General features: G+C 42.0%; 1 protein-coding gene and 1 long non-coding RNA gene across 2 annotated transcripts; one reads left to right on the top strand and one right to left on the bottom strand.

Moving 5' to 3' along the window:
- Positions 1-28,352: 28,352 nt before the first annotated feature.
- Positions 28,353-68,613, bottom strand: CEP120 (centrosomal protein 120). Its single transcript, XM_081880380.1, has 20 exons — positions 68,294-68,613; positions 64,686-64,842; positions 63,762-63,876; positions 62,183-62,324; positions 60,439-60,587; positions 59,841-60,038; positions 58,463-58,690; positions 58,087-58,285; positions 56,041-56,209; positions 53,469-53,618; positions 51,346-51,528; positions 49,348-49,444; positions 49,117-49,269; positions 47,390-47,479; positions 46,760-46,852; positions 45,207-45,368; positions 43,660-43,782; positions 41,100-41,198; positions 29,743-29,888; positions 28,353-29,110 (listed from the first exon to the last, which is right to left on the bottom strand). The coding sequence occupies exons 1-20, from the start codon at positions 68,343-68,345 to the stop codon at positions 28,852-28,854; spliced, it is 2,964 nt and encodes a 987-aa protein (XP_081736506.1). The 5' UTR covers positions 68,346-68,613; the 3' UTR covers positions 28,353-28,851.
- On the top strand, positions 32,316-32,547 carry LOC309352284. The gene is made up of 2 exons (XR_014161230.1): positions 32,316-32,403; positions 32,452-32,547. It is a non-coding gene; the product is annotated as an uncharacterized lncRNA (long non-coding RNA).
- Positions 68,614-72,089: the final 3,476 nt, after the last annotated feature.

The raw sequence follows: 72,089 nt of genomic DNA, 5'->3' as shown, positions 1-72,089 counted from the left end.
ATAAGAATGCTTATGTTGATGCCAATAACATAAAATGCTTTGTCTTAGGCGGACTGCAGGTATAGGGCAATTTAATACATAACAACAGCAAAAACTTATTTGCAAAGAAATGTATATTAGGCAAAATTACACCCATAAATCTGTATATTAAGAGGAATGCACACTATGAGACTGACAATTTTCTCGAGCCTTTTAAATAAAACACAAACTGATGTGGAGAACTGAACTTACAGCTGGAAGAATGAGAAACCGAGAGAAACCAAAATGGACAGATTCCAACCTACATATATATGTAGCAGAAAATTGAGTGTACAAGGATGGAATTGGTCCTTGAAGCTGATCTCAGAAGGGCTCTCTTTATTGTGTGGTATAAAACTAATTTCCAGAAAAAGGAAAAAGTTGCGGACAAAGCGACATACACCTGGATATTCAGATGAAGCACGTATTTGAGGTTTTGGGTGTCATTAAAAATTACCAAGGGGGAATTTCTATCTTAGATAGAAGACATTTGTGGGCCCAGATGCAGTGAGCCCACCGCTGGGGAGAGATACAATAAGCACAGGACACCCGCCTTAGGATTAAACAGGCCACAATCTTATTGATTACACGTGTCAGTAAGTTTTGGCATAGGCATTGAGTGTGTATCTTAAATCATCCTGTCTGACTGTTGGTTGATAATTTGGCAGGACTAATCCTGGCTTAAGGATCTCCCTGCGATGTGACCCCTGCAGGATCGCCATCTGAAGGAATGCTATGGCCCATCGGCCCACAAATGGGCATGCAGATAGTGGCATCCCCACTTTGACCCCTTTAACAAGGTGCCCCATTTTTCTTGAGGGGGGCTGGGCCTCCCCTGCCTTGACTAAGGATCCACCACCAAGTTGTGACAATTGCTGTAAGGTAGACAAAACCTCCAGACACGCTCAATTCGTCTGGTGGGAAAATTCCTGCCTGGCTCCGAATACAGCAACCGAATATTTCCAAAACAAGATTACATGCCTGCTCACCTTTGGGAAGGGTTGTAATACACTGCAGAGGTTGGGAGTTTCGGAGAATCAACCCCAACGGAGCTGAATGGGCCAGGCATCGCCTTCTTAAATGTCTGGGGACTGGATCACATTGACATGGAGGGAGGGGAATTCTCTCCTCTGGTCCCCTCCTCAAGTCCTGTCTACTGGCCCACCCATACTTGCGGGAAACCAGGGTGAGCCCCAGCAATGTCCCCCGCCAGGTGCGAAAAAGGCCTCCCTAAACCACCACTCCTGGATTAAGGGTGAGTGGTACTCGCTGTTAGCTTTATGCACATCTGACATCTTTTTAGCCTCTTGCAAACTTCACACATTACCCAGAAAATTGTTCAGGCAAGTTTCTATCTTCTGCTTTTTTTGAACAAAGAAGATTATTTATTTACATAACACAGTTAAGTTCTTAACCATTTTGTTTACTGTAGGACAAGTATACATTATTATTTTAGAATGTAATGAGTTTTATATTTGACTGCTGAGATTTCTTTAAAAAAAAAAAAGAATTAAAATAATACCCTCTCCTCCAGATTACTCAGGTTTCAAAGGAAAATTGTACCTGCTATACATTAAAATTGTCAGCTGCCAAAGCCCTACAGTGAATTTTTAATGTGTTTCTCCAAAACACTTAAAGGCACTTTTTATAATATATGAACCACTAAATATAAAAACAGGGAACGTAATCTTCAAGGCACACTGATTAATGCAAAATTGACTCAAATAAATGCAGTTTATGGCCTTATTCCAGTGAGCTCTCGGTGCTAAAGACTTCCATACAATAGTTTTCCATTTTCAAAATCCCATCAATTTTTACTTACAACATTTTTGAAAACAGGTACAGCAACTTCCAATCAGCCACTCAGCAATAATTTAAGGTTCCATTTCCATTACGGTATAAACGTTTCAGTCATGGACAGAGGACAATACTTTTGAGTGTTGATCATTGAGCTGTCACCGTTGTCTGAAATGTCAGCTGCTTAACCATACATGGCTGGATGTACATAGGAAATGTACTGGCTGTTTTATTCATTGCAAATAAGTTATTAGATTATTTTGATTAAAAAAAAATATTTTACTCTTTTGCAGGCCCATTCAAAGTCTTCTAAATATATTCTTATTTAAACATATCCCATTAATAGATTATGCAGAAGCACCAGTTCAAATAGAGATAATTCTGAAAGGGAGCCCCGAGTTCTAAGCCTAAGTTTAAAATGATTGAGATAACCAACACTTGCTTCTTCACAGTATTCTGATGACAGTATTTAAATTCACCTGATGCTCAGCCCTAACCCAGAGCCCCAGGTATATTCTACACATAGAAGCCACATTGATAGACTTTGGGTAGGTAGCTGTGTTAGTATGATGCAATTGAAATAAATAAAATTGTCCAGTAGCACCTTAGAGACCAACTAATTATGTTCTGGGTATAAGCTTTCATGGGACGCGGGTGGCGCTTTGGGTTAAACCACTGAGCCTAGGGCTTGCCGATCAGAAGGTCGGCAGTTTGAATCCCCGCGACGGGGTGAGCTCCCGTTGCTCGCTCCCTCCTCCTGCCAACCTAGCAGTTCGAAAGCACGTCAAAAGTGCAAGTAGATAAATAGGTACCACTCCGGCAGGAAGGTAAACGGTGTTTCCGTGCGCTGCTCTGGTTCGCCAGGAGTAGCTTAGTCATGCTGGCCACATGACCCAGAAGCTGTACGCCAGCTCCCTTGGCCAATAAAAGCGAGATGAGCGCCGCAACCCCAGAGTCGGCCACAACTGGACCCTTTACCTTTACCTTTATAATCTTTCATGTGCATTATACCCAAAAAGCTTGTACCCAGAATATACTTAATTGGTCTCTAAGGTGCTACTGAACAAATTTTTTATTGATAGATTTCTCACTGACGTCCAAAGGGGAGCATCGGAAGTATTAGGTAAATAACTAAGAAGGATTAAGATGAGTACTTGGATTAGGAAGCTGATGCACGCAGTGGTTTTAGCATTATATGGCCCCATCACTGGCTTATGCTTATGAAACTCCATTCAATACATGGTACACCCCCATTCACTTCAGTGGAAAGGACAGCTATGTGCTTAGAGCCATTTGTATATGCAAAGCTGCCCTGCCTTCATAGATCACACCAGAGAGAAGGCAGCTTGCTGGAAACCTGTTTCTCATTATTGGTCACTAAAACATTTCTGCCGGTACTGTAAATGATAGCAGAATAATAAACTAGAAATCCAAATAAGGCTGCAAACTTAAGCATGCATACATAATTGTTCATCAAAATAAAATTAGTTCACTTCAGACGCAATATCCCTGAAATGAGGGTGTTGCATGTGGATATGTTCTCAGGACAGATCCTGAAAACACCATGTTCCTGCCATCCAAGTCACCTTAGAGCAGCGGTTCTCACCCTGTGGGTCCCCAGATGTTGTTGGACTACAACTCCCATCATCCCTGAGCTCTGGCCTTGCTAGCTAGGGGTGATGGGAGTTGTAGTCCAACAACATCTGGGGACCCACAGGTTGAGAAAGGCTGCCTTAGAGGCTACTGGATTCTATACCAGCTGTAGCCTCCAAAACATCTTCCAGTCTAGCCATATATAAAGTGAATTATGGATATCTTTACTCAATGACATTGGTGCATGAGTGATGAGTTACCTAGGTGTCAAACCAGCTGAAAAAAAGTTCCAGCCTTTTCAAAGAGATATCTACCCAAACCAGGGTCGATGAGAGGCATGCCTATATTGTGCTTGAGTACTCAACAAGATATATAAAAAAACGAGGAAATACAAAACCCAACCTCAAACAATAAACTAAAATGCAAAAGTTGATTTGAGTGTACAAATCTGAAGCTTAACATGCAATATGCATGCATGGCAATATACAACTTTCATCTCTCCACAATAGTCAAATATACAAAATACTTGACTGGTGTTGAGAAAAATCCTGGAATGGTGTAGCAATTTGCAACAAACAACCAGCCATTTCTAGGAGGCAATGGGCAAATGGTGCACAGCTCCATCAACTGCAGTCTTTCCTCAATCTGTTGCCACTTGCCTGTCTTCTGACTTATGAGCTATATATGGCGTGACACGGTCTGTCTGATTCCTCTTGCTTCATCTCAGTGGTGCCCCTTGTACAAATCAGTAGGATGGGGACAAAACTAGAATTAGTCAGCTCTTTCTGATGTTGGTTCATCCAATTGTGTCCTGCAAGCTCCATTACTATAGGACAGGGGTCAGCAAACTTTTTCAGCAGGGGGCCGGCCCACTGACCCTCAGACCTTGTGGGGCGCAGGACTATATTTTGGGAAGAAAAAAAACCATGAATTCCTATGCCCCACAAATAACCCAGAGATGCATTTTAAATAAAAGCACATATTCTACTCATGCAAAAACACGCTGATTCCCGGACTGTCTGTGGGCCGGATTTAGAAGGTGATTGGGCCGGATCCTGCCCCTGGGCCTTAGTTTGCCTGCCCATGCTATAGGAGCTCATCAGCAGAGCTTGTGTTCACTGACAAGCTCTTCTGTCTCCTTTTGAACTTTCCCCCTTTGTGCACAACTGGGAAAATGCCAGTCAAAATCTGATTCATACAGTATTTGCTGCAAAAACCAGCCAGCTCCAATCCTGCATTCTAGATTGCCCAGCATTAAAAGTAACAGATTTCATTTGGGTGGGTGTACTACGCAAAGACTCTTCAAGCTATGCATTTGTAGAGTCATACTACTCAGAGCTGATTTCATTTCAGTAACTGGGGTGAGGGGGCAATTTTGACCCAGTTAAACACAAGTTATGTTTTCTTTCCTATTCTTTTGCATCCTGCCAAACTTTGCATTCTTTGGCCTTCTTCAAGTTTCCTACTGCTTTGTGTGAGAATTCAGGAGTATCATGCTCTGGGAACAATTGTTATGTCAGCTGATGTTAACACGGCAAATACTTTGAATATTTTTTCCAACATATACATCAAGTCAAAACATTCCTTCTTATTACTTTGCAATGCAATTTCTGATTTTTGTCAAAATCTTAGCACGGAGAGCCTCTGTGTGGGGTCACCTCACACATCTGTCAAAACCACAAAGCTTAGAAGAGTTGGCAGTCGCCAAGATCCAAATGCTCACAGCAGCCATGGCACACAGAACGCCACGAAGAAACAAATCTGCACCAGCAATCATTGCAACATGAGGTAATTGTTATGAGTTCATCCTACACTCGAGTAGGATCCTGGCAGAGACACATGCCCAACTGGCATGTTCCCTCCTTCCTGGTCTTTCGTTCGGGAGCTTCATAAGCTTTTTTCTGCCCGAACATCACAGCGACCTATGCCAACAGACATCGGCACACTTAGGGATCTGCAGAGTTTGCGCATCATGTGTAACAGACCTCAGCAACTCAGCATTTTGGCTAATCTACTTTATTTACATATAAACACACAAGGAGCACTGCAACATGGCTCCCCCTCTCTCTAGCATCAGACAGCAAAGAGAAAAAGAACAAAGGACAATAGTCCCACTTCACGGAACACAGTAACACAAACATCCTGTTTCCGTCACTTCCCACTCTGTGGAGTCAAAACATATACCGTCATGTGGTAGACAATAATCCCATGACTGCAATCACGGAGCAGAAATTCTAACAATAATACGGGGCTGATACAGCTGCAGCTACATCAAATTGGTAAGCATGCACAAAACTCATGCAGCCTGGAGCGCAGGGCAAACAGCGTCAGGAGCGCAGCAAAGTGGCGGTCACCCCGTGAGTAGTCCCCCATCCTCTCCCCCAAGGACGGGGAGAGAGTGAGGAAGGGAAAAGGCCATCGGCAACGCAGTGCAGCTCCCCCCCTTAGTATGCAGCCAGGAGCAGTGAGGAATGGAGCTGCTAATATTCTCCCCCCTCTCCAATTTTTAAGGTCCAGCTTATATTCGGATGCAGCTTATATTCGGGCCAATACAGTATGACTGATTGATTGATTGATTGATTGATTGAATGAATGAATGTGTTCCAAAAATAAGCTACTTTAACTGAAGATGGTTTACAATGTTTATAAATGGGGCAACCCAGTCAGATGGGTGGGGTACAATTTTTACAAATTACTATTATTATGAAACTACATTATCTTGTTTGCAAAAGCTTCTGCAGAAAAGTAACAGCAGAGTGGCTCCGTTGTGAATCCAGGTAGATATACTGAAGGGAATGGCATTTAAAAAATAAAATAAAATCAACAATGGCAGTTAACTGAAGCCATTAGCATTCACTATGTCTGGCTACATGCAAGTCTTTTGCTATAATTATAACACAAGAGGTCATTGCAATGGAATTAGCCGCCTTCAAACGATATAAGACAATTCTTCTCAAGGGAGTCAAACAAATTTGTAAAACAAATACTGTTGAAATTTCAGGCATTAATCTCTTTTTTACATGCTATGGGAACAAGAGAGCTCTGAAATGAAATTTTACCCTAAGGCCCCCAAAATGACATTAATATTTTTAAACAAGATTTTTACATGTAGAGAGTTAACGTAGCGCTTCGCTTCTATAAACAGAGCATTTGTGGCTGTTCACACTGGGGCCTTGCTCAGAACAACTCTCTTCTCTTTTTCTAGTAGAGAGCAAACACTCAGTGGAGGCTGTTGCATTCATATCTAGGGATTGGCTGCAGAAGCCCAGCACACAGACCTGGGCTGGATTCCGATATGGGGTTTACTGCAATAGTTTTAATGATTATAAGGCTAGTGTTTCTGCCCCAGTTTCTAACATTCCAAAACAGAACCTTGCTTTGTTATGGAATTGTGGCTTTCCCCCTCAACTAGCCTGGTTCAAATGGGCCAATTAGGGTCCAGGGCTTAGGGAATTGCTTTGCTGACCAGCCAGCCATTGGCCATAGCCATGACTGGAAGGGTTGCCATACATCCGAAATTTTCCTGACATAGCCGGTATTCACCCTCCTTAAGCAGCACCCCAGCAAAAATGTCCAGGAAAATCTGGGTATATGGCGCAGAAACTAACTTTTTTGTTGTTGAAATTTCATAAAGCTCAAAATCTTTGGCCAATAACCTTGGCTGAAAAAAGCTCAACATTTGTGTTGGGATTTTTACTTCTTGAAATATGGCAACCCTAACGACCAGCTAGGCAGCAGGATGGCCTGAAATTAGGATGGCCACCTCAGTAGATGAACATCTTGGGGAGGCCATAATCCTGGATCAACCCTGCAGCGGTTTCAGCAGGAGGCTGAAATGGATACACACCCAATGCCTGAGCCAAAGATCCACCTAAACCTGTAATCAATAAAGCTGTGGCTATTTTCCACCCAATTGGCTGCCTGCCTGAGTCTGTTCTGCCACAGGTTATCTCATTGCTGGCAGGGAGGAGGATGGCTCTGCGACTGGGCCCACAACTGCATAACTGAAACATGCTAAAGGATGAGTAATGCTTGCTGAAGTTAATGGGATCAACCAGGACAGATGGGAGTTGTAGTCCAACAAGACCTTGAGGCCCACATTTTGTCAACCTCTGGAATACTGGGTGGTTCACCATGAATTCCTTACCATCTGCCCACATAACACAGCTCCTTCATTATTGGAATGGCATTATACTCTGAACTTAAAAATGGAAAGCGTAATGCTGGTGGTCAACAAAATAGGTTTAAAGACTCTCTCAAGGCAAATCTAGTATAAATGTAGTATAAACATTGACAACTGGGAAACACTGGCCTGCGAGCACTCCAATTGGAGAACAGCCTTTACCAAAGGTGTCATGAGCTTTGAAGACATTCGAACTCAGGATGAAAGGGAGAAACGTGCTAAGAGGAAGGCACGCTTGGCAAACCCTCACTGTGATCAACTCCTGCCCGGAAACTTATGTCCCCACAGTGGAAGGACATGTGGATCCAGAATTGGCCTCCACAATCACTTATGGGTTCACTGTTAAAACAGTGTTCATGGAAGACAATCTTACTCGCCAAAGAAGAAGAAGAAGATGTTAGTGTGGTAATCTGGGTTGCTAAGGTACCCACCAATTCAGATGTAAACTGAGGACAGCACTTGGAGATACACCACCATTTGATCAGGAGATCTGAGCATAGTTTGTAGAAGTGGTGGCACACTCTGCTTGTGTGCTAGTAGTTTCCATGGAGATAGGCCTGCAAAGGGTTAGATGGCATGTGCTCGTATAACTCGGTATAAATCTTCTTTAGCTTCCGCTTCTACTCCTGTCACCCATGACACTTACTGTCAACAGCTGACTAAATAGTCTCATTAGATACAGTCTGTGAAAATATTTTGGTTTACCTTCTGACTTTCACTGATTAAACAAGAATGTCTCTAAAATAGAAGCTGACAAATTAATGAGAAATGCAAACACACCACCCCGTGTATAAATTGCTGAACAACAGCGTAATGGCTGCCTGTCTGAGAGATGAAGATGATCGACTGACAATGACCACACACTGAACTCCCTGGGCACTCGCGGCGATAACAGTGGCTGAAATGCCAGTTACCCTTTTCGGCTTCCCAATCTCCAATGTTTTTTATGGCGCAGAGAGTTTCCCCAGAGAATTGCTCTGTCCTTAAACTGACACACATTGGTATGTGCGGGTCAGGAGAAAGGTAGACCAGGGCGAGGAATTTAAACTGTTTTTGGTACCCATTCTCCACCCCCTTTTACAAAACATAAATAAACGGAGCGTTCCTTTCTTATTACATTCTTGGCCCTATATGTTCTATAGCCTTTTTAATTTTTATATGTAAGGCCTGATAACTGACCCATAAAGTGTGATAAAATTAAATAAACAAACAGAAATGCAAGCTCACCAGCAGACTGCTCGTTCGCCTACCAGGTGAAGGAGAATCAGTTGGCTTCTATGCACGTTCTACTGATCTTTATTGATGCAGGGTTTTTTGGGGGGAAATTAATAGCACTGTTTTCAAATCCAGGACCCATTTAATGATTTATTGTACTAATGTTAACTCCAAAACAATGACGATGGAAGGAGTAACATCCAACTGGATATGCTGAAAAGTGTGTTTCCTTGAACAATGTTTTATTGAACTGATAATAGTTGACATTAACATCCATTGTTACATTTCTTATCCTGTCTCTCTGCTCATCTGTACAGATGCCTGTTATATTATTTTTAAGGAAGTAAAGCTTAGTGGTAGTCGCTCTATAAAGACATAAGAAAAATCCATTTTTAAAGGAAGAATCATTCTCTCTGGGCTTCTCGGAATTTTAGTCTCATATATCGTACAAAAACTATACCACTTTCACTATTGCAAAATGCTAAGGAAAACTTTAGCCTGCTCAGTTCATCACACCTTTTTATTGTTTCATGGCAAGATTTTTGTCCCTTTAGTTTTCTTCCATGATATACTATCCATCTGAAGAATGACAGGTATCTGCCATATAAGACTCATTGTTTACAGCTGGAGTGGATGAGAATTACAGCCCCCCAATAAAAATGTTTAGGAAAAGGTCTTCCCCTTCCTCAATTTGCTAGTTTTGCATGTGCACATTCAGAGATGCACTCGCCATCCTTTCTGAAGCAGGAGATTCCTATCAGGACTCTATCTGATGCCTTTGTAAAAGCCCCTTCAGATTTGCATTTGAAAACCTGAAAGCTTGCACAAGTTTTTGCTTGGATATTCATTCCTGACACCAGTTACTACAGGTTACAGAGGCCTTGATTAAGGGTAAACTTAAGATAAAAATTACTTTTAAAAGGGACTTGCCCAGAAGACGCATTGTAAAATAAAAATTGGGTTAATGGAAAACTCAAGAGCCATATTACTTTTAAGCAAAACACTTGCAGTTGGCCTTGAAAGGCCCTTGAGATTGCCCATGCTTCACAACAGTTGCATCTCTCCCCTGTGTACATTTGACAAGTAAATTGCAAGATTTAAATCCATAAAGGCAATTAACAAACAGCTGATGTGTCATATTTATACCTGGCCCACATTTAGGGGGTTAAGTTGCTTCAAATGTTAAGGGAATCACTGGCACTTATTTCCTCTCAATGTTCAGCTGCAAAAGGGCCCCAAAGCAGCATATTAATCTAATTTATTTTAGATGTTGCCTTCCTGCCTGGCGTTGCATATTATGAATATATTAGTCTGATGTCATTTTGACTTGACTTGCATGAATTGCTGGCGGTCCCTTTAGACTTTCCTGAAAGTGAGCTACATATTGTAAGGTGAGCAAATGGAAGGAAACCACCATAGGCAGAGAAAGCTTCATTTTCCATATCATCTGTTAATGGGTGGTATTTGACAAGGCCATATTCAGACTAACTTCATGGATGCTGTTAAGTTGTGGGTGAACATATCAGACGACACAGCGATTCTTCAAGCAGCTCTTGTTTATTCACAGGCCAGAACAGAACTGAACTGAAGGGTTCAGCCAGCCTGCTTATATAGAGCTCCACTAGAACGCAACAGTAACCATTTTCTGTAACTATCCAATCACGGAATGTCACTTTCAATCCCTTATTTGCATATGTGGACCTGAACTATCTACAGTATCCCCCTGCTAGCCCAGGGTGAGAACTTCAGTACATAACAGATGCCAAATGGATTTATCTGAAGCACAACTTAATCAGTTACTACTCATGACCCGGAAGTGTCTGCGGACAGCGCTGGCTCCCGGCCTATAGAGTGAGATGAGCGCACAACCCTAGAGTCTGGCAAGACTGGCCCGAACGGGCAGGGGTACCTTTACCTTACCTTACTCTTTAATTTTGTTGCCTAACGACCTGTAGATCCAAAAGCCAAAACAGGATATTTTCCCTGCAGAGAAAAAGACTCATGCCAAGCTGACCAGAGACAGGGCAAATCTGGAGTGTCGAGATGCAGTGCGCACACACCATTTGAATGGCAATGCCCATCAACTTAGGGGGGCTTGCCCCCTCAAATATTTTATTGGGAGGGCTGAAGACCCCCTTGGTCCCTAGGAGTTGGCACCTATGGTGAGATGGGTAACATCCAGACATCAGTCAGGACAACCAGGGTTGCACTGCAAATTTAGAAGGCTGATAGACAGGACTGTAAATAAACACAACCATGCTTAGATTTCACTGATCAGATCATGATGATTTTTCTATATATATAAAAATTAGGATCACAGAGATGGAAGGTATAGAAGCCCCATAACACTATCACAAAAAAAATCACATGTTCTGCAGCAGAAGCAATCTATCATTGTATCCTTGAACTAACACAGTGCTAAACTCCTGTTTCATTTTATCCACAAAGCCAATCAGCTGTCTTCTACCTTACAGAGAAAATTCAGTATATTTACCTGTGTCCTCTAGTTTTTTATTGATTCCCCCCCCCTTAAAGGGTATTTTTCATCCTCCTGCTTTTTCTTTCACTCTGATTAACAATCATAGCATGATCTCATCAGGCTTAGACAGGTATTGATGGGTTACAGTATCATGAGGCTAATAAAGAGTGTTATCCAGTATTTCCAAGTGACACATAAAAACTCCCTTAAGAAAGATACAGGAGACGGAGGATAATATAAATGCCATTCCAGTAGCTTTGGCATTACTGGATACACACAGGCAAACATTAGGACATTCATTAATGTGTTTAAGGAAGGCTAACCATTTTCGGTGGGGAGGATGAGAAGAGGAGGAAAAGTAGCAGACTCTTGGCAGAGTCTTCTGTGGTGCAATTATTTATTTTTTTACTTTGCCAAATAAATGGCTACTGGTGCATTTAACAAGCAAAATGTACCGTATTTTTTGCTCTATAAGACTCACTTTTTTCCTCCTAAAAGGTAAGGGGAAATGTGTATGCATCTTATGGAGCGAATGCAGGCTGTGCAGCTATCCCAGAAGCCAGAACAGCAAGAGGGATTGCTGCTTTCACTGCGCAGCGATCCCTCTTGCTGTTCTGGCTTCTGAGATTCAGAATTTTTTTCTTCCTGTTTTTCTCCTCCAAAAACTAGGTGCGTCTTGTGGTCTGGTGCATCTTATAGAGCGAAAAATACGGTAATAAAGTTCTTGCTCACACCTGTAAAGTTTATTTTGCCTCCTTATGCATATTTCAGAAACTGTTAAAGTTATAGGGAATCTGAGAGGAGCTCCACACTAATACACATTTAGTCTTCTTAATGTTAGGTCACTGAAATAATGATATCCCAAGTTGAAGTGGTGTTATCTGCACAATATCATCATGGGCGATATCCAACCATAGGTCTATGCCATGAGTAGGCAAACTAAGGCCCGGGGACCGGATATGGCCCAATCACCTTCTCAATCCAGCCAGTGGATGGTCCGGGAATCAGCGTGTTTTTACATGAGTAGAATCTGTGGTTTTATTTAAAATGCATCTCTGGGTTATTTGTGGGACATAGGAATTAATTCATTATTTCCCCACAAGGTCTGAGGGACAGTGGACCAACCCCCTGCTGAAAAAGTTTGCTGACCCCTGGTCTATGCTAAGTATAACTTAGCTGAAACAGTATGTGTGTGTGTGTGTGTGTGTGTGTGTGTGATGCAATGTTGTTGATACCTTGCCACAAATCAGCACCATCTCACCTGGAATCCCCACCAATGCTAGGCCAAGAATGGTGGCTCTTCCTGTTTCACCTGAAGCAGCAAAAAGGGATGCCCTGCTCCAGGCCCATTCTGCTCTCTCATTATCATTGTTGATATTGAGATATTGCAATCCACCCAGATAATTTTGTTATTGGGCGGCAACATATAAATCCTGTTAATAAATGAAGAAATGGTTCAGGCTGCCATCATTCAAGAAAGATAGCATTCACCTTGGAAAGGATCTACAGACCAGAGCTATGAAGAGCACATGAATAGTAAGAGAAAGTGCTAGAGGAACTGGGCTTACTTCACCTAGAAGTTAATAAAGCATAGATGACTTTCAAATATTGAAAAAAGTCAGAGATGAGAGGGACACAGCTTAGTCTATGCAACAAAAGAAAGCATGGCAATCAATACTTTTACAGGGAAATGTGTTTATTTAGAACAGAATGTTGAAAAACATTTCCTAACTTAGTTCCTCAGTGCAAACACTGCCTAAAATTTTGGAACCTCTTTTTCTTGATTATTTTCAAGGAAAGATTAGATCAATATCCACAGAATGCAGGAAAGGAATGAATTAACGTGTATTTGGAGCTGGAGGTGGCATAGCTGATTGCAGTGGTTCTCTTCAGATAACCTAGATAGGTAAAGGTAAAGGACCCCTGGATGGTTAAGTCCAGTCAAAGGCAACTATGGGGTTGCGGTGCTCATCTCGTTTTCAGGCCAAGGGAGCTGATGTTTGTCCACAGACACCTTTCCGGGTCATGTGGCCAGCAGGACTAAACCACTTCTGGAGCAACGGGACACCGTGACGGAAACCGGAGCACATGGAAACGCCATTTACCTTCTAGCCACAGTGGTACCTTTTTATTTACGTGCACTGGTGTTTTTTTGAACTGCTAGGTTGGCAGCAGCTGGGACAGAGCAAGGGGAGCTCACTCCGTTGTGGGGATTCGAACCGCTGACCTTCTGATCGGCAAGCCGAAGAGGCTCAGTGGTTTAGACTAGGTGCCTAGGTAGACAATGCAGACACAATAATACCAGAGGGAATGAGGCAAGAATGTTTTTCCACTATAGAACGGACCTGCACAGGCAGCAGTGCGCAGGGGTAGCCACTTCTCTAACTGCGGATACTGGAAAGTTGTTTGCATAAAATGGCTCTGCAGTGCTATTTAGCAAAGCATTCCTTACTCCCTTCACATATGGCCTGCGACAGCATGCATGGTTGAAATTTGATCAACTGCATGGGAAGCCAGTTCACACAGTGAGCCACACAAGAGGTGCACCACACATGTAGTTACCAGGCTAATGGCCCACTGGTCACTGCTTCTGGGAACTGGGCCCTGTTCTGTTTATTTCGGGCAATGTGGCACTTCACCCAATTACACTGCTTTCTTATACATGCCTACTTAGAAGTACCATAGGGTTCAGGTAAGCAGGCACAAGATTCCATCCTATGCCATAACTAACTTCAGGTAGGCACATGCCCTCTAAATGCATGGACACCACAGCATCCTAATGGCACATATTGTGAGATATTACTAGCTGTGAAGAAGAGCGCTGAGGTAAATTTAATAACACAGTGGATGCCCTGTTCTTGTAAAACCTGCGAATACTCCCAGCTATGGAGAAGAAAAGCCACCTGGTCTTTGGGCCAACTGCTTTTGCATAACCCAACAAATCTAGGGATACCGTTGGAATAAACACGTTGTGCTTCACTCAGACACTTATCTTTTCAGATCATAAAATTTAAAGCCTCCTGAGAGTGCTTTTATGAGGGGTCTAAGGTGTGATGAAGCTATCCAAACTCTGGGGCAAATAATACATTCGCTTAAGAATTGATCTCTCTCTCTCTCTGTGTGTGTGTGTGTGTGTGTGTGTGTGACACACACACAGACACACACACGCACGCGCGCGAAGACATTCCAGCCCTTGTATACATTAGTAACAAAGCTGTCTGTGATGAGCTGTCCTCTTTGTAGCTAAACATTTCAATGCCTATCACAAATAACTTCTTAAGTGATTAACATGAGTTGGTGCATACTGTTTTTCCCTGGGACTGCCCTGGGTACCGTGTGGGAAGCCTCAACAGAATACTATTTGTGGTCCTGGTTGCACACAAGAAACATTATAAAGAATAAATAGATCAGCAAACAGCCTTTTTGACTGGTTGATTCTGATATTTATGTTAATCTGAGGATAGCGGTACATCCTGCCAGAGTCCTCAAGCTTTAGCTAAGGGATGTCACATACTTTGCAGTGATGGACACTGAGATTTTATGAAAGGGCTTACAGAACTGCTTACAGCTTACAGAACTGCTTTCTCTTCTGACTACATCCTTATAAGCATAAGTTTTCACAAATAACTTTGTAAACAAATTAGATGCACCCCTAATGAGGATTACAAGTTGTGCTCATGCTGCCATTTTCATTCTGATTTAACACAGGAATTGTTCTTAAACAGAAAGATTGGGTGAAGGGACAAACACCAACTAAATAAATTTGAAAATTGGTCTTCATGGGGCTTTAATCCATACACAGGGAGCATGATTCATAGACAGCTGTTTGCTTGCAGGTTTGATGATGGGCAGAAACAATGGCAGGAAACTCCTGTGTGCAGCAGAGAGGATGTAAAGGCTCTCTGGGGTGCTAAATCGCCCCTGAAAATCACTTTTGGGGTACAGCAAAGAGTGCTTACTGCAAAATAACAAAACGGGTATTAGAAGCAACTCCAGAACTGGTCCTATTAAATATCTTCCAAGAGAACAACACACACTCACATTGCAAAGATCTCATAAACCATTTACTCTCAGCAGCTAGGAGCATCATAATTAAATACTGGAGGGACCTGTCAGGAGTGAATACGGACCACTGGTACCAAACTGTATGGCAAACAGCCTTACTAGAAAAGAGGATGCCTTCATCCCAGTATGGCTCTCCTTTATTACATATACATCCCAACGAGACAACAGCCTTCCTGTCCTCAACAGCATATGAATTGATATGGCTAATTTGATGCAAACCATCCCCCCCCCATAATACATGCAAACAAAACTCGCTGCAATTCACCGAATGCAACTAACCAAGCTCTGGGCTCTCCAACCTCTCGTACCGCCAAGAAAAGCAAACAAACAAATAAAAGCTTCACGCATACACCATGCAAAAGAATGAAAGATGATTATTCACTCTTCTTTTTCCCTCCTCTCTCTCGCAACCTCACATTGCCTATGACAGCAGCGTCTCACACTGAACACAACTGACCTGTAGAAAGGACTCTTATGAATTGAAAACAAAGACGTTATATGCGCCTTTGTTATCTATGAAATTCTCTCAATAACAACAACAAAGCTTTGGTACCTTACCAAAGTCTTGACTTTGAAACCTTGCCTAGGAAATGATTCAAACTACAGTATGCAGACGTTTAAGTGGGTTAGGACTATGTTATCTTGTCTTTGCTCATGTGAACCTGCAAAGCCTTAGATGGTCATCATTGTTGTTGTTTTCTGACAGACAATGCCAGGGACGGGGCCTTTTTGCTAGTGGCACTACAGCTGTGTCCCAAGACGCGCTCTCATCATTTTCAAGTGGATGCAAAAAACATTTTTTATTATTCTAAGATGCATATCATGATCAATATCTGCTTTTTTATAAATACATTTGTGTGTGTGTTGTGTGCATTTATGTTTACTACATTTTATTTTACTGAAACTTGTTTGAAAGTTGCTTGTAAAGCAGGATATAAATGCATTAAGCCCATAAATAGATTCAGGAGAGTCAGTTGTGGTCAGAAGACTTTCCCTTGCAGGTTTCGTATCACAGCTTTGTCCCTAATTTGCAAGATATATATTTTTTAAAGCTGGCTAAATAAAATTATGCTTATAAAAGGCTTTCCTTGCTTTGAAAAGGAAAGAAAACAGACCACCCTCAACACTATCAAAGACCACAAATAAAACCTCTTCATTCTAAATTCCTGGCTGGGCAATAAATTCTTTGTAGGCTGACCAAAACAGAAACCGTTCTACATCTGACCCAAACAGGCACCTTGCTCCTGTACGTAATACAACCCCACCCCCCATGTGTTTCAGTGGTGTTACATAGCAGGGAGTTTAAATAGAAGGACCATTAGGCTGTGTTGTGAGCAAAATGGATCAAAATAGTTCTCGTATCTCTGCAACCTCCTTAAATGTTGTTCCTTAGAAGAAAAACCCGAACAGTAATGAGATTAGCATTCTCTGAAGCTTGCCAGACACTATTGTTAACTCCACTGATAGCAGTGTGTCTGCTCTCCCTGGCTCCGCCAGCACACGCCACTATCGATACTGTTATTTCCCATTCCTAGCTGAAAATGTGATTCTTGGAGCAAGTCCTAAACCAGGAAGCATTTAAAGCTAGGGCTAAAATGAAACGAACATTCTCGGTGAGACTGAATTGAAGGTCAGGTGCTCAGATCTGATATAGAGGACCAGATTTCCATATCGAAATATAAATACCAGTTGCACCAGGAGGAACTGAATTCTACCTTCTTATTTTGATCTTATCTGCACTTGAATTTTGGCTCTAAATCATCTACATCACTCGGTGCAAGACAAACCCTGACCTCAGTGGACTCTGGGTATCAGAAGTCATAATGCAGTTAGAATGAGCATATATAATACTAATTTATAATAATAATAATTAATTATTTGTACCCCGCCCATCTGGCTGGGTTTCCCCAGCCACTCTGGGCAGCTTCCAACAAAGATGAAAAATACACTAAAATGTCACATATTAAAAACTTCCCTGAACAGGGCTGCCTTCAGATGTCTTCTGAATGTCAGGTAGTTGTTTATCGCTTTGACATCTGATGGGAGGGCGTTCCACAGGGCGGGCGCCACTACCGAGAAGGCCCTCTTCCTGGTTCCCTGTAACTTGGCCTCTCGCAGTGAGGGAACCGCCAGAAGGCCCTCGGTGCTGGACCTCAGTGTCCGGGCAGAATGATACATTTCAAACCCATACCATCTAATGAGCAGTGCCCTGACTTTATACAGCTAATTTCCCATTTGGTTGGTCTTCACTTTTAGTACACCTGTAGGGGCAAAATATAATAAGTTTGGGGTAATTACAGCAAAGAAAAGGGTCTTAGTACACCGGGAAATGATAGGAAGTCTAATTTCATTTCAGCTTTTTAAATCTAATCTGTGTTATTAATCAGGCAAGACACTTACCGGTAATTTATGTTAGGAATTAGATAAGACTACAAGAGATACTATAAATACAATTTTAAGTTTAAGTTCGGTAAATATGTGGAATATTATTTGCATGTGGATTTTGTTTATACAGTTGATCTTTTTGTATACTCAATAAGATGTATAGTAAATATGCCATATATGTTATATGAGATCTTCAATAAAGTAAAAAAAAAGAAAGAATATTAGAAGCAAAATAAAATGCCAAACATTAAAAACTTTCCTAAAAAAAGAAAGAAAAGGGTCTTACTAATGTTCCTACAGAACCTAGATGCAAGAAAAAAGAGTAATTAGTGGTGCGTCCCGGTGAATAAAATGGTTGAACTTGGGTTGGTTGAACATGAATGCATTACACAACATTGAACAAGCCCATTTCCAGTCAGACTTTTCATTTCAGCAATTCATCTGCAAAGTGGGAATACAACACTTGGCAAGAATTTTGAGAGACAATCACAAAGGCTGGTTTATTTAATTTAAGGTTTCTGTCCTGCCCTAATAGAGGCTTAAGGCAGCTAACAAATCAGTAATAAAAAGCAGTAAAATAAAATTATCCCCAAAATATAACACTAAATAACAGGAATTGTTAACGGTACGCCACAGGAAGGAGAGTCAGGGCAGTGTAGCAGTTATGGGGTTGAATGAGACCACCTCATAGGGTTGTTGTCAAGATAAAAATGGGGGCACTACCTCAAGCTTCCAGGAGGAAAGCTAGGATATAAATTAATATAGGGGATAAATTAATATATAGGGGATAAATCATTAATGTATAAAATGATAAATAATAGTGGTACATTTAACTTAAATTTACATTTAACTCTCCACCCAAGACTGCAAATTAAAACATTATTTTTAAAACAGCAAAACAACAACAACAAAACAGAAATACCACACCAAAAACACCCCCTCAACTTTTGGAAAGCAGAAATTATCATACTATAGCCTATATTGCTGCCTCTTAGAAAAATGTTGTAATAATAGGTCCTTATAATATAACTGTAGTATTTTGAAAAGAAACAGGAAGAAGGTTTTACAGACAGGTTATTGCTCCATTATTTCACTGTTTGATTCAAGGGCTACAGCTATGCAATGCTCTTTTACTTTTCCTCATGAGCAAATTCTGCTGGAAGACCATCCTTCTCAGTTGTGTCTCAATCATTACTTGCCCCATTGCCTCATAAGAGCAGTCCTTTTTTTTAAAAAAAAAACCCCGAGCTATAGCCCAGATAAATGACTGTATAAAGTTTTAAATAAACATACATTTATGTTATGTTGTTTCGTCAGAATGATTTATAGTCATTTTCGTCTTCCAGTTCTGAGCTCTGGACATAAAAGACATTGGGCTCTCTGCTGTTTATCCAAGCTAAATCCTCTGTTTGTTCTACATAAGCATTTTTGATTCCATAATATATTGCAGGCTTTAGTTTCAGGTTTATTCCCTCCGGGAATGGTGGAATTAGATACATTAACTGACAAAGATAAGGTACGAACATTGTAGCTTATGAGCCATTAAATAGATAGGATAACAAAAATGAAACTAAAAGAAGCCAGCTTTTTAAAACGGATGAATGAATGAATGATTGAATCAATAAATAAATATGGGGTATTAAATCCATCCCAGTCTACCCTCCCAATACCCTTCACAAATTTTTGTAAAGGGGGAGAATTTTAATTCACAAATGCTTCAGATATTCCCCAGGAAACTTGTTAAACTGGGCAAGCCATTTTACTGAAAATTTAAGTGGAACTGTTGTATAGTGAAACACTGTTAACTTGATGAAAAAAGAAAGGGCTATAGGTTTTGCTACCAAAAAGGGATCTTCAGATAGAGATGGAGAAAGTCTGCCCGAAATATAGAACGACCACCATAGCCAACAATACCGAGTTAGATGGACCAATGGTAAGTCAGGTTTCCTATGTGCCTAAAACACCACAATTTGAATGGGCAGCCCATACCCCTCTCTTTTGTCCATCTTCCACATTACACAGTTCAGTTCAACACTGAAATAAATCTCATTGGGATTCACCATCAGATCCCCCCCCCCATTGCTTTACAATGGACTGGTTCATCCGAAGATGCTCTAAGAATGATATAATGGCCAACAATATTTCACCACCAGCAGCTACAGTGGTACCTCGGGTTAAAGACGCTTCAGGTTACAGACTCCGCTAACCCAGAAATAGTACCTCAGGTTAAGAACTTTGCTTCAGGATGAGAACAGAAATCGTGCTCTGGCGGCGCGGCAGCAACAGGAGGCCTCATTAGCTAAAGTGGTGCTTCAGGTTAAGAACAGTTTCAGGTTAAGAATGGACCTCCGGAACGAATTAAGTACTTAACCCAAGTGTTACCTTGTTCTGGAGGTCCATACTTAACCTGAAACTGTTCTTAACCTGAAGCACCACTTTAGCTAATGGGGCCTCCTGCTGCCGCCGCACCGCCGGAGCCCGATTTCTGTTCTAATCCTGAAGCAAAGTTCTTAACCTGAAGCACTATTTCTAGGTTAGCGAAGTGTGTAACCTGAAGCGTATGTAACCCGAGGTACCACTGTACTTTTTTAGCAGAGAGCTACATATAATAATGAAGGCCCTGGTACCTCAGAGCCCCTCAGAGAAAACAAACCAAACACATTCAGCATCCTACAAACAAACAAGTCATCCTTTGGTTATTTGGAGGCAGCAAATATAATTTTTTTTCATTTCACAAAAATCAATTACATAGTAGGAAAAGTTCAGGTTTCCGTGACCAGCACAGGGTACCGACTTACATTCTTTGCAGCATAACTGTAGGGGACCCCCCTGCCATGCTTCTTTCTCTGTGGTCCAGCAGATGTTTTCTGTGTTTATGCTAACTTCCAGGCACATTTAAGATAATTCTGACTGGAAGAGGCTGCAAATTATCTTGTTAAACTATCTTGGGTGGGGAAAAGAGGAAGGCAAAGGAGCACAAGTCAGCCTTCATACAATGGTGAGTAAACTATTTTAAAGTAAAGTTAGATTCCCACACCCAACTCCTCTTAATTTTCTGTATTTTTTTCTTCTTCTAGCAGGAAGCATAGATTGGGCCGGGGGGGGGAGGCAGGAGTCCTTGCACCGGTTGCCACAAACGGAACCAAGTAGCTCAGGCATGGCCAAACTTGGCCCTCCAGCTGTTTTGGGACTACAACTCCCACCATCCATAGCTAACAGGACCAGTGGTCAGAGATGATGGGAATTGTAGTCTCAAAACAGCTGGAGGGCCAAGTTTGGCCATGCCTGATGTAGCTGATTAATGGCGCCTATCCAGATTTGGCGACAAAGGAAGAGACACAACAGTACCACACAACCAATTCAGAGAAGTTTTTACTGGTTGATGTTTTATTGTGTTTTAAATATTTTGTTGGGAACTGCCGAGAGTGGCTGGAGCAACCCATTCAGATCGGTAGCATATAAATAAAACAGCAGCTTCCCCCTCTACACACACACACCCAGCACATAATATACAAGTTATAGGCATGTTCATAGCCTTAAACTATGTACAATCAGGATTCAATTCTGGACAATGGTACATTTTAAAAAACGTTTATAGCTTCCCTTTCTTTGAATCATGAGAATTCAGACCACTGTCCAGGGCTGCATGGATTTTGCACTTAGGCAAGAAAACATGTTTATATCCCCCCCCCCCCACTTTATAGCCCTGAGGGACTCGCAAAGGGGCTTACAAAAATTAATAATCACACAATGAAAGTGATAATCCAGGTCATTTTGCGACACAGAATTTCACAAACACAAAAATGGTCAGGCAACTGTTAGAATTTTCTCAAATGTAAGGATAAAACAAAAATGCTAGGAAAATATAAACAGAAAAGGTTTTGTTATTCTATGAGTACTGATGATCTTACACGCTGTCTAGTAGAAATAATTCCGAAAAGCCACTCAAATGGCCATTCTCATAGCTTTCTTTCAAAATCAAGGCATTTTTCTCATTAGGCTGAAGCTGAACAAGTCCATCTTTCACATTTCAAGGCAGAACTATCTCCTTGATTTCAACAGGGCTCACTCTCTAGGCAAATGCGCATAGGACTGAAGGACTTCTATGGTACTTAAAAACAGTATATAAGGAATTTGTGGTCCTCCAGATGTTGCTGCACTGCAATTCCTATCATCTCTGATAACTGTCTGGCTGGAGCTGATGGGAGGTAGGAATCCAGCAACATCTTTGAGAGCCACAGGTTCCCCATCCCCAAGTTAAGACACGGTTTTCCCCAATTTGTTATGACTGAATTAACAGTATGACTTCCAAAGGACATGTGAACCATCTCTTGTATCAGTTAGGAAAAGCAGAAGTGCAATTTGAGTAACAATTACCTAAAGGTAAATGTAAAGGGACCCCTGACCATTAGGTCCAGTCGCAGATGAGTCTGGAGTTGCAGTGCTCATCTCGCTTTGCCGAGGGAGCCGGCGTACAGCTTCCGGGTCATGTGGCCAGCATGACTAAGCCACTTCTAGAGAACCTGAGCAGCACACGGAAATGCCGCTTACCTTCCCGCTGGAGCGGTACATACTTATCTACTTGCACTTTGACGTGCTTTGGAACTGCTAGGTTGGCAGGAGCAGGGACTGAGCAACGGGAGCTCACCCGTTGTGGGGATTCAAACCGCCGACCTTCTGATCGGCAAGCCTTACCCACAGCGCCACCCGTGTGCCCTAACAATTACCTTCCATGGTTCAAAAGCACAAAAGAGCAAACTGAAGACAAAATTATGACGCTTTAAAAAATGCCATCTTATTGTTGCTCATCCATATTTTTAACTTATTTTAGAGCAGTCTAGAATGGCATTATAAACTTACAAAGAAAACTAAGTTTGAGAGATTTTTCTGCACTTTGATTATTCATTAAGATCATTAAAAAAAAAAAAAAACCACCAGAGTCAAAGCAATCCCTATATATATATAAAATAAAAGTACTGCTGGGCTCAAATGCTTTAAACACTTGTACGTCATCACCTTGGTGGGGCATGGGTTCAAAACATTGCGTACTATTAGAAATATGGACACATTAATACAGGTATTTCAAATGAAAAAGAAAATATTTATATATAAATTAGTGGGTACAGCTTTTCTAAACGTGTTATTTATGGGTGCTTTTTTAGTCCTTTATCATGATGAATGACATATTTCTTCCAAAAAGACGAATAGCAAACATCACTATATTATTAGCTGGAATTCAATTACTCTATCTTAAAGCCTCTGTAGAGTTACTATACATTTATACATCATAAAGACAGTAAATTATTTTTCTATACATTAGGCTTTCAGAGCAGATTTCTTTTTTTGTTCTGGATGCCAAACTCCTGACCGCCTCTCCACCACAGAGAGTTCGTATCTGGAGAGCCAACATCTGTAAAAACATTTCTAATGAAAACACTAATACAACCCGCCAGAGAAGCAAATGAAATGAGATCTAAGTTTATGGCTGCCGTCATTCTCCAGTATTCTCTCTTTAACAATAGCAAGTTTGGGGACTTCTCATTCAAGAGCAGAGACAGGTCATGATCACAGAGGAATAGTGGTAGCTAAATAAAATAAAGGACAGTGTGATCATGCATACAAACAAGTCACAGTAAGTTTAACCTCATTAGATGAGAATCTGATCCTTGTTCATCATACAACAGCTTATGGTTCTTTGATGCCAGCAGAGTGAGAATAATGTTGAAACAAGCATTCTGAAACCAGCACACCTAAATACAATGCCAACATTGCTTAGAACATTTTTAGACACTATTATACCAACAACCAGTTTTCATTAAAGAAAATCACAATTTAATTAAGTTTTGGTACATAATTTCAAGTAGTACCAATGGTTTCTTTGGTGCCGTGATTGTTTGGATTTGGATTTGATACCCCACCTTTCACTCCCTTTAAGGAGTCTCAAAGCGGCTAACATTCTCCTTTCCCTTCCTCCCCCACAACAAACACTCTGTGAGGTGAGTGGGGCTGAGAGACTTCAGAGAAGTGTGACTGGCCCAAGGTCACCCAGCAGCTGCATGTGGAGGAGCGGAGACGCGAACTCGGTTCACCAGATTACGAGACTACCGCTCTTAACCACTACACCACTCTCTCTAACCAACCACAGGTCTGGAAACAAACCTTATTGCCACCGTTTTAGACATGAAAACTATTGCAGTACTATTAAAACTCTCATTTGCTCGTTCTTGGTTCCCACGCTACCAAAAGCAGGATTTTTTAAAAAAATCTCCCCATCTTTCTACATCTCTCTACCAATCTTTCTCTGCTTTCCTGGCCTTAGGGAGAGATGAATGCCTAAACTGTGTATCAGATATTCAGAGCAAAAGCCCCAGAGCTCCTGTGATGGCCATTCAACTCTCTCATGTGATGAAGTCAGTAGGACTTAGGCAGGAGAAAAATGGAAGACCAAAAGCATGAGCCAATGTGAGGCCCTAGTCTGACCGCAATTTCTCCCTACCGGCAATCCTGGCAGCAAAACGGGGAGCAACGTACTAAGAGAAGCTGACCTAAAGGTTCACAATCAAACAATGGAAAATGAGAAACAAAGGAAAGGAAACATTAATGTAAAACAGCCTGCCTCTCTCTTAAGGGATCTCACAAATTTCACATCCACCCAAATTATCCTTCTAGTTTTCCTCTGAAACCACCCCTTCATCTCAGCATTCCCAACCCATAGTTTTTTCCTTTCCTAGCAAAATAATAAGCATAAAATAAACCCCAGGATAACGGTAGAAAATGTTTTAAGAAGTACAGTACAGATGTTACTAAAACAAATAAAAATTAAACCCAAGGCAGAAACTACTCAGATCTCTCCCCAGAGCCATCACAAATATACATGGTGTAAGATCGTCTTGTTTACCAGAGCAACATTTTTTCTGCAACTATTCCCAGTTCCAATGTCTCGAAATACAATTTATTTGCTAAAATAGATAGATTCTGTTGCTCCTGTTTATACAGCAAGGGTTTTTCTTGGCCTGCTTCTCATCTTCATGCACATATGAGTTTGGTTGCTTGAAATGGAGATAAAAATCGAAATGTGCGTATGTGTGCGTTTATGTGTTTGTGTCTCATGACAAAAATGTTTCCTCCATTTCAATGCTGTTCGGTTGCCCAGAATGTAACAGGTATAGCCAACATATTTCCAACAATGCAGAAGTCATAACAATAATATCTACTTTTGGGATAACACAAACACAAAGGAAGAAAACAACCATAATTACGAATGCTAGCAGTCACTACTGCTACTGTGTTCTGTGTTAAAATGCTCTACTATTAGCAGAAGCATGCCAGCAATTGCCAAACATTTTCACCCAAAATACATAGTGATTCCCCCTCCCCTGGATAAGACCAGTTCACATCCCCTAAGAGGATCAGTTTTTTAAACTATTATTTAAATACTTTTTATTAAAGATTTTCTTTATGCCTCACCTGTTGCAGGGAGGAAGCAGAGAAGACAGGCTGGTCCCAGCTTCCGTTCCTTCTCTGTAGGAGATTCAAGTAAGAGAGGTCAAAGTTTGGAACTGGGTGCTGGATGTGTTTGGAAGATACACAGGTGGATATATTTAGAAGTAGGAGAATGGGCACAGCTGTGGATGATTATTTGCAGTTTAGCAGCATTGCATTTTGTCTTAAAAGCACAGAAGTGAAGTTGGCCATAACTGAGTTTTGTAAGCAAAGCAAAGGGGATATTTTTTTTATTTAAAAAAATATACACTACATATCTTACCTTTTAATATGAATTTAATTAAAACACCTTCGGGCTTTTAAAAAACTGCTGTTATTTAATGTTAAGGCCCCCTCTAGTGTTTGAAAGGCAACAGCAAACTGAGTTTATGACCAGCTATTTTGGCTTGGCAGAATTTAACACTCTTGTAAAAGAATATTCCAGATTTATCGGGCATTTCCTCTGGTCACATGTTAGTGAAGCGCTAAAGCAGCCATAATTAATATTTGCAAGTTATTTTTTGGCTTTAGCAGACATTAATTATTCCCAGTGCTAGAATGTCATTATTTAATTTTTAAAAAGGCATACATAAGACTTGCTGGAACAAAAATCTGTGCTACTTTTTTTTTGGGGGGGGGTGATCAGTTTGGACCAACTTTAAGATAAAATGCAATGCTCCTGAACTACAACTCAGAATCCACAGCTGTGTCCATTCCCCGACTTCTAAATATCTTCACCTGTGCATCTTCCAAAAATTGCCTCTGCATTATGGGTGTTGCTGCAGCCAGATGTAGCTTGGCTGCAGGTGTAAAGGGCACACTGTGGCTCTCAGCGGCTGGGGCTGGCTTGCCTGATGGTGAGAGCCATAGCTGTCAACTTTTCCCTTTTCTTGCGAGGAATCCTATTCGGAATAAGGGAATTTCCCTTAAAAAAAGGGAAAAGTTGACAGCTAAAGTGAGAGCCTCAGCAGATATGAAGCTGGCAGGAGGGAGGCGGTAGCTGTAAAGAGTAAGGGGACTAAAGTCTCTCCTGCTTGCCTTCTTGCCACAAACAGCAGTCTCTTGGTTCCTAGTATGCATTTTAATAAACATACAATTAATATTGTATAATGTTTAGGGAAATTTTACATTACACTGGTACCTCGGGTTACAGACGCTTCTGGTTACAGACTCTGCTAACCCGGAAATAGTACCTCGGGTTAAGAAGTTTACCTCAGGAAACTTCTGAAGTTTACCTCAGAAATCAGGCGGCGGCGGCGCGGCAGCAGCAGGAGGCCCCATTAGCTAAAGTGGTACCTCAGGTTAAGAACAGTTTCAGGTTAAGAACGGACCTCGGGAACAAATTAAGTTCTTAACCTGAGGTACCACTGTACTGATGTTTTAATGTATTTCCACATTCCACTGTACTGATGTTTTAATGTATTTTTAATCTTTTGTTGGAAGCCGCCCAGAGTGGCTGGGGAAACCCAGCCAGATGGGTGGGGTATAAATAAATTATTATTATTATTATTATTATTATTATTATTATCATCATCATCATCATCATCATCATAATCATCATTATTATTATTATTTTCAAATCAACAAACTTCCCACCCACTCATCTTGCTCTTTTGAAAGATTAAGTTAGTAAGGAAATTTGCTTCACATTAATTACTTTGCACTTGTTGCACAGCTACAAACCTTATCAAGTCCTGCATTAGAGACAAGGTCAATATATAGTCTCTAATACAAATACATACAACTGAGAAATGGAGAGAATTTTCCCAATAGAAGAACTGTGTTGCTGGTTTTTGTTTGTTTGTTGTCAGAGATGGGCACTTCCACAAGCAAAATCTGAACAGCCTATTACAATGTCTAAGCCGCTTTCCATGAGCCATTTCTCATATGCTGAATTGGAGCAAGTATGTTTCCCAGAATATACCTTTTTTTGAGCTTAACTCAATTTATTGTCATCACAACATAAAAAAAATTATTAACAAATTATTAACACTTAATAATTGCTCTATTTTGATGTATCATTTATTTTCAGATTTAGAGCTGGCAGAAAGCTATATACTTCTTGAAGAAATATAAATGTTTATGTACCGTATATACTCGAGTATAAGCTGACATTTTCAGCACATTTTTTATGCTGAAAAAGCCCACCATGGCTTTTATTCAAGTGAGGCGGGCAGCGGCGGTGGAGGAACGAGCAGCCCAAAAGCTTTCAGACTGCTTGTTCTTCCTCCGCCGCTGCTGCCACCACCAGGTTTGTGGTGTGGCAAACTGGCTTATTCTTGAGTCAAAACGTTTTCCCAGTTTTTTGTGCTAAAATTAGGTGCCTCGGCTGATATTCGGGTCGGCTTATGCGCGAGTATATAGTGCTTTTTTATATAAAAAAAGGGGGGAAGTATCTCAAATGATTCATCAATATATTTACAGATTGATGCATACACTGTTCTTTCTTGAATCAAGTAGAATCTCCATATAGATTGATGTCCAATTCTTCAATAGCTCAATTGGTTAAGGGCGTGGTGCTGATAACGCCAAGGTTGCAAGTTTGATTCCCATACGGAACAATTGCATATATTCCTGCATTGTAGGAGGCTGGACTAGATGACTCCCAGGGTCCCTTCCAACTCTTCAATTCTGTGATTCTATGTGTGGATAATAACCTCCTAATCGCAGGGTTTTTCTTTTTTATTGGAGGTACATGTATTAGAAAACCTGTACATGCAGTAGCCGCAGCCTTCCAATCACAAACCGCCCACACAACCCTTTGTGCAATTAAAAATGTACAAATTTTCCTACATCAATATAATATTGATGTAGAGAAATATTACATTAACAAAGGGCTAAAATGTCTGTTAACTGTGTCTACTGTTATTTAACAGTAGAGTTTGCTTCGACAGATGTGCATTGGAACAGACACACATGCTTAAGATCTTGGGCACAGAACTACCAAACATGTCTGCGATGCTCTTCAACCCATTAACTTCGGAGATGTACAAAGTAAGCTGGTGAGAGGCGCATCAGTGCATGATGGATCACACTCCTGTGTCATTAATAAGCATCATGCATTTCAACTGAAAATATGTACTCAGAAAGTTTCATCATACATAACATGGTTAAATATTTGACCAACTGAATGGTAATTTTAGTGGTTTATTTAAAATAATCTATACTTTGTTGAACATAGTCTCCAAGGTGACACAGAACAATGAAAGTTAGATTTAAAAAATGATAATTGCAGGCCCCTTTTCCTTGTGCAATTTTATTGAAATTGTGCTTTGATATAATTCTATTAAAAAGCAAGCAGGCAAGATACCTATCAAACGCATAATCAAAAATGCTATACAGAAATGTAGAACTGGAGTTAAAAATGATTCTATAAATAAAACAAGTTAGACAACTGGGGGGGGGAGAGACGTAGAATGTTCAATCGCCTATAAAAAATTGAAATATTTAAATATATACAAACACATATAAATGGTCAAAAATTCAACTGATACTCTTCTCTCAAAGACCTCAGATAGTAGAGCAGCGCCACAGTTAAGTCTTGGAAGACAAAGCAGAGCATACACACAAGTCCTTCGGGATCAGGGTCTCTGCAGAGACCCGAGCCATGCTTTACTTTACTGAAAAACAAAAATCAGTTCTGCAAGTTTGGGTACTTGCTTCTGCTTCTTTTGGTGAGCACCTCGCTGATCTGGCGATCGAGCTCATTCACAATGTGGTCTTCGTGGCTATACACTCCTGTCCTCAGCAAGGTATCCCTCTCCTCTATTAGGCGTGCAAGGTAGTCATCTAAACTCTCATCCACTTGCCGCGTGTGAGAATTTTGCATCTGCAACCCCAAAATCTCTTGGGGATCTGGCGACTGCTTTTTGTCTTCTTCTTCCTGTTTTAATCTAAGGAGAAAAATCAAAGCAAGTTCAGCAGATGCGTTTTGCATCCTGATCATCTGTATTTTGAGAACCAAATGGCCCACTAAAATTAATGGAAATGAAAAGCAAACTGAACAGAAAAGAAACAAATCCGATTATCCAACGGCAAGAGTCATCGTGCTTACTTTGTTGCATAAGCCTACTGCTGGAAGACAAGAATGTTTTCTGACCCAGTGCCTATGTTTTTGAGTGATTTTTAACAAGAATTAAACTGTTTGAAAACACGTAGAAGACACAAGGTCAAAAGGTACAGGAAGTACCGAGCCATTTAAAATATAAAGTGTTATGCTCGCTAGGGAGCTGGCAGCAGGCACCATTAATGTGTCTTTTTATGCAGCAAACAGGTTTGCTTAGAACAAGAGGTAAAAAAGAAAAGCTTGCTGTAATAGCTACAGTCAAGATAAAAAACTGGGTCTGGTGGCCTTTGGCATAGATTTCCTATAATACAAGACTGTTATATTTTATAAATGGGCAAATATTACCTAAGGGACAGAAAGCTGTGTTCCTTTACTGGACTGACAGCCAATTAAATTTGACTTAGCTGAACCTTCACCTATTCAGCAGCAGAAGTAAAAATCCAACAAATGGTACAATACCTGTTCAGTTCATTTCTGATATCCTCTAGCTCTTGCCGTTGCGCCTTCCCCAATTCGTTGTTTTCTGCTGCCAGATACCGAAGTCTCATGTGCTCAAGCTCCTGCTGCTGTTTTTTAAGGCGGGCCATGGCACTCTCTTGCTCACGCTAAGGAAAAGCCAAGCCATCTACATTTAATCTCCCACAGATGTACACATTTATTTTATTTTTTTACAGTTTACCTAGTTTGTGCGGATTGAGATCTCTTTGTCTTTCTCTCAAACACAGGGAAAATATTGCTGCGGGGTAACTTTCCTATAGAGGTACTTCACAGGCATTAGACAAAGATCAAACTGAGTAAATGCACTGCAACTCAATATATGACAGCTCCAGTTTGGAAGCAGCATAGAAATAATATGCATCAAGGAAGCATCAGCAAATCTTGCTCAATAAGTAGGAAAAGCAGTAGGTTATTATGAATGACTGAAGCACCGGAGCAGTTTTACTGAAGGGTCAAACTAAGTTGTATCCACCAAGACTGACAACGGTGAGGAATAAAATAAATACCAAATTTAAGCAATAATATGCGAACCTCCACACCAATTAGCTGTGCATGATGCAGCTCTGCTGATAGCCCACAAATGAAACTTTAAAACAAGCACATTAAACTAGGACAGATATACATAAGATAATAGTCAGTGCTTTGTTTTAAAAGAGGAGACAGAAAATATTGAAAGCAAGCTGGGTCATCTTGACTATAAACAGAGGCTTATGTCATATTTTCAAATGGTCTCTCGTTGCTATCAAAACTGGAAAGTGATTACAAGTGCCTTCTGGACTTTCCAACAATGACACAGTCTGATAGTTGGAGAGAAATTTAAGATTACGGTAACACACATTAATAGCGGGGGTAGGGGAAATCCAGTAGACTACCCTGTACTCCTTTACAGCCCTCTTCTTAAGACCCCATCACTGCCTCTCCATAGAAGGAGCACACTCAACACAGTTTCATTTGTACTAAGTGTGTATATCAAACACCATTAAGTTAGAAGAAAGCTTTGACTTATATCCTGTCCCCTACCAACGTAAGTCCTAAATGAGAAAGGAAAAAATCATATAGTCTGTGCATGCATCTCCCCATCCATATGCAAAGAGAGAGACATTTGGATGTCTCATGTTGAGGTCACAGAAAACAACATGGTTACTCAACCTCTCCAATCAGTGATCTGATGACACAAGGGTGCATAACAAGGAGGGGGGAATATGCCAGCCCTAGAGGAACTAATGGGAGGAAGACTGGGGGAAAAACCCAATGAAACAAGAGCACTGGTATTATTGAGGGAGAAGCCCCCTTTCACCTTCTGTCCTAGCCAACTCAAGTCCAGCAAGGCTGAGATATGCCATTTACTTTGTCACAGATTCTCGCCTTCTCATCAAAGTAGAACCACTCTGTAAATCTATTATTTTGTCCTATCAAAAGCCAATTTGATAAGATTACTGATTCAAGCTTTGGCGAGTAGTTGAAGGGCCCTATGTGCTATTATGGTGCCGAGTTGAGGCAAAGACTGCAAACCTAAAGGAGATGTTTCGATTAAATGTAGGAAGTAGCTTGCTATAGGCTAGTTTTCTGTAAATCAATTAGAGAAGGCGTCTTTTTTGAGAAAAACATGGATCACTAGACTCCAGTTCCTATGTTTTCTTTAAAGATACCTTGTTGTCAGGAGACAATGGAGGAGTGAGCCTTTGCGGGTGAAGTCAAACCGCTGGAAGGTTACCAAAATCCAGCTTGAATGAGGATCATATTGGGTAGCTGAATATATGAGACTACAGTGGTGCCCCGCAAGACGAATGCCTCGCAAGACGGAAAACCTGCAAGACGAAAGGGTTTTCCGTTTTTCGAGGCGCTTCGCAAGACGAATTTCCCTATGGGCTTGCTTCGCAAGAAGAAAGCCCATAGGGAAATCTCCGGGGACCTCTTTTAAATGCTGGCGGTGGGGAGCAAAGCCTTCCCCACCTCCTCCGGCCTTCAGAAGAGGTCCAGGAAGGCCGGCGGGGGCCGAAAGGCTTTGCGCCCCACCGCCAGCATTTTAAAAGCGGTCCGGGATAGCAGGGAAGCGCTTCCCGCTATCCCGGACGGCTTTTGAAGGCAGGCGGGGGGGGGGGGGGAGCAAAGACTTTCGCCCCCCGCCGGCCTTCAGAAGAGGTCCTGGACCTCTTCTGAAGGCCGGCGGGGGGCAAAAGTCTTTGCTCCCCCCTGCCTGCCTTCCCGGGAGAGCGGAGAAACGCGCATTTCTCCGCTTTCCCGGACGGCTTTTGAAGGCAGGCGGGGGGGAGCAAAGACTTTCGCCCCTCGCCGGCCTTCAGAAGAGGTCCTGGACCTCTTCTGAAGGCTGGTGGGGGGCGAAAGTCTTTGCTCCCCCCCGCCTGCCTTCCCGGGGGCTTTAAAATCGCCCCGGGACAGCGGAGAAGTCCGCTGTCCGGGGCGATCTTAAAATGCTGGCGTGCGGCAGCGAAGCCTTCGCTGCCACCCGCCAGCATTTTAAAAAACCCCAGGGCGATCTTAAAATGCTGGTGGGCGGCAGCGCTGTCACCCGCCAGCATTTTAAAAAACCCCGGGACAGCGGAGAAGTCCTCTGCTGTCCCGGGGTTTTTTAAAATGCTGGGGGTGGGAAGAAAAGCCCTTGTCCCCCCCCCAGCCTTCAGAAGAGGTCGGGGGACAGACTGTCCCCAGACCTGGTCTGAAGGCGGTTTCCATAGGAACGCATTGATTGATTTTCAATGCATTCCTATGGGAAACCGTGCTTCGCAAGACGAAAAACTCGCAAGACGAAAAAACTTGCGGAACGAATTAATTTCGTCTTGTGAGGCACCACTGTACTCCATTTTATAATTCCAATTTTACTATTGTTACAGGGCTAAACACAATATTATTGTTTGAGTTAGTGAACTGCATTTTATGATGTTTAATAATTTTAAACTTGTATTGGTTTTATATTGGGAATTAGTATGTTAGAAACCACATTTACTTGACATTAAAAGGTGGTTAAAAATCTTAATTCTCCACAACCAAGACAACTAGAAACTTGTTTTCTGTACCAGTTTCTATGCACATGTCAGACACTAATGAGAAAAATAGAGCATTTACTATGCTGTATAAAGCCTAAGGTAATTTTCACAGAACCCAATGAAAGATATCTGTAGAAATCATGACAGGTGTCCAAGCCACAACACAAGGTACATATAAACATTCTTGTGAGAGCACCAAGTAATTTTTTTGTTTTAAATATTTTACATGCTTCATAGTTTGAGAATGATTCTCATACTACAGTCCTATGTCTAACGCACAAGATTTATGATGATCTGAAACACATGATTTATGATGATTAGCTCAGAGGCTTGTTAAAAAAATGAACTGTTTGCCAGTCGAATTTGGGGTAGAAAAGATTCTTTATCCATGTTTGGTATTGAAATGGGAGCTGCTTCATTCAAACTTCTTTCAGATACCTCAGCCTCATACAATGGACTTCCATGGAATGTAGCACCAGTGTTTTGCTGTAATGGTTATGTAAGATTACTGAAAAGCATGCCATCTGAAATTCATCTTTAAACATTCTTGTCTGCTTCATGCAAGTTGTACAGTTCTCCTTGCCCTCAAGTATTTTTGATCTTTTTAAATGATTTCATTGCTCGGTTTCATGCTTTATATTGCCGTAAACCGCTGCAATGTATCTTTATGATACAGTGGTATATAAATATTTGTATAATTTGAATAAATAACATTAAATAAAACTGTTTGGGATCCATGTACCCTAAGGACTGCCTTCTTCTACATGTCCAAGTTATAGGATAATTCACAGAGGCCCTTCATCTAATCCCTGAATCTTCTGCGATGCGGACAGTGGATTTCAGGGGAAGAGCCTCCTCTGTTGTGGCACCCTGGTTGTGGAGCACTTTCCCCAGGCCTTTCAGTATAAACTATTAGATGTCCTTTTATGTTGTGAATTTCCTGTCTTTTTTAAAAGAAAAATTTAAAAGAAAAAGAAAAAAACCCTAATTTTATTATTCTAGGTTTTCAAGGTAGCCTACAAAAGAGAACCATAAAACCATTATATAACACAGCAAACTGTATGTCTAGCTAGCTAGCATGAATGTCTATAAGGAACCACTGTTTTTAGGGTACTAGCAAAGCAGTAAACAGGGGCATCCTGACATCACCTGCAATGTATTATTGAATTAATCCTCAGATCACTTAAGCTTCAAGCAGCTTGGATTTCACAAGTCTAGACAACTACAATAATCAAGTCATCCTTCAGCAACCTCATACTATATTTAGAGCTACAGAAGTACAAAAAATGGGTTGTAATAGTTTACTTCCATACAGTCCCAGCACAGAGAGTGTGTGTCTAATGACCCCTTGAGAGCAATTTCAATGATCCCATTAGTAAGTAATTACCTTGATTATGTTAACCACATATTGATAGGAAATATTTATCTACTGCTCTAGGTTCTCTGGAGTCTGTTATAACTGAATAGCAAGGGTACACTGCTGTTCACAAACCAAACACCTATATAGTCTAAGTATACTTATCTAGATTCTTTGGAGAGGCACATAAAATCCTTCATTGACAATCGTTTTCCTTACTAATATCCACCTCATGAAGAGCTGAAATTTATGATCTTTTCTCCTATTTTCAGATGCAAAAGCTAAAAACTACTCTTGTCATTTTATAGCAGTTCTGAAGAATGGGAAGAGCTGTTGGCATGCGAAGAAGTTGAGTTCTGTGTCTGCATTTCCCAGGAGGAAGGCACAACCAAGATACTGGAGTTGTTGGTCACAACTCTCTCATGTCCAGCGCAGAAGAAAATCTCAGAGGGCAAGGAATTATTTCCCAATAGCAGCCACTGACAAAAAATACTTAACATAGAAAGGGAACTTTGTAATCCTTAACGTCAAATTACAAGGAGACTCCGTATGAACATGGTGAGAGCTGTTCAACAGTGGAATGGACTACCTTTGAAGCTGATGGAGTCTCCTTCATTGGATGTTTTTAAGCAGAGTTTGAATGGCCATCTATCAGGTTGTTGTTTTTTAACTGTGATTTCTTCAGGGCATGGCATTGGACCAGACAGGGTTCCCTTCTAACTCTACAAATCCATGATTCTATGCTACTCCCAATAAACAAATCAATACTGTCTAAACTCTTGGCCTCCAAGTTCTACAACAGCAACAAAAGTAAAAAAAATTAGTAAATCACCAATATTAAAAAATTAGTAAATCGCTAATTTTGTTTAAATCAATCTACAAAATAACCCTTGCATTCTGCCAGGTGCTATAGCTAAGAGGCTCCTCAATCAAAGGAGAACAATCTTTATTTTGTCATAGCAGCTTATAAATCCAGAGGGAAGATGTAGACATACACACACTAGACTAAACAATGGCTAAATAGCGGCTACAATTCACTCTCCCACTTGTACATACCAAGCAAGTCTGTGGGAAAAAACGTACGACTGAAGCAAAGGAACTCAACTCCAGTTTTCTGAAAATAACCCAGAGCTGACAACTCAGTAGGAGGGTCTGGATGGTTTCAAGACACAGTTTTTAACCGAGGCTCGGACTTCTAACTGTTTTTTAAAGCAAAGATTTACATCCTCTCCTTGGCTAAATTACTTGTAAATTAATCACATTAATTACCTTGAGAGGATAAGCAGGAGGCTGGACAAGATAGAGCCAGTGTCAGCCAATAAAGTCTGTGTTTGTTTAAAACAAATGCACTAGTTTTGCTGCGAACAAATCCACACAGAGTACAAAAATGGTAAGACTTAAACTCTCTAATAACCACTTATCTCAAATGCACATACTTTTGAGTTTTTACAGAAACATTCGAAATCCAGACAGATCCCTTTGTAATCACCAAAAGCTGAATTGCAACATTCTTTCTAGTTACAACTGCATTGCAACATTGCTACAGTTCTCCAATTTTGGACTTCTCAGATTTACAAGCGCTGGTAATCTTATTGTCAAAAATTCAAGCTAAAATATAAATCGGTATATCAAAATATGTATTTCCTCTTTTTCGACTTCTGAAATTCCTTCATAAAGTTTTGACTTTAGGCAGACTTTGGCAAAGCCAGTCTTATCACTAGGGGAACTGCACAGCTGCCTATGGAGGCAAAAATTTTAGGGTGCTTGGAGGCTGCAGGAAAACAAGGTGGGGGTCTTTCAGAGGACGTGTCATAGAGGTGCCACAGGGTGTCTCCTGCCTGGATCTCCCCCACCCTGTCTTAATTTGAGGTAGCCCTCAGCTCCTGGAGGAAGTGGGGCAAACAGAAAACACACTTCCTCTGAGAATGTGCAGAGTGAAGAGGGGGAAACGACTCAAGAGTTTGCCTAGGGCACAAAATAGCAGTGGACTTTGGTGCTCATCTAAGGATGTACATTACAGTTTCATTAGTCTGTTGCAGCAAAGAAAGCAATGAGTCTGGTGGCGCCTTAGCAACTAACAAAGTGATTATTTGGCTTAAGTTTTTGCAAGTGTGTCCACCTCACATAGGTGGCGCTGTGGGTTAAACCACTGAGCCTAGGACTTGCCGATCAGAAGGTCAGCGGTTTGAATCCCCACAACGGGGTGAGCTCCTGTTGCACGGTCCCTGCTCCTGCCAACCTAGCAGTTTGAAAGCACGTCAAGTGCAAGTAGATTAAAAGGTACCGCTCCAGCGGGAAGGTAAACCGTGTTTCCGTGCACTGCTCTGGTTCGCTAGAAGCGGCTTAGTCATGCTGGCCACATGACACAAAAGCTGTATGCCAGCTCCTTTGGCCAGTAAAGCAAGAGGAGTGCTGCAACCCCAGAGTCGGCTACGACTGAACCTAATGGTCAGGGGTCCCTTTACCTTTACCTTTTACCACCTCACATATTATACAATTCCTCAATGGAAGACACTTCTGTGCAGCAACATGCATGTAGGTCATTGGGGGGTGGGATGGGGAGTGGAAACCTGTGGTGCTCTAGACCAGACATCCCTCACATCCAACAGCATCTGGAGGGCCACAGGTCCCCCTACAATGATGTAGGTGCAATCTGACAAATGTGAAACACTTGTGGAAGGAAATAATCTTAATTTCTACATGGAAGGAAATAGTTTTATATTATGGTAAGAGGCCATCATTCAACTTTTATTCCCAGTTGAAGCAAGAGTGAATCATGTGTGCCTATTTCATGGCACATTTTATCTTACTGCCATTAGGCAGATCGTACCAATACAGTTTTGGTACTTTAAAATATGATAGAAATTGATGGCAGGTGGCGGATGAGAAATCTATTGCTTTTGGAAACGGGTTTTTTGGGGGGGAAATAAAGATATAGATAGAGAGTCAGAATAGGGTATTAATCAACAATTCATGTGTTTCACACTGAAGTGGTAGGATTACGCAAATAGGTTTTCAAAAGTTTTGATAAGCTTTCCATGCCTAAACCCCCCCCCCAAAAAAACCCCTATCACACCCTTCCTTGAAGCCCAGTTCTCTAGGAAAGTACTTCCTGAAGCCACCCAATCTCACATTACCTGTGTCCCAGCTTCTGGTTTAGTGCAGGAGTTAGCTGTCTGAGACTGCTTAACTGCCTGGAGAATCAGACCATGCTCCTAATGGTGGTGTTTCTGAGAAGAGGTCAAGACTGGTGGCTTAGAGCCTGAAGAGGTCAAGACTGGTGGCTTAGAGGACCCTCACAGGCCCCATCTTCTTAGCCCTTCTCTGAGGAATCAGCTGCTTTGTGGGCTACTACACTTGCCCAATGACATGGGTGGCACTGTGGGTTAAACCACAGAGCCTAGGACTTGCCGATCAGAAGGTCGGCGGTTTGAATCCCCGTAACGGGGTGAGCTCCCGTTGCTCGGTCCCTGCTCCTGCCAACCTAGCAGTGCGAAAGCACCTCAAAGTGTACGTAGATAAATAGGTACCGCTCCAGCGGGAAGGTAAATGGCGTTTCTGTGTGCTGCTCTGGTTCGCCAGAAGCGGCTTAGTCATGCTGGCCACATGACCTGGAAGCTGTACGCCGGCTCCCTCAGCCAATAAAGCAAGATGAGCGCTGCAACCCAAGAGTCGGCCACGACTGGACCTAATGGTCAGACGTCCCTTTACCTTTACACTTGCCCAATGGCACAGGGAATGTGCCAGGCAAGAGGCCAAGAAAAGGCAGAATGCTTGTCTGCAGCCCAAGGAGCTGGCCCTTTAAGAGCCACAGTCTTTTGGCTAAGGTATTAGAACTTGGGCAACGGGGGTCTGAAAGAAGCAACCACCAGCCTGCCTTCCTATTTTATCCCTGTCGTAGGTAACTTTCACATATGGGTCAGAATATCCTGCATTCCAGTGCCCTATGGCCAGCTCCCATCCATTCCCCGGCTATGGGTTTAATGCAGAATAGAGCAGCTGCATTACTTCTATGCAACTGTCAGGGATTAAGTATTAAGGGAGGACATGCTTAGAAAGCGCTATGTCTCTGATCAGAGGGAAGAGAATGGCAACAACAAACAGATCTTCTTGCCATGAGACTCCTCTCTCCATGTGTAAGAGTTCTCTTACTGGCTGTGCTTTCTTTTCTCCAAACCTAGGACCATGGGAAGCATGGGTTATATTCAACATAGCACCAAGGTGAATGTTCTGTTAGCATAAGGATTTATCCTTGTGCATTGCAACATCCTCTCCCTGTCCTCCTCTGTATTCCCCTAAATCTGTTCTGTGGGTTCTTCTAACACTCTGGAGAAGATCTGGGAACAGCGAGATTAGGAGCACAGCATAGGGAAATCCGCTTTGTGTTAGCACAAAAAATATCGGGGCAATATTTTTGTCCCCAGATATTTTGAGATCCTCATCATCTTCAGTCTTACAGCTCTTACGTAGCACAGTGTATGAGTTTTTCCCATCACCACAAAAAAGAAGAAAAGCTTTTCTCCACCGCATATTTAGTTGACCACCATTTTTATTAATCACTAGGTGATTCCAGAAACAACACACTGATACTATATTGTGTTTTAATAGCTAACTTCAGAGTATACGGATTGTAGTTGTGCATTTCTATATTTTATATTTTAGTTTTTGCATTGAAAGAGCACTATTACCTGCTCTGAGTAAAAGGAACAGAGAGGGCTAATATTTAAACTAAGATTGCATGGAATAAAGGGGCATTATGCTAAATACTTGAATGCTTTACATGATTCTATAATTCACAGCTTGACTATACTTTCTATTTTTGATTAATGGAAATCTGTTTAAACACTTCTCTGGCAATGGCCACAAAGCATTTGATCGCCTTTCCAAAGGCTTGCCAGCTGGGTTTTGTCATTAACATTTATTAACAATCCAAGATACGGCTTTTTGCGTCTAATTCTCACAACATAAATGTTTTGTATAGTTCTCCAGAGAGCTCTGGTGTGACAAGTTTCTGGCACAAATTACAACCCCATAGCTATTCACCAGAACCAATGTGAAATTAACATGGTATTAATCCAACTTAAACAAAAAATAACACAAATCATCAGAACTTAAGCAGACTTAACATTCCTCAAGGCCTCTAAATTTGTAATTTTATAGTCAAAACACAATGGAGGATTCTTTCGACCAGTTCATTTAAAAGGGTTTCAGTTTAGCTTTAGCACAGATGCACAAAGGAAGGTTAAATGTTTGACGTGTTCTAAACAAGCTTTAACAGTCTTATTTCAAAGGGGGAAAGCACTGAGAAGTATAATCTAAGTTTTCATTCAGGCATTTGTTAACTTTTGGAAATGGCCTCATCGCGTTTTTCAGGAAAGCTTTTTTATTTTATTTTCAGGAAACAGGGGTGGGGAAACTTCAGTCCATGGGTCAGTCTTGGGCTGCTAGGCTTTCTCATTTGGCATATGAGGATGGTTTGGGCAAATGACACCTGCCCACTCTACTCCAGATGTCGTATGAATCAGGGCGGTGCTAGGTCAAAAGGACAGGGCTTCGCTAAAGCCCCCTTGCGTGGCTTCCAAAGTGCCTGACAACCAGCTGTTTGAAGCATTGATAAAGCAGAAATCCAGTGCTAAGCAGGATTGCCCATTCCCCAAGAAGGGGGACGCGGCTTGGTCCAGGTGCATGCGAAAGCTACCTGCAAGCAAACCTCTCACATACTCAAACCCAGCACTAAGCAAGACTTCTCTCACCTCACATCAGCAAAAGGAGGGCAATCCTGCTTGGTCCGGGTGTGTGGGAGAGCAACCAAACCTGCTCAGTTTGACTGAACTTCCAAAGCACATAGCAAGCAGCAAGGTGCTAATTTAAACAATGACAACAACACTTCATTTCAAAGGTTGACTTTTTTTGTTGCCTGCTATGTGCTTTGAAATCCCAACTTTGGGACTTCAAAGCAGCCTCCCAAATCATTTCTGAAGTCAGGTGACTGACAGGTAGACAGCCCCCGCCCACCTGTCAAATTTGGCCCATGAACCAAAAAGGTTGCCCACTCCTGCTTATAGCCAATCCTAGAACATCAAAAACAGTAACACAGCCTCTGACCGTGATCCAGAGAACCGGGTCCATATCTGAAGGCAGGCTGCGGGTGCTTCAAATAATGCAGGGATTTGTAGGGAAATCACCAATTAAGATGCAGCATCAATGAATGCCAATTCTGGCTCCCTGGACTTTGATTTAGGAGACCGTGAACTGGCCCAACTCATTACCTCTTAATCTCAAATTAAAATATACAGTGTGGAAATACTGATGTCATTGAGCAATGTTGTTGAGCAATGAACGTGGCAATGTTTGTGATGTACTTCGTACTCTAGAGAAACTACTTTCTCCAGGCAAAATGCACATCTAGGCCACAATTTTCCAAGTGTGTAAATTCCATAGTATCCTCTCTGGTTTTTGTGAGACAGCTATTGTTTTTCTCTCAGACGATGAAAGATCTTTACAAGCATCCTTGATAAACACTAATCTCTCCAGTTAGTTCTCCTAAGTAGGCACACCGCAGCAAGGCAGATTTGGCTTCACTAATGTACAGTGGTACCTCGGGTTACATACGCTTCAGGTTACATACGCTTCAGGTTACAGACTCCGCTAACCCAGAAATAGTACCTCGGATTAAGTACTTTGCTTCAAGATGAGAACAGAAATTGTGCTCCGGCGGTGCGGCAGCAGCAGGAGGCCCCATTAGCTAAAGTGGTACCTCAGGTTAAGCACAGTTTCAGGTTAAGAACAGACCTCCAGAACAAATTAAGTACTTAACCCGAGGTACCACTGTATATAGAAGCAACTTCCTCTTCTTGTTCTCATGAGAATTTCAAGGGTCAGAGAAGATTGGAGGGCCACATTCTGGCCCTGGGCTTTAGGTTCCCCACCAGTGATTTATCTTATATGTTACACACCTGTTTAAGCCTTGCCAGTTCCTTCAGCGCTCGCGCCCATTGCTGCTTGTAGTGTAGTTTTGCCTTTGTTGCCGATTCCAACTTCCTTTCAAGGTCCCCCTAATAAAGAGCAGAGCTCTATCAACACACACTATAACCGTAGGAATAATCTTTATGCAATTGAATATACAAAACTTGTATTACAAAAATAGTTTAGTATAGCATGTAACTTCTAAAGCGGTAACACAATTTGATGTAAATACTGCGGCGCACAAGAATATCCTCGTTTAAGCATTAGCCTTATTTTTATTATCCAACAAAGCAAAACTGGATTAGTCTGCAGTCTGAGACAGTTCATCTAAACAGTTCATGTAAACCATTTTTAAACATCTTCAAAGGACTCAAAGATAGCATTCATTTTTATATAAAAATCACTCGCTGTTCATATTTCAGCTTAATTGATGATGCAAGACTTGGCATGCCTGATCCTTGAAATTCTAGCTAATGTGCGCCTCTTAGTTTGGTTAGATTGCACCTTTTAAGTCTTCAGCTTGAAAGATCATGTCTCTGCATTAAATAACTCACGCTCCCTCAAAAGCAGCAGAAAATGTTTCCCCTTTCACTGGGCTTCTTACGCATTGCCAGGCCAGGAGGACTTGTAAACTGCTTCTACTTCAGCTAGGAAAAATAAAACTATTCTGTTGGGGGCTACTGAATCCTGTAGGATCTGGAAGTATGACTTGAGGAGTAATATTCAGGCCAACTCCATGTCCCTGCTTAGAATTCAATGTCCAAAGCTGCAAGTTCTGTACAGAGGCTCAAGAAAAAGTAGAACCTGCTTCTAGATCAGTGATTTCCAAACTTGGGTCTCCAGCTGTTTTTGGACTATAATTCCCATCATCCCTGACCACTGATCTTGCTAGCTAGAGATGATGGGAGTTGTAGTCCAAAAACAGCTGTTCTAGATGCAGGAGTGAGGAACTGTGGCTCATCAGAAGTTACTGGACTACAACTCCCATGGTCTCTGACCTTTGGCTACAATGGCACAGTTTCACTAACCCTGTTAGTGAGTGAGTAAGCAAGGGCATATGTATGGACATCCTAATGGTTAATGGCTAGTGAACAAAGAGTCCTCATTTCTTTGGTTGTTGTTCTATCACATCGTAACACAGGTTTTTTAAAAAATCCCGAAGGTTTTTTTTTTAAATCCTGTAGGTCCCTCGTACCTACGGGACTGCCTCTCCCAGTATGCCCCACGGAGGACCTTATGGTCCATAAATAGCAACACCCTAGTGGCCCTAAAGACGTTAGACTAGCTTCAACCAGAGCCAGGGCCTTTTCAACACTGGCTCTGGCCTGGTGGAACGCTCTGTCTTATGAGACCAGGGCCCTGCAGGATCTGATTTCTTTCCGCCTGGCCTTTGGCTTGGAGCCAATTTGATTCCCTCCCCCTTGTTTTTCCCTTCTCCTCCTGTGATGAGGCTGCATTTTAATATTTTAATGTTTCAATATTTTAATGTTGTATTTTAATCTTGATTTTAAGTTGTATTCATTCAATTTGTTTTTATTATTGCTTGTTAGCCACCCTGAGCCCGGCCTTGACTGGGGAGGGCGGGGTATAAATAAAAAGTATTATTATTATTATTATTATTATTATTATTATTATTATTTAAAAAGGCAGCATCTTATACATGCATTGAATATATATGACTGTCCAAACTGATGTTTGTGGGAACCAGATCTGGGGAAATAAAATGATGTCTGAAGCTATTGCCTGGGAATTTGAGACAGTAGCTTAAAATCTGCATTCTTTCACAAGACTGGCTGGGGCAACCCAGCTAGATGGGTGGAGTATAAATAATAAAATTATTATTAAGAGTCCTTTCCTAACCCTTGCCAATCCCACACCCCAAAAGAGATAAAGATCTGCTTATCAAGAAAATCCCCCAATCTTTTCTCCATAAACTGGATATATGTTACCTCTTCCAAGTCAAAGGCATAGATTAGAATTTTGAAAACTACATACATTCGCAGTGCTGTCAAACATGCAACATTTATAAATAACAAGCTCAAGCTATCAAAAGTAAGAAGAGTCTAAATAAAGCTACTGATACAAGAAGGGTCTCTAGAGTTCATGTCCATCTAATGACAGGTGTCTGCCGTGAATTAAGAACATTTTGCAAACACTTAACTTGGCTTACCGTTTCCCCCCCCCTACGCAACAGTGGTAGTACCTCGATAACCAATGGTCTAAGAATATTTATTACAATTTATCCTGGATCAAAAACTCATTTTAGGTGTACTCTGCTTGAGTTATCAGTAACCATGAAATCTGGAAAATACTGCCACAGATGAACTGTAAAGGAATGTGAAACTCCTATCCCTGGCAAGCTCTTAAAAGCTACAGCATCTTCCAGAAGGATTCTTTTGTTTTGTTTATATTTATAATGCAAATTTTGTGGCTGGGTTAAATTTGGAGTTTATTCTATGTTGTTGTTTTTCTTGTTCATGCTGTCTACATTTAATCTGTTGTAAAATGCTGCTATTCTTTCTGAGCCTTCAGATAAAATTATAGACATACCTTTTCTAAAGTTAGAATACTTATTTCGGATTGCAGCCGGATTTCTGGCTTGCTACTTTGCTGTTCCTTGTATTGCTGAAACTCTTTCTCCAGAGTTTTATACTTGTTTTCCCAGTCATAAAGCTGGTAGAAGAAGAAGAAGAAGAAGAAGAAGAAGAAGAAGAAGAGGAAGAAACAGAAGTTGAATGAGTTTATGCCTAGATGATAACACAACAAAGAGCTGGAAGGAACATTTTGCCCAATACAGTGGTACCTCAGGTTACATACGCTTCAAGTTACATACACTTCAGGTTACAGACTCCGCTAACCCAGAAATAGTACCTCGGGTTAAGAACTTTACTTCAGGATGAGAACAGAAATCGGGCTCCGGCGGCGCGGCAACAGCAGGAGGCCCCATTAGCTAAAGTGGTGCTTCAGGTTAAGAACAGTTTCAGGTTAAATACGGACCTCCAGAACGAATTAAGTACTTAACCTGAGGTACCACTGTAGAATACTCGTCTTCAACTGGTTCTCCAAAGAGCATCACAAAAGGAGCACTACTACCACACAAATAGATTGGCAAAGATTAAGAAATGGTTCCCCAAATATTACATTGCTTTATAGTTTTTACACACACACACACACACACACAGAGAGAGAGAGAGAGAGAGATGCACAGCAAATATTAAAAAGAAGAAGAAAAACTTCTTTGTGATGGCAGCCACCATTCCTCCTTGGGAAATCTGCTAGATTTCTCTTAGAGATTTAGAAGGGCACTTGAGATTTTTTTGTTTCATTCCAACAGGCCTTTCTGAGAAACTGATTTTATGCAGTTTCCTCCTGTTTCTTGCACAGTACTACCAATAATGCAGTGAATGAACATTTTTCTTATTCTTAACTGATTTTTAGGAAATTATTAACCACTTAGACAAGTCAAAGAAGTCAACACATAAATGAGAAAAAAATAAGTATTTTGTTCAGGCAAATTATTTATAAAGCTAAGGTTGTGATGAGTAAATTCTTCCTTAGCAACATAGCAAGAGAGATGGAGAAAATAAAAGATATGGAGGATATCCAAGACGCTTGGATTTCTTGAAGGAAACTCAATAAACAGTGGATCAAACTCAAAAACGCCCTTCTAAAAAATGGGAGGGCCTTTGGTCCTGAGAAGATTCGCACAAATCTGTCAATGAACATTTTAGAAGCATCAAGAATACACTGCGCACATAGTTTGGTCCTTAGCATTAAAGAGAGAGGGGTGCCCTCAGGAAGCACCACCAACCTAATCTCATTAATTGGCAGTGATTAACTTTTTTCAAAACACATTTATTCAAAAGTTACAATACAGTTACAATACAATACCCTTTCGATCAATATATCCAGTGCTTCCCCCCCCCCTGAACATTTCCTGAATCTTTGTACTTTTGTCTATTTACCGTATTTATTTTCCCCGATTTGAACTATAAAATGGTGATTTTCTTGAGTCACAATAAGAGTACCCCTAAGCATTTTTTTGGGGGGGGAAAGCACTGGTTGTATCTAACTTGGAAAAGTTAAGTTCCACTCACTTGTTGTTGCAAGCGGATCTTGTCCTCTTCCAACTGCCTGAACCTAGATTTTTCCAGCTCCACCTGATGCATGCATTCTTCTTTGACTCGCCGCATTGCATCTTGAAGCTCCTGGCGGTTTCGTTCATGCTCTGCTTGGAGCTCCTTCTTTGCTCTTTGGAGCTTAAAATTTAAAGCACACACACACACACACACAGAGAGAGAGAGAGAGAGAGAGAGAGAGAGAGAGAGATTTCAGCACCAGTGGTTGTCCAGATGTAAACCTGAGCTGCCTCATTTAGAAAGCACGCTCGATTGACATTACTCTCACGAGTCACTCATGCATTTCTTTGACCAACTTTTAAAATAAAATAAAATAATAATAATAATAATAATAATAATAATAATAATAATATAACAATACTTTATAAACTTAGCCTAGCTGTGTGGAGTGTGTTCCACAACATCCATGGAGTTACGAGGGCAAAAAACCATGGCTCCTAGCCAGTGCTGGATTTATGTATAAGCTAAACAAGCTATAGCTTAGGGCTCCCACTCTCTTGGGGGCCCAAAATTTTTTTAAAGGGAAAAACCATCTGGATGTACATTTCCAAAATATAAGATAAAACAGAAATAAAATGGCATTAGATACCTATTAGGTCCATAAATTACCATATAGCATATATTCAACACAAAAAAAACAGTGGTAATTTGTTGTTGACAAAGGACAGCTGGACGTATAAAGGGCCCCATTACCTTCAGTAGCTTAGGGCCTCATCAAACCTAAATCCGGCCCTGCTCCTAGCTATGTAGCAGCAATTTCTCTGCCCAATCTGATGGCTTTGCAGCTTTAAGTACAGGAATACTTGACGGCTACAAGATGCACCTTGCTTATTTTTAGGTATTCCCACATATAAAAAATTATGCTCCTCTTTCCTTCCCCATCCACACCAACCTGCCAATGAACTAAAACATGCACACAAAAGCCCCAAAACTATGCACCAGAAAAAGCTACGTTCCATAGCATGCAAAAATTCCAATCCGAGCACAAGTCTAAGATGAACTGGAACGGTTCTTTTGAGTTTTTAATAATAATAATAATAATAATAATAATAATAATAATAATAATAATAATACCCTGCCCATCTGGCTGGGCTTCCCCTGCCACTCTGGCCGGCTTCCAACAAAATATTAAAATACAGTAATGCATCAAACATTAAAAGCTTCCCTAAAGAGGGCTGCCTTCAGATGTCTTCTAAAAGTCTGGTAGTTGTTCTCTTTGACATCTGGTGGGAGGGTGTTCCACAGGGCGGGTGCCACTACCGAGAAGGCCCTCTGCCTGGTTCCCTGAAACTTGGTTTCTCGCAGTGAGGAAACCGCCAGAAGGCCCTCAGCACTGGACCTCAGTGTCCGGGCTGAACAATGGGGGTGGAGACGCTCCTTCAGATATACTGGGCCAAGGCCGTTTAGGGCTTTAAAGGTCAGCAACAACACTGAATTGTGCTCAGAAACGTACAGAAATGGTTTCTGTACGTGCACAGTACAAGATATAACATTGCGCTGCATATGTTTACCTCGGTTTCAGCACCAACAAGTTGCTTTTCACGCTTCTCTAAGTCAGTCAATGTTTTTTGAAGTTTTTCTTCCAAAACTGTATATTCTGCAACCTAGAATGTATACAGTTAAAATAATAGTAATAATTATTTCTATACTGAAATATGGTATTTGTTCTTGGATGACACTATATCCTTGCAAAAGAAACTGGATTTAAAATGAGCTTGAAATCCCACAAAACAAGTGACAACTTGACTTTTAGGCACACGGTGGATTTCAAAATATTATGCATCAGAGCCTGCACTGCTAATAGACTTCAACAAGACTTAGGCCGCAATCCTATACACATTTACCTGAGAGTAAAACTCAGTGGGGCATATTACAGTGCAGGATTGCTCTGCTAGACTAGCAGTATTACATATCTTTATTTTAACTCAACCAAAAGGAAATATATTGCAGCTTAATTCGTAAACAATTCCAGGGTATCTCTAAGGTGTGTTACCAAAAGTATTTTTGTGTAGGTTTTATGGGCTGTGTGTCTAGGTCTTCTTCTGGCAGCTAATGAAATACATCACCCTTTACCACTGCCAGCTATCATGACAGTTCATTTCATTATGCTGTGAAGCATTTCAAAGGGGAAAGGGTCTCACTTTTTTCTTCACCAATGCTTCCCTCTCTCTGTCCCTTTTTCTCCACTCCTCTGCAACAGCCTGCATATGAGCCAGCTCCTTCTTCTTCAGCTGTGGAAAACAAAGGCAATTTCAAAATGTCTTCCTTCGAAAACCATACAATTTGCATAATTCAGTCAGAACTATTGTGGAAGTCTTTCCTCAAGAAACCCAACACGGCGTGCAAATTAAGTATTCAGGACATCAGGGGGGAATTCCAGATCAAATACACAGACAGCTCCCATTATCAGTCCTGAAAATTGATTAGGTAAAGGTAAACGGACCCCTGAACATTAGGTCCAGTCGTGGCTGACTCTGGGCTTGCGGCGCTCATCTCGCTTTATTGGATGAGGGAGCCGGCGTACAACTTCCGGGTCATGTGGCCAGCATGACTAAACCGCTTCTGGAAAACCAGAGCAGTGCACGGAAACACCGTTTACCTTCCCGCCAGAGCGGTACCTATTTATCTACTTGCACTTTGATGTGCTTTCAAACTGCTAGGTCAGCAGGAGCTGAGACAGAGCAATGGGAGCTCACAACGGGATTCAAACCGCCTACCTTCTGATCGGCAAGTCCTAGGCTCTGTGGTTTAACCCACAGAGCTACCCGCATCCCTAAAAATTGATTACAGGTCTGTTAATTTTTAAATGGTAGCTGGTAAGAGGCAATAGTTATGCATAGCCATGTAAAGCTGAATTATGTCTAAAGCTACCATAACCAGAAGTAAAATGGAGAACTTTACACCACATTTGCAAATTTATTTAAGCAGTCATAAAATGCTACAGTAACTCATAGGCTAATAATAGCAGAACCGTGTGTTACAAAACATAATGGAAGTAGAAAGCCTTAAAAGTGATTGGAAAGAGAGGCAAGCTTCCACTTGAATTCAACTGAAGCAGGAGAGATGGGAGTGGGGGAAAGCAACTGAAGTGGAATGAAATTTTAAAAGTAGAATAGAATCATAGAATTGTAGAGTTGGAAAGGACCCATCTAGTCCAACCCCCTACAATGCAGGAATATTTTGCCCAATGTGGGGCTCAAACCCTCGACCCTGAGATTAAGAGTTTCATGCTCTAGAAACTGAGCTACCCTGGGCACTTTCCAGGCTGTGCCCACAGAAAGTGAACATGCCAGTACATTGCAAGACCCCAGTGAATAAAATCACTCCTCCTCTTAGTTCAATATTGCCAATATTTGGACTTCTCTCTCTCCCCCACTCTTCCAAGGTGCTCTGTAAAATCCAAAGGTGGTATAGTCTCATGACTGATATATTATAATGACTGAAGGATGGGGCAGCAGCCCAAAAGTGTTCCTGTATCAGCAAGGACGAACCTTTGGGCTCAAGACTGTAAATAGGTAAGATTCCTCTTGAATATAAATCATCTGTCCAAAACGCAGATCACTTTTAGGCTGCTGCCAATGTCCTGGGCACATCTTGAAGATATACCAAACTGACTTTTTGTCCAGACACAATGTGAGACTGGGGTGATTACCCTGTGAGACACGCCTAAAAATGTAATTGAACATTATGAATCTGCCAAGTGTACAATGCTGTCGTACGATCAGCTAAAGGGCTGATTCCAATATAAAAATCTCTTTCCCACGCTTGTATCCACCTGAACTGCAACCTAGGTTTAAGATCTGTCACATTCGCCTTTTGTTAAGAGTGGACCTGTAGTTCCGGCTAAAAAAAAAGTGTATAAAGAAACCTGGTTTTCAAAAAGGTCTTCTTGTAGTTCCTTCCACATTTCCAATTCAAGTGCTGCTTTGTACTCTAGAGTTTCTCTTGTTTCCGGCTGGATTTCAGGAACATTACGTGGCTGAGATGAAGGAACCAGCGGTGGCTCATTGGCACCTAAACCCTAAACATGGAAATGCTATTAGATAACCTTGAATGGAGTTGTGTCTTTCCAAACAAGAAAGGGTGCATTTCTGTTTACCTGAGAAGAATCGGACACCACAACTTCATGCATTTTCACAAGCCCATAATCTTCTAGAGTCACCGTGTATGAAAGCTCAGCTATCCTGTTGCTTGTCCTATAAAGAAGAACAGGAACATTTCATTTCTTCTCTCATTCGAAATTAATCTTGCTCTCTACTGTCATTTGTTTACAATGGAACAAGCATGAGAAAAGTGCACTTATTTCTACAGCAGTCTTTCCTCTCTTTCCTCCCCAAAAAGGTCTCAGGAGCTAAACAAGTTTTATATAAAGAAGTCAAACAATCCTGACTGTCAGACGACTGATCAAAACATGTTCATTGTAAAGGCCTTTGGCTATACACAATAAATTGTCTGATTGACTGACAGACCCAGACATGACGCCAATTCTTTTAGGAATACGGAACACAGAGAGTTGAAAAAGGAATAGCTGCTCTATTAGAGAAGTACAGAGCATTTATTCCTATTCATGAATAAAGAGGCTGGAGCCTGACATTATGATTCTTAGATACTGGTTACCAGCTAGTCTCTGGTCTGCCTAAATTTTCTCTCCTTGTTCCTCCTAATCACTTGTGTTGTGGCGCTGGCTATCAGGTTTGACTCAATGCTTATTTTTCTACATATCTGCAAACAGTTTTGTTTCAAAGCTCAGAATTAAATATTTGCTGCTACAAGTGTCTTACTTTAATATGCACAATCACAACCTGGCAAGTGTGGACTGAAAGGTAACACATTAAGGTCAACTGTCCACAAAATAAATGTTCCAAACTCTTTTCAGATGATTGTCTTGTTACGTTTCCGAGCACAATTCAAAGTGTTGGTGCTGACCTTTAAAGCCCTAAACGGCCTTGGCCCAGTATACCTGAAGGAGTGTCTCCACCCCCATCATTCTGCCCGGACGCTGAGGTCCAGCGCCGAGCGCCTTCTGGCGATTCCCTCATTGCAAGAAGCAAAGCTACAGGGAACCAGGCAGAGGGCCTTCTCGGTAGTGGCGCCCGCCCTGTGGAACGCCCTTCCAGCAGATGTCAAAGCGATAAACAACTACCTGACATTCAGAAGACATCTTAAGGCAGCCCTGTTCAGGGAAGTTTTTAACGTGTGATATTTTACTGTATTTTTGGTTTCTATGGAAGCCGCCCAGAGTGGCTGGGGAGGCCCAGCCAGATGGGTGGGGTATAAATAATAAATAATTATAATAATAATTATTATTATTATTATTACTAAATCGTCAAAAAGTATCACTGAATAAACAAAAACATGAAACCCAAGTTGCGAAGAGCAATAATTCTACAGTTTACATTTGTTTCTCAAACTTCCTTTTATCCATTTTTAGTAAAGTTTAAATAGTTTTCTATGCAAATACACTGAAAAGCTGGGTAAACTTATCCAGTTACAGGAAATAAACAAAGGAGTACAGTCACTTTCACATCAGTGAGTTGAGTTTGACATCAAAAGTCAATTAGGTTTGGAGGGCTGCCATCTAGTGGCTACTAAGTTTGGGTACACTCATGCTTTTCAGAAAGAATCTTCTACATAATATACCGGAAAGTTTGATTGTGCAAACGTATATTTTGAAATTAAATATATATTCACCATTAGAAAGTTACATAAATTAAAAATTCCAGGCTCCACATTGTAATCAAATCTTTACCAAGTCAGCAGACAATGCTTCCATGACTGCTAAAGAAAGGCGCATTTGGAATCTTTTGTGTACACTTCTACTAGTACAAATTGGTATCACTTTTCAAGTTCAACTGAGTGTATTCTTTCAGAAGCTCTGCAGCATCACTAGAGAATGGAAGTGATGTGGTCTCCCACACTATTGTTCCACTGATCCCTTTTGTCCCCCAAAATTAAGAGTTATGCAAGCTCTTCAAAAATAAGTATTAAGAGTTTTACTAAATGCAAAAATAAATCAAATAAAATCAAAAAGGCCTATAGGAGTGTTAAACAGAACCAGCTATAACAGAGGAACCTCATTTTTCAAAGCTCATTGTACCCTTGTGCTGCTGTAATAGGGATTGTTTCACTGAAGGTCTGGCGCCAGCACTGTTCCCCACTGGCACCTAGAAAGCGGGCTTTTTCCATGGCCAAAATATTTGAAAGCTGGAGTCTTGCAACTCCCAGCAGTAAGTCTTTGGCTGTTTTATCTTTATGCCACAGCTCCACCAGCAATGGTATCCTGAAATACAGAGAGAAAAAATATACATAGCATACTGGAGTTTGTATTTTGTTCTCATAGATGGTTTTTCCTCAGTTGCCGTAGGCTGGGATGGGTAGAAGAGATGCATTTATTTTACATCTTTTGTGATGTTGGCGTAGATGCACTGGCAGACATCAATGCCACCCTGTGGCAAAATAGTACAACCACTTGAAGGAGTTCAAGGATGCTCAATTTTGCAAGAACATTTCACACCCATCACAGTAATTTTCCATCCTAGAAATATACAATTGAGCGATATACCCTTATTTTTCGCTCTATAAGACGCACCAGACCACAAGACGCACCTAGTTTTTGGAGGAGGAAAACAAGAAAAAAAATATTCTGAATCTCAGAAGCCAGAACAGCAAGAGGGATCGCTGCACAGTGAAAGCAGCAATCCCTCTTCCTGTTCTGGCTTCTGGGATAGCTGCACAGCCTGTATTCGCTCCATAAGATGCACACACATTTCCCCTTACTTTTTAGGAGGGAAAAGGTGAGTCTTATACAGCAAAAAATATGGTACTTTGACTTCCTGCATTTCTGAAAATAGGTCCCAATCCAAGGGAAGAACTAGGGTGAAGTTGTTGTCTCAAGGTTTCTCCATTCCTACTGGTTAGCCATTAACAACAGTAGAAACCCATCCAAACCTGTGTCACATCACATTAGGAGTTAAAATTCAACAGCTTCCACAAGCAAGTAGTATTTCTTCCGAATACGACCAGTTTGAATGAGTTGCTATGAAGTACATTCAGGTTAGAATAGGTCTCCAGGTTTTGAACTGAGTCAATGAAGGATATAGGGCAGATTCCAGTCCCTACCAGTTGCACACAGAGAGCAAAGTGCAATCATACGAAGGGTTAGATGACCAAATGTGCTTTGCGGGACCTAATCCATCACTTAGAAAACAACACACACAGAGAGAACCATATCCCCCTTTGTCACCTGCCACCCACTACTGTGCTGGGCAAGTACCTGGTTCTTCAAAGCATGCACCCAGATCTCTGGTATTCGGCAATTTGAGTCCCTACCTGCCCTTTGCATACAGGCTATACCCCCAGTTGCTAGGACTACTAGAAACCAACCTACTCTCCCCTGTCCATTGCCCCTATGGATGTGGAAGCAAATGAGACCTAAACCGCACACTGCGAGCGCCATGGCTCTGCATTCTGCCCTTTGTGAAGATGATAGAATCATGCCCACACTGCTGGAAAAAAGCAAAGCAGGGACAAATATTTAAATGGAACTTATTAGCAAATACCATACCACCTCCCTGACACAAAACGTGCCACCTCAACTACCGTATTTTTCGCTCTATAAGATGCATTTCCCCCCTCCGAAAATTAAGGGGAAATGTGTGTGCATCTTATGGAGCGAGTGCAGGCTCCATGGCTTCAGCAAAAGCAACGCAAAGCCTCCGAAGCACAGCGGGATAGCCCGCTGAAGCCTGGAGAGCAAGAGGGATCGGTGCGCACTGATCCCTCTTGCTCTCCTGGGTTTGCTTCGCTGGAGAGGCACTGCACAGCTTTCCCTCTCTGCGCAGCGCCCCTTCTGCGAAGCAGGAGGAGAAATGGAAGGGGCTCTGTTTCTCCTGCCGCTTCGCTGAAGGGGCGCTGTGTAGAGAGGGAGAGAATTTTTTTCTTGTTCTCCCCCTCTAAAACTAGGTGCGTCCTATGGTTGGGTGCGTCCTATAGAGCGAAAAATACGGTTAATAACCAATCCTGAAGACAAATGTATAGGGTTGTATTTAATGTAGTGCTAAGGGGAATGCTCCCCAAACCCCTCCAGAGCAGATCTAGATAAAGTGGGAGGATGGGGAGAAGATACAAAGTCATGTTGAGCTTCAAAATGTAAGTATGGTTGTGAAGGAAAGAGAAATGTGCCAATGCAAGAATTGTTAAAATGGCACCCTTGTTACATACCTGAAGAAGGTATCCTGCAGCTGATGGGGCATCGTTGCAAAATCAAATGCACAATATGACTGGGGAAGAAACACTTCCATGTTCTTCCTTACTTCCACGGGAGGGTTTGTCATAATGGGTGCAGCGCTTCCAAAAAACGGATACGAGTACCTATGGAGGTAAAAAGGTAAAGGTAAAAGACCCATGGACACTTGAGTCCAGTCAAAGGCGACTATGGGGTTGCGGCGCTCATCTCGCTTTCAGGCCGAGGGAGCTGGCGTTTGTCCACAGACAGATTTCTGGGTCATGTGGCCAGCAGGACTAAACCACTTCTGGTGCAACAGGACACTGTGATGGAAGCCAGAGTGCACAGAAACGCTGTTTACCTTCCCGCCGCATTGGTACCTATTTACCTACTTGCACTGGCATGCTTTCGAACTGCTAGGTTGGCAGAAGCTGGGACAGAGAAACGGGAGCTCACCCCATCGTGGGGATTCGACCCCCTGACCTTCTGACTGGCAAGCCCAAGAGGCTCAGTGGTTTAGACCACAGTGCCACCCACGTCCCATTGATAAATAAATAAATAAATAAAATTAATATTAGAAAAAATTCAGTGCTAATAGCTTATGACTTCAAGACCTTTAAGTAAATGAACTTCAAGCTAACTAATGACTTAATGGCATGTCTTAACATGGTATTCAACTGAGTTTATTCAGAGTATACCTATTGAAATTAATGAAGAGAACTTAAGTTAGGTCCATTAATTTCCGTGGGACTTCTATGAATCAAACTTAGGTGAATGCCGCACCATTGTTTCTATCAAACAATACGCTCTTATTGCCTCTTACTATTGGCCATGCTGGTTGAGGATGGTGGGCATTAGAGCCCAACAAAATCTTGAAGGGACACTGGATTCCGATTGTTCCGGAGAGGCAAGACTGACTTGCATCCTTTATTTTCTAAAGCAAGGGAGCAGAGTGTGACAGTGATCCTGCGCCCAGTAACAAGATGCAGTTGGGTATTGTTAAGAATATTTCTAGCAGTGTGCATTTTAATATGTTGCTGCAGATTTTCCCTGGTGTTCCCCAGGATTACATTTTTGGTCACCACTAGGGAGCTGAAACATAGAATTCTTCCTGGACTTCATATACCAAGTTTCATTCAATGGACATTTCACATTCCATAAAACAGAAGGCCAAGTGGGCCAGTTACACAACAAAAATTACTCAGCCGAAAAGTGATACGCTTGTGCCCAATTTCCATGAAGTTACTCCTTTCAGTATTTCCCTAGCTTTTTTAAAAATGTAGACACTTTCCAACTTAGCATGTATACTAGGGTCTTCCATCCAGAAACATAGCTAAAAATCCACAAGTTGCCACAACAGCATTGTGAGTTTATAAAGAAATGTGTAGATTAAAGAAAAGGGAATATTCGGGCAAGACATGTTCATCCATGAATGGAAGTTACAAGACCTGCACATAGTTAGAGATTGCCCTCTTACAGTGTACAGTACCTGTGCCCTATCCTCAGAATTATAGGGATAAAACTCTGCTAAGAAAGATGCAATTACCCATAGTTTTAGATCAAGTTCGTGATGAGCAAGAAGTTTGATATTTACAGGGCACATAGAAGTGATCATGGAGACCCTGTGTACCTAGACTTCCAGATCCTCTCATGGACCGGTAACTGGTTATGGGCCAGAAAGCAATGGGAAAATACCATATTTTTCGCTCTATAGGAAGCACTTTCCCCCTCCAAAAATGAAGGGGAAATGTGTGCGCGTCCTATGGAGCGAATGCAGGTTTTCACTGAAGCCTGGAGAGCGAGAGGGGTCGGTGCGCACCGACCCCTCTCGCTCTCCAGGCTCCAGGAAGCTATCCGCAAGCCTTTGGAGCGCAGCAGGAGTTCCCGCCGGGCTCCGAAGGCTTGCGGATAGCAGCTTGCAGCCCGAAGCCCGGGGAGCGAGGCGCCTGTCCTGCGAAGCCAGAGGAGGAACAGAAGGGTCTCCTTCTGATCCTCTTCCAGCTTTGCTTGAAGGGGCGCTGCACAGTTCTCCCTCTCTGCGCAGTGCCTCTCCTTTGCAGAGAGGGAGAACTGCGCAGTGCCCCTTCAGCCATGCGCCTGCCTGGAAGCTGGAGGAGGAACAGAAGGGACTCCTTCTGTTCCTCCTCTCGCTTCGCAGCGAGGCGCCTGTCCTGCAAAGCCAGAGGAGGAACAGAAGGGTCTCCTTCTGTTCCTCCTCTAGCTTCACAGCGAGGCGCTCGCTGCCTTGGCTTGTGCCATGGCCGCGGGCAACCGCTCCAGCAGGGTGAGGTTGCACGGAGCTAAAGAGGAAGCCAAAACAGCGAGCGGGATCCATCCCGTTCGCTGTCTTGGCTTGTGCCATAGCCGCGTGCAACCCCTCAAGCAGGGAGAGGTTGTGCGCAGCCTGTATGCTACTGGGGGGGGGGGAATAAGATTTTTTTTCTTGATTTCCCCCTCTAAAAACTAGATGCGCCTTATGGTCCGGTACGCCCTATGGAGCGAAAAATACGGTAATTTAAAGTTCTCCCAATGAAGAGATGTGAAACAATTATGCAACACATGCTTTACCTTAACATACAATTGACGGGAAAGCCAGTATCCAGATTATGGAGAGTTCTTAAGTCTATTGAGAAACAGAAGTGATGGGATGCTGCTGGAACAGCAATTTTTTGACCTGTGGTAGATTCAGAGGTACCAGCCTGCTGAGTCTGAGAAGCGGGTGCTCGGGCATTCGAGGCTGAAGAGAAAACAGACAGCGCATTTTCTTTTAAGATAGATGCTGACACATTCCAAACTTGAGAGCCCCTGCTGTACAAGTTCTAATGAAAGTAAGAAGCTTTTGAATTTTTTTCTGGACAAAATTTAGTTTTCTTTCTTTTTTAATTGGGTTTTATAAACAAGAATAATATTATACAAATAAGTATACCAAGTTTTCCCATGTCATTTGCATATCACAAAAATAGCATAATAAATGTGGGAAAATATCTACAACGTGTGTTTCATTATTAGTGGTCAATGTATAAGTTCTTGGTTTATGAATTGGTTTAAACAATTAGGAAGAAGAAGAAAAGAAAAAGAAAAAAAGGGGGAGAGGGGGAGTGGGAAGTTGGGTGGGGTCGGGTGGTTATACTTCTATTATTCTACTTAGTGTGTGAGAAGGGTTGTGTCAGCGTTACTTGTATGGGTTCTCTTACTATTCACTTGTTTTATTTCCTTGGTGGTGAGAGAGGTTGGGGGTGGCTTAGGGTGTGGTTGGTTGTCTTTGGTTGGCTGTAGTGAGAATTGTTTTTCTGTGAGAGAGGGGAGTGAGTGTGTATTTCTGAATCAGGTTAGCCATATTGATCCATATGCTGTTGGTGGATCCTTGTCATCTTGTTGGGCTGTGTATGTGATAAAGGGGAGCCATACCGGGATGAAGGAGTCTTCTTCTATTTGTCCATGTGTCAGTTTCAGTTTATTGGTTGGTTTTTCTAATATGGCTGTTTCCCATACTAAGTTTTTTTCCCTTTCTAAACCTAAATGTTGAACTAGCTGTACAGCATCATAGCCTGTGGCCAAACACGGCTGATGACAATTTGAAGGTAAGTCACGTGGTGCAGGCTGGTCGACGTGGCAAACAAAAAATAGCATACCAAAAATAGGTGTTCATATTTCAAGCAGCCTTCACACATTTGGCCCTACAGTGGTACCTCAGGTTAAGTTCTTAATTTGTTCCGGAGGTCCGTACTTAACCTGAAACTGTTCTTAACCTGAAGCACCACTTTAGCTAATGGGGCCTCCTGCTGCTGCCATGCCGCCGGAGCACGATTTCTGTTCTCATCTTGAAGCAAAGTTCTTAACCCGAGGTACTATTTCTGGGTTAGCAGAGCCTGTAACCTGAAGCGTACGTAACCTGAGGTACCACTGTATCTTGCAAAGTGGCCACCAGCTGGAGGCTATGCTCCTGCATTCTGTTCACAAGGGAAGGGAGTAGTGCTAGGTTCAATCGTGACCGACTCCGGAGTTGCGGCGCTCATCTCGCTTTATTGGCCGAGGGAGCCGGCGTACAGCTTCCGGGACAGGTGGCCAGTATGACTAAACCGCTTCTGGCGAACCAGAGCAGCGCACAGAAACGCTGTTTACCTTCCCGCCAGAGTGGTACCTATTTATCTACTTGCACTTTGATGTGCTTTCAAACTGCTAGGTTGGCAGGAGCTGGGACTGAACAACAGGAGCTCATAGCCATCATGGAGATTCAAACCGCTGACCTTCTGATTGGCAAGCCCAAGAAGCTCAGTGGTTTAGACCGCAGCACCACCCGCGTCCCAGAGCAGTGCTTAGACCCAAGCAATTTGCTTGGATACAAATATCTGCCCAGTTCTTCAACTGCAGAGCTAAACCATTTATCATGTTCACAAATTTAAAACCTTACATCGCCCGCAGTTCACTGGTGGACCGCAGATAACTCTCTCCCTTTTACTGGAGTCTTCAGAATAGTTTAAGTTGCATTACTGCATAGTGAATGATCACCCATTTCCTTGCATCAGTTTACCATGCAATCATAAAGAAAACAGTATTTTGTGGTAGATATGAAAGCTGTAAATTTATAAACATTTGCTTTGATGTGCTGCCTACCTTTTTTCTGTGCCTTTGGGTTCTTGTCATACTGAAGACTTTCCACTTCACTGTCTGTCGCATCATCTTTTATGGGAGGAGAATGGCTAACCCGGGGTAACGCATTTTGAGAACCAGGCTCAGGACTCCTTTTTTGATCACGCACTGGAGATGAAGCTCTTTTCACATTTTCAGACTCAACCTTTGAAGATAATTGAGGCTGAACAAAACAATAGTGCCTAGTTTAAAGATGTGATCCTTGGATGAGGGGCAGTATAGAAATTTAATAAATAATAACAACAATAACTTCATTTCATGCATGCGTACCAGCAATAATATTTTCTATTTTTATTTGCATTTTTAAAAGCATATAAAAAGGAGAACAATTGAGCTGTACCTGAGAAACTCTGCTATCTTTTTGAAGAGCTACTGATACCCCAACAGTGGGAGCCATATCCAAAGGGACGGGTGGCAGCTTTTGCCGGGCTCTGTTAGGTGGGACAAGAATGTATGCTCCTTCAATTGCTACTGGATGTTGAAGGATTTCCACGCTTCCTTTCTTCAACAGCCCAGTTAAAAGTATTTCAGTGCTTCCAAGAGACTGGTCCCCACAGCAAAGATGGATCTATGTTTCAAAAGGGTATCATGAAAGTGACTATAATGAGCATTCAGTACAAAAATGATTACTTACACCCAACCAATGACATCCAAATGGAAACATTATGTCCTTTTAAAAAAAATAATGTGATTGTAATGGATGCTGGAATAAAATAAGCCAAACAGCCTTCTTTAGAAGGTTATCCAGACTGCCTAATCTTCCCAGACTGCCTTATCCTCCGAAACCCTGTATTCTTCAGGTCAAAACATAGCAAGAGGCTCCAAGCGGTCATGTTTCAGTACACGATAAGCCACAACTCACAAGCTCACAAGCTGTAAGGGGGAAGGAAGAAGGAAAGGCCAAGGTGGAGCATTTTCATAGCTTGAGGGTGCTCCTTAATCCATCTTTGTCACTAGAGGCACAACTGACATCTGGGGCTAGAAATACCTTCTCCCAGCTTTGGCTGGTACATCTGTTGTGACCAGGATAACCTGACCACAGTGATCCATGCAATGGTAATCATAAGAGTTGATTAATGTAGCATGCTTTATATGGGCTGCCCCTATATCTATCTGGTCCAGAAGCTGCAACTAGGACAGAACGCGGCAGGTTACTGGTAACAATGCTAATTTGCTGAGAGAGCTGCATTGGTTGTCGATTTCCTACCAGGGCAGGCTCAAGGTTCTTGTGTTAATTTACAGAGCCATAAACAATTTGGGTACAATGTACTTTAAGGGGTACTTTTGGTGTCTCTCTGCCATGCCCCTGAGGTTTGGTTGTCCTTTACCAGGGAGCATGTTTTAGTGTGGCAGCTCTGAAGAACTCCTTGTCCATAGAAAAGAAAGTCTAGCAAGCTTTCTTTTAGACATTCTCTAAAAACTGAGCAGTTCATATTTTTTTACCAAGCAGTTTATATGGATACTACTGTAGTATTAGGTTCTTATGCTGCCCACTGCCTTGTTTTTCTATTTTTATGAAGGTGCAGCTCATAAGTAATAAAATTAACAACATATCAAAAAAGTATAACAGTCCTTAAATTTGATCTGCCATAACACACTAAATTCTTATGGTAGCCTCATGGTCTCTTAGCAATTTGGACTGAAGAGGAGTCACACACTTCAAAACAAGATGCAACAGCTAAATCTTTGTTTACCAGAGAGCAGAAATGGCTGCTTACCTTCAACTTTGAGTGAGCAAAAAAATAAGCTCTTAGAACTTCAATGCTGCTGCGTATTCTAACAGATGCTCTTTCTGGCTCAAAGTTTGGATTGATCAAATCAGTGAATGGTTCATTGGTAACATCATTGCCCAGGAGTGAATAGTAGAAGAAGAACTCGGGCTGTCGTTCTGGAAGTTTCATTGTGGTAGGTATTAGCTGTTACAAAAAAAGAGCAGAAAAATGCAAACAATAGGCCCTCAACACTGCTCATATGAAGTTGTGAATGTCCATGTCTATTATCAAAAGAAGTGCTGTATTCCAACGTCTATTCAAGTTTTAAATATTTAACATGGATAACATCAAAAGCTAAGGAATTCCAAGGCTGAAAAGTTGTCCTTGCTCACTCTCCCAAGCTCCTCCCATCATGAGGGCAACACAGTACCTTGGAGGTTTATTTAGATTTTTAACAGCAATAAAGGGAACAATCATTCTTATACAAAATCAGGGGGTTATGAAGAACCACCAAGTCATACTGCAATGAAACATGATTTTTCACATGTTGACCATCCAGAGTCTGAAAGCTCCACCACAGACGAAACCAGATTGGCATTATTACCTGTTCTAACTGTGTTGCAAATGCAACAGTGACAGACAGAACAAAGTAGTCTCTGCAATATTCTGCTGGTCCAATTTGATGGTATCCTTCCTCTTCGTTAAGCACTGCTGCAAGATTTTTGGGATCCAACCCAAGTTGCTGAAGAGGTACTTTAAAAAGAAAACAAATGCCTTCAGTTGTATTCTGAACAAAATAAAAATCTATTGGGAGCTGAAAATATACAGAGATGAAATTCAGAGAGGACAGTGTCTTTAAAAAATCCTATTAGCCCTGGGCTAGTAAGCGGCTGAATAAACCCCATGTCAATCTAGTCACCAGCTACAACAGGGATGGGGGATGTGCAGCCCTTCAGATGTTGCTGGATTTCAATTCCCATCATCCCAAACCTGATGAAAGTTGGAGTCTAACATCTTGAGGACCACAATTTCTACATCCCTGACCTACACAGATTTCATCTCAAAGCAGATGAAAGGACAGAAAACAGCTATGCAAACCCTAACTCTCCACTTTTTAATACTTTATTTGTCTGCCCTGCTGGCATTGATAGTCTATGTTTAAGGATAAGGATTCACCTTCCTGCTTTTTTTTGTAAGAAGAAAATAGTATCATATCAGTTTCATGAAAACCAGAGAATAACCATCTGTACAACCTGAAGTTATACCACACATACGCAACACCTGTGTTTTATTTGTATTATGTTTTTTACACAAACTTGCCCAGAAGTGTTGGACACAGCTAGTAAAAGAATAAGTTAACAAAACAGAGACAGAAACAAGGAAATTAACTGTTTACAATATTCCACTTAACCACTGTACTAATCTTGACAACAAAATTTAAACAAGCTTTAGGACAGAGAATCATATGAAAAATAAGGGGGAAAGATGAAAGCTTAATACAGAGTAAAGATGAAAACTTAATGTAGAATAAAGATGAAAGGTGAAAACTTAATATAGACCAAAGCTTTAAAATAGGATAACTGAATACATTGCTTTTCTGTCTTCAATTAATTACTATTTTTTATCTAGAAAAGCAGAAAAAATATAATCAAATACATACAGAGAAAATAAAATAACAAAATATAACATATAAAATTCACAAGTGGTTAAGATATAAAAATAATTCTTTATGTAATAAAGTAGGAATGGAGAACCTGTAGCCCCCTTGAGGTTGCTGGGACTCCAGCTCCCATTAGCTCCAGCCAGCATGGCCATTCATCAGGGATGATGGGAAGTGTAGTCCTACAGCATCTTGACACTGACAGATTGTCCACCTTTACCATAAAAGACTGGAAAAGAACCCTTGTAAACCACTCTGATACAGGACGGGCCATTAAGATTTTTAATGTGAATATTCAAATGTTCTTAGCCCTGAAACTTTGTCAAAATGAGCAAAGATGAAATCACTTCAACTGTCAGAAATCAAGTATCAAATCTCTCAGACTTCAGGTTTAAAGGATCAAGTTTTTCTGCCCAACAGAACTCCAAAACCCACCATCTGGAGCCAGGTGCAAAGTAGGTATAAATTTAGAATTAAGTAAGGGAATACTGCTGAGCAGATGCTCAGCCCAAGGATTTGTGATCAGAACAAAAGAGGAAACAAAGCAGAATACAGAGGATTTGTACAGTGAATTTGCCAATACTAATCAAGGATATTTTAGGATCTCCATCAACTTGACGTAACTGCAGAATTCCCACAATTTTCAGAATATAATAGCGTTTGGTAACGTGTTCATTATTCTACTAACCTGTTACATCTCTGGGAGGTGCGTCCTTCGCTTTAAAGCCATCTGCGGATGCCTTAGTATCAGTTTCTAGCATTAGACTGAGTTGCAGCTCAGATTTAAATTTTGTGTATCTATTGCTCAGTAATGGATACCATTTTGGCGGCTGCAGAGATTTGATTAAAACAAAAAGCTGGGTGAAAGCACACTTACAAAATTATACATACACGGTATTGTCGTCAGATAAAATCTCTTTCCAAGTTGGCTATGTTTTACAGGATCTTACATTTAAAGTTAAGCCTAAGACAAAGAATAGTTGTGATCATACAATACTGTTACAGCAGAAGTGAAATTATATCATGTGTACATAGACAGTTCTCACCTCAATTTTAATTTATTTTTTAAAAAAGGGGAAAAAAGAGGACAAGACTTTGGCCCTAATCCAGAGATCTGAGAACAGAAGTAATACTCTCTTTCCCTAGTAGAGATGACTGCCAGAGATAATCTGTTTAGATGCAGAGAGCATGACTGCCCTGGCTTTAGGCTACCCTAATATGTGGGTGGAGGGCTCCAAGAGCACATAATATGTTCACCACCTACAGCTGAACTTTCTATATCCAGAATAATTCTGCACTTGACTGCTGCCATCTGTTCATAGAAATCTTAATTCCCTCCATGAAAAAAAAGTTTAGAAAAGCTAGTCATTCCCCCCACCAAAAAAAAAGTACAAAGCAACTATTTAGAGCATGTATCATAGGTTATTATTTGCATTTAGCCTGCTATGGTGGACAAAGGCATATCCATTAAATCCCTTTAGTAAATAAGAGCAAGAAATTTATCTGCTACAAACCATGGCAGATAATCATCTTAATGGGCAGGTCATTGACCTGAGCTTTATTATCATTTTAATGACTGTTCTGTGCTGTTTCTAATTTGTTTAAAATGTTTGTTATAGTTTCATACATTGTCCTGGTATTTTAAGATAGGGCTATATTTAAATACAGTGGAACCTCGGTTGTCGAACGTAATCCGTTCCGGAAGACAGTTCCACTTCCGAAACATTCGACAACCGAGGCTCAATGGGTGGCCAGAGAATTCACTTGAAAAAAATAGAGAAACACGCCTTGGAAGCCGTTTGACTTCCGAGGCATATTCGAAAATGGAAGCATTCGCTTCTGGGTTGTCGGCATCCGAAAGCCGAAACATTCAACTTCCAAAGCGTTCGACAACCAAGGTTCCACTGTACTGCCATAATACTGGCCTGCCCACAGAGACAGGAGAGGACCAGCCTGGTTACCAAACAGGAAGAGGGATGGGCAATGCAGTGGAAAACTCAAGAGTGGGAACAACAGCTCTCTGCTGCCTTGCCCCTCCATGTAACCAGCAGCGGTGCATAGTTTTGGGAAACCAGGTGAACAACACCGACCCACCAGCTGATATTTGGTACAGTTCAGACACGGGTTTACCACCCCAATGAACAAATATGTCTAGAATCTGCCATTCAATAAGCGAATGAAAATCAATACCATTTAATCTGGCATATCTGATAAAGGAGCACACATTCATTTATTGTGACGTGTTTAAGCCGGATTCCATACAATACCTGTTTCTTCTCTTGAGCAACTCTCAAATCTAGTATAATGTAACCTACAGGCTCTTTGGCGGAAGAGAGAGAATCCACAGAAAAGCATTGTAACTTGATAGGTGTACGCTGTAATCTGGAAGGAAATAAATAAGCAATGCCATTAAGGCATTGGAAGCAGTTACATAAGCTTTTGGCTCCCCAATGGTACACACAACATTTTTACTGATAAAACCACCTAGATATTATCAGAAACAGTAGTAAATATTTTAATATATATTATATTGCAAGTATTTCTTTTCAATAATAAGGAAACTTTAGCAGTTAACAAGTGCATATAAAATTTTCCAACCTCTCAAATAGGCTCCAGGTACAGTGGTGCCTCGCAAGACGAAAAGAATCCGTTCCGCGAGTCTCTTCGTCTAGCGGTTTTTTCGTCTTGCGAAGCAAGCCCATTGACAACTTAGCGGATTAGCGCTATTAGCGGCTTTTAGCGGCTTATCGGATAAGCAGATAAGCGGCTTAGAAAAAGGGGGGGAAAGGAGAAAACCCCCCGCAGAAACTCGCAAGACGTTTTCGTCTTGCGAAGCAAGCCCATAGGAAATTCATTTGTGAAGCACCTCCAAAACGGAAAACCCTTTCGTCTAGCGGGTTTTCCGTCTTGCGAGGCATTCGTCTTGCGGGGCACCACTGTATATGGCAACAGTTAAATATAAGAAAGCTGGTTACTTTTCTTGGAGGTGAAAACACAAGAGCTTAAGACTGCTCTTTTTAGTAACTATCTGAGCTTTCTAGCCAAATGCTATACAGAAAAGGGGATGGAATACACCCATAAGTTTTCCAGTACAGTTCAGGCTAAGTTATTTATAGTCATTCTTTACAAGATTCTAAATACATGCAACAAGCACACACTCAAGCAATTCAGAAATCTTTTGAGAAAATAACCTGTGTTGGTGAAGTGCTTTCCTGTCAAGTTCCCAAGCTAACTCTGTGGCAAATTCAGGTTGATCAATATGTTCTACAGGGTCTGTAGCTAGAGTTTCACCATCAAACTTTGCTTCTACCACAAGCATATGCTTTGGACGTTTTGGAAAGTAACGCCCTGGAAAAGGAAAAAAGCACATTTATTAGATAGCGCCTTCACAAACAGCTGATAGTATACTATTTAGGGCATGATGTAGCTGCTTAATAATCACAAACTCCTGGGCACACTGCAGAATCTGATATATAACCAAAGGCTGTTCCTTGGCTACCTGTACAAACACATTTTTCAAAGAGCTGGCTCAATTCTGCATTGGTACACAAGAGCACAAAAAGAAACGGGAAGTAGATCACAACTAAAACTGCTTGTGCGCAGTCTGCAGTGCACAAGAACTACACAGAGCAAGAACTACACCAAGAAAGTGACTGGGTCATAACTGGCAGTCACTTATGTGATGGCTTGGTGAGTCATGGGAAGAGATTTTGATTTTCTGACAGCCAGCATGCTGACTCTCCAGCTTTCCACCTGGAGGGAAACATTAAAAGGTAAGGAAAGAAAGCTTAGGATAATTCATAGTGTTTAGTTCAGTTCTGGTACACAAAACCAATTCCTTGGCTCAGAATTCTGTGTATGCCAGTTACTGAATCTCCTGTCTGTCGTAAAAAATGAGGCAGATCTTGCAAACTTTAAGTCTATGAACTTCTTTAAGTTACACTGTGCTATACACAAACCACAGCTGCAATTCTGTTCACATCTGGAGCTCAATGGGACTATTAGTAAATATGTGTGGAGTGTTTGTTTTCATCTGTGTGGATCTATCTACTGATGGAAAAGAAATAAAAGGCAAGTAGAGAATGGACTAATTTCATATTGCCTTAAGTTTTCACTATACCTATACTTAACATTTTCACCAGTAACGTTTTAATAATTGTTGTTCATCACTATGCTACAAGCCACAATAAACTAGATAGTTGAAGGAGAACGCAACGTACAGTTTAATATCAGGTTAAAATTACTATGAACAAATCAACCAATAAAAAATTGCTGAAGTCAGCATTTTAATCTTTTTGAAAGTTAGATGGTGTATAAGCAGAAAATAAATATACTTACATTGAGAAGTACTTGTAAGGACCACAATATGTTGGAGTTAATGGATTATTTTTTAAAAAAACCTAAGCACTCCTAATTCTAATGAATCACAAACAATGTAACAAGAAGTACCAGCTACATATTGCTTCTTTGAGAATATGTACATAAGATCCCCAGGTGTCCTGAGTTCAAACCCTGCTCATCTCATGCCTATCTTTAGAATGACATGGTACTGGTTTCCACAGAAATCTTACAACAATGTTTTCTTGTGCAATACCATACTATTCTGAGAAGACAGGCAATGTCTACTGTAATAACTCAGTACTAAATTTCTGAAGCAGCAACACAGAATTATGAATCTGACTACATATGCTGTTTCCGTGCCATCTATTAATCCTACTCCCCTTATACCTGATCATTCCGTTCACAAATTTCTCCCTTCCTTTTGCCAGCTTTTATGTTGTAAACACCATAACTCTGCCACCGAAATGAGAAACTGAAGCCTGCAAAGAATTTACAACCTTGGATCTGAAAGCCTTAGTTGTTAGCTCAAGGACATGATGGTAAAGTGGGGCAGTTAGCAATAGTTGTAGAAACGCTCAGACATGCTCTCTCCCATTTCCATTGCTTAATGAATTGAAGATGCAACTCTGGTACTCTATATTTTCAAAAGAAGAAGCAGGAGCTCTTTCACCTGGTGTCAAGAGCATGTAAAAACCTTTCCACTTACAGAGATGCCTTATCAGACACTTCCAAATATAAAATCACCCCGCTGCCTCCACATTCATTATTTACACAACCAACCGCCACAGGGTAAGAGATATTTTGGGCAGTCTTAGGCTACAATCCTATACATACTGACCTACCTAGGAGCTGGTTAGAGCACACCATGCCAAGATTGCAGGCTCCATCTCTGTATGGGGCAGCTGCATATTCCTGCATTGCAGGGGCTTGGACCTAATGATCCTCAGAGTCCTCTAACAATGCGACGTCTTGCTGAATTCAAGAGGGACTTACTTCTGAGCACAGAATCACACTGTTAGGGGGCTCAACTCTCCCAAAATTGAAGTCTGTCCTACAAGCATGGGTTTACCCAGGGAGCTGGGGGGGGGGCAGCTGCCCCCCTAAATCAAGCAAATAAATAAAAATACTTAACTGACCAATTGCATCACAGATAACTCGGTTCTTACCCCTGGGTGGGTGTGCTATTTGGTGGTTGTTTTTAGTTTGATTCCAAATATTGTGCTTTTATATTTTGATTTTCTTCTGTGAACGGCCCTGAGACCTCCGGGTATATAGGGCGGTAGCAACTACTCTATTCCAAACTTAAAAATGGAAAGCGTAATGCTGGTGGTCAACAAAAGAGGTTTAAAGACTCTCTCAAGGCAAGGATGAAAGGGAGAAACAAGCTAAGAGGAAGGCACATTTGGCAACCCCCCCCCCCCCATGAACAACTCCCAGTCAGAAACCTATGTCCCTACTGTGGAAGGACGTGTGGATCCAGAATTGGCCTCCACAGCCATTTACGGACTCACTGTTAAGACCTTGTTCATGGAAGACAATCTTACTTGGCTACTAGTGATCGCCAAAGAAGAAGAAAACATAAATTCAATAAATTATAAATAATAATAAAGCCTGTCCCTCCCCCCTTAAACAAATACAGTGGATGCTAGGGTTGCAAACGTGATCTGTGCGGGATGCATGTTCACAACCCGCAGCGTTCACAACCTGCAGCATTGCGTCTGCACACGCGTGGGTTGTGCTTCTGTGCATGTACAAAGCGCAGTTTAGAGCTTCTGCGCATGCGCGACAGCTGAAACCCGGAAGTAACCTGTTCCAGTACTTCTGGGTTTTGACGGGCCCGTAACCTGAAAAAACACAACCCGAAGCGTCTGTAACCTGGGGTATGATTGTACTGGCTATGCCCATGCCCACAAGCTGTTGTTGTTGTTTAGTCGTGTCCGACTCTTCGTGACCCCATGGACCAGAGCACGCCAGGCACTCCCGTCTTCCACTGCCTCCCACAGTTTGGTCAGACTCATGCTGGTAGCTTCGAGAACACTGTCCAACCATCTCGTTCTCTGTCGTCCCCTTCTCCTTGTGCCCTCCCTCTTTCCCAACATCAGGGTCTTTTCCAGGGAGTCTTCTCTTCTCATGAGGTGGCCAAAGTATTGGAGCCTCAGCTTCACAAGTAAAGGAGGGTAAAGCAGCCACCCTACATGGGGGCTCACACCTTGAACCACCTGCCCCAGGTTCAATCCCAAATCTCCTAGCAGAAGTGGGAGAGACCCCTTGCCTTAAAAACCCTCGGGAGCCGCTGCCGGTCAGTGTAGGCGACACTGCCCTCAATGGATGGGCGATCCAACTCCCTTTAAGGCAGCTCCCCAAATTATGGGTGGGGCGGAGGCATCCATAGATGAATGGGTCTCAGATTTTCTGACTTTCTTTTTAACACCCCCCCCCCCCGTTCCCTGCGCCTTACCTTCCAGGATAGAAACCACAATCAGGAGCTGGTCGGCCCTTGCTGTGCCCATTCTCCTCCAGGCGGGCTCTCTGCTCTGGCAGGCAGGGCGCAAGGCTCTCGCGAAGCTGCCCTCTCCGCTCCCGGCCCCCACATCCAAGCCAGTGACGAGGCCGGGCCCCAACGCCCTCCTCCTCCTCTCTGGTCCCGCCGGCAAGCTCCCCTTTGGCGCCTCGGCCGCGCTTTCAAACCAGCCGCCGCCGCTGCTTAGCAACCGGGAGGCGGAAAGGCAAGGACCCGAGGCACAGAGAGACGGGGCGGGGAGGAGACAGAGCGGCGCTTCCGGGATGCCGCTTCAACTTCCGGACGCTGCTGCCTCGTTGTTTCCCCCGGGGAGGGGGGAACGGGCGGCGAAGCGCGCGCGCTGCAGCGCCACCTATGGGAGAGGCGGTGGGAAACGGGAAGAGGTTTCCGAGGGCAGCGTGGGGAAACGGGAGGCGAGGGGCGCAGGTTGCGCGTTTGTGGCGGGCGATGCCGAAGGAGGGATGGATTGCAAGGGGAGCAGCTCAGTTTACGTGCTATCTGCTGATCTCACCCCCCGGGCCCCGTGTTCATACCCTCCAACATTTCATTTCATTTCATTTCATTTCATTTCATTTCATTTCATTTTTCTGAATTTATATACAGCCCTATACCCGGGGGTCTCTGGGCGGTTCACAGAATAAAATCAAGCTATAGAACCACAAAATATATGATAAAAAATAAAAACAACCACCCAATAGCACCCCCGTCCACAAACTACTATTAGAGCTTCTCTTGTGGCATTTTAAAATATGATGCTACAGATATTAATTGGCTTGCCAATGCCAAGATTTTTGTGTTATCAACATACACGGTTTTACGTTTTGTTTTTTGGGGGGAATCACTACCCCCATCATTCTGCCCGGACGCTTAGGTCCAGCGCCGAGGGCCTTCTGGTGGTTCCCTCATTGCAAGAAGCAAAGCTACAGGGAACCAGGCAGAGGGCCTTCTCGGTGGTGGCGCCCGCCCTGTGGAACGCCCTTCCAGCAGATGTCAAAGCGATAAACAACTACCTGACATTCAGAAGACATCTGAAGGCAGCCCTGTTCAGGGAAGTTTTTAATGTGTGATATTTTACTGTATTTTTGGTTTCTATGGAAGCCGCCCAGAGTGGCTGGGGAGGCCCAGCCAGATGGGTGGGGTATAAATAAATTATTATTATTATTATTATTATTATTATTATTATTATATTAGTAATGTGATTGCCACTCAATGCTTTTGCTGCAAGAAACTAATATGGCTGTCCCTCTAGAAAATTTATACCTTTTGGCTCTTTAGAATGGGTACATGTTAACAAGCAACCCCTACTCCAACCTTTATGTCACTACTGCTCTAAGATAGTTACCACTTTCATCTCCTCTGTCTCACAGTGGGTGGATCTACACACAGGGAAAAAACGTTATAAATAAGTCAGAAATTAAACCATTATAACAAAATTTTTAAAAAACACTATGGGAAATCACTTATAATTTTTTTGCTCTCTGGCACCATCTGGTGTTGCATGTTTATAACGCATTCAAAATGCTGTTTCTTGAGTAATGTCGCTGAGTCCAGTGTAACAATCATAATAATCATAATAATTTATTATTTATACCCCGCCCATCTGGCTGGGTTTCCCCAGCCCCTTTGGGCGGCTTCCAACAAAGACCAAAAATACACTAAGATGTCGCACATTAAAAACTTCCCTGAACAGGGCTGCCTTTAGATGTCTTCTGAATGTCAGGTAGTTGTTTATCTCTTTGACATCTGATGGGAGGGCGTTCCACAGGGCGGGCACCACTACCGAGAAGGCCCTCTTCCTGGTTCCCTGTAGCTTTGCTTCTTGCAATGAGGGAACCGCCAGAAGGCCCTTGGCGCTGGACCTCAGCGTCTGGGCAGAATGATGGGGGTGGAGACGCTCCTTCAGGTATACTGGGCCAAGGCCATTTAGGGCTTTAAAGGTGAACACCAGCACTTTGAACTGTGTTCGGAAACGTACTGGGAGCAAATGTAGGTCTTTCAAGACCGGTGTTATGTGGTCTCGGCAGCTGCCCCCAGTCACCAGTCTACCTGCCGCATTCTGGATTAGTTGCCATTTCCGGGTCGCCTTCAAAGGTAGCCCCACGTAGAACGAATTGCAGTAGTCCAAGCGGGAAATAACTAGAGCATGCACCACTCTGGCGAGACAGTCCGCGGGCAGGTAGGATCTCAGCCTGCGTACCAGGTGGAGCTGGTAGACAGCTGCCCTGGACACAGAACTGACCTGCCCCTCCATGGACAGCTGTGAGTCCAAAATGACTCCCAGGCTGTGCACCTGGTCCTTCAGGGGCACAGTTACCCCATTCAGGACCAGGGAGTCCTCCACACCCGCCCACCCCCTGTCCCCCAAGAACAGTACTTCTCTCTTGTCAGGATTCAACCTCAATCCATTAGCCACCATCCATCCTCCAACCGCTTTCAGGCACTCGCACAGGACCTTCACCACCTTCACTGGTTCTCTTTGTTTCCCCCACTCATTTGGGTTGCCATCACTTTTCATATGTTTGTGATGGCACAGAAATATCACGTTGGCATGTATGGTCGTTCCCCTCCCGCATGTTCTCTTAACAATCCTGTGAGGTAGATTAGACTGAGAGTTGCTAATGGCCTCAAGGTGACCCACTGAGCTTCATAGCCAAGTGGTGGTTTGAACTCTGGCTTCCCATGTCTCAGTCCAGCATTCTAACCACTGTACTCTTCTTGTTCACGTTGTTCCTAGTTTTCATTTCCTCCCGATTTCCTCTTCTGCTGACTTGTTTCAATGCTGCAAGAGGAACGGTGGGTTTAATTTGCAGTCCATTAAACAACACCCACCTCAGACCCTACCTTTCCCATGCAATTTAAGTCCACAGTTCTGGAGTCATCTACCTGTGAAGAGCTGCATTTGTTTCTGAGGGGAAGCAGGATTCATCCATACCTATATTTCCTGCATTTTTGTCCATTCATCATCCACAAATATCCGCAGTGCACACTTAAGTGATATTGGGACAATTGCCCACTGGTTTCAGATAATGAATATTTTAAATATATAAATAATAGATAATAATGCTAGTGGTATTTAGCCAAGAATGTCCACATGCTGCTGTTTCATTGCTCATGACGAGACATCTTGATTTTACAGGGAGACAGAAACATCAGATTTTATTTGAATGTTTTCGTGTTAGGGTCTGATAGTTACTGCTGACAGAGTGTAAAGGAGCCCCTGTTAATTCACAGCAGACAATTTGCTTTCATTTCCACAATTAATTATGCCATGCTCTCCCTGCCCCACCCCCCTCGTAAACATTGTTATATGAGAAGCAATTGTACTGTCTCTTCCAGGCGTGTTTCTAATTGTAGCCCTATATAAACAGTATTGGGGCGCGAGTGGCGCTGTGGGTTAAACCACAGAACCTAGGACTTGCTGATCAGAAGGTCGGCAGTTTGAATCCTGGCGACAGGATGAGCTCCCGTTGTTCGGTCCCTGCTCCTGCCAACCTAGCAGTTCGAAAGCACATCAAAGTGCAAGTAGATAAATAGGTAGCGCTCTGGCAGGAAGGTAAACGGCGTTTCCGTGCGCTGCTCTGATTCGCCAGAAGCGGCTTAGTCATGCTGGCCACATGACCCGGAAGCTGTACGCCGGCTCCCTTGGCCAATAAAGCGAGATGAGCGCCGCAACCCCAGAGTCGGTCACGACTGGACCTAATGGTCAGGGGTCCCTTTACCTTTACCTTATAAA

The sequence above is a fragment of the Podarcis erhardii genome (assembly GCF_964252035.2).
Source record: "Podarcis erhardii genome assembly, chromosome: 11".
In the NCBI taxonomy this organism is placed as follows: domain Eukaryota; kingdom Metazoa; phylum Chordata; class Lepidosauria; order Squamata; family Lacertidae; genus Podarcis; species Podarcis erhardii.
Note: the sequence above shows the minus strand (reverse complement) of the source record. Positions and strands in the feature narration are given on the sequence as shown.

Coding starts and splice junctions, on each gene's coding strand:
- CEP120 (XM_081880380.1), bottom strand. CDS start 68,345: ATGGGCACAGCAAGGGCCGACCAGCTCCTGATTGTGGTTTCTATCCTG. Junction 60,039..60,438: donor TTGCAACACAGTTAGAACAG/GTAATAATGCCA, acceptor TTTTTGTAACAG/CTAATACCTACCACAATGAA. Junction 46,853..47,389: donor AAGCATTGGTGAAGAAAAAA/GTGAGACCCTTT, acceptor TATACATTCTAG/GTTGCAGAATATACAGTTTT.